General features: G+C 39.7%; 2 protein-coding genes across 2 annotated transcripts; one reads left to right on the plus strand and one right to left on the minus strand.

The window, feature by feature from the left end:
* Nucleotides 1-19,904: 19,904 nt before the first annotated feature.
* On the plus strand, nucleotides 19,905-24,727 carry LOC131256299 (putative serine/threonine-protein kinase). Its single transcript, XM_058257267.1, has 8 exons — nucleotides 19,905-20,046; nucleotides 20,653-20,850; nucleotides 20,949-21,079; nucleotides 21,376-21,589; nucleotides 22,085-22,316; nucleotides 23,112-23,262; nucleotides 23,351-23,580; nucleotides 24,715-24,727. The coding sequence occupies exons 1-8, from the start codon at nucleotides 19,905-19,907 to the stop codon at nucleotides 24,725-24,727; spliced, it is 1,311 nt and encodes a 436-aa protein (XP_058113250.1).
* A 354-nt stretch (nucleotides 24,728-25,081) lies between these two features.
* LOC131256693 (AAA-ATPase At3g28510-like) lies at nucleotides 25,082-27,232 on the minus strand. The gene is made up of 2 exons (XM_058257678.1): nucleotides 26,688-27,232; nucleotides 25,082-26,604 (listed from the first exon to the last, which is right to left on the minus strand). Exons 1-2 carry the CDS (start codon nucleotides 27,126-27,128, stop codon nucleotides 25,573-25,575), a joined length of 1,473 nt encoding a protein of 490 aa, XP_058113661.1. The 5' UTR covers nucleotides 27,129-27,232; the 3' UTR covers nucleotides 25,082-25,572.
* Between the last annotated feature and the right edge of the window lie 44,857 nt (nucleotides 27,233-72,089).

Here is a 72,089-nt window from a genome sequence, read left to right on the forward strand (position 1 = left end):
ATTATGGATCAGCACTTATACATACACTCGCAGTAGTCAGTATATGTGCATACCTGCTCAATTTAAACCATTCATTACATTAACCTACTATGGATGGGAAATCATGAATATATATATATATATATATATAGAGAGAGAGAGAGAGAGAGAGAGAGAGAGAGAGAGAGAGAGAGAGAGAGAGAGAGGTGTGGACTGGGTTTGCTTAGAACAGGTGGGCCCAATGTAATCCATTTGCAAAATAAACTCCAACAATTAGGAGACCATTGCGTGTGTGTGTGTCTATATATATGTGTGTGTGTATATACACATATACATACACACACATATGTATACACACACACATGAGTCCTGCTGACTAGGCCATATTTCACCTGGAATTGATACAAATTCACTTTGATCGTGACTCGGTGGAGACTCGACTCAGCACCGCTCAACCTTATTTATACCTTTCCCGAGTATTACATATAATTGGAAAACCAAAAATAAAGGATGGATTTTGGAGCAACTTGCCCGATTTTTTGAGTGAACTCGGTTCAACTGGGTCCTGAGTTGACACGATTTTTCGTGTTTTTAAGGCTTTGGTTGGTGACTATTGATGGACGGTTGAAAATGGTTGACAGTGCTACTTCACAAGAAAATTACTGTCGCTCTTGATTTTTATAATTGTTCCATGGGCATGATGCTTGGGTAGTGCCCCATCCATAGTGGGCCCCACAATCAGAAAAGGTGCATGCATATGGGTCCTCACACTTCAGAAAATGTACCATATGATCATTCCTCCGTAATAAGAGAATGCCATCGATTGTCAATTTGATTTGGTGAAGTATGACAATGACAACTTCTGTCTGTACTTAATAAGATGCTCGCCTAATAAAAAAATAATTTCAAAATAGTTCATCCATATATGTGTAAGCATTGTTAGGTCGCCACGCAGCCATGGATTAAGACCTGTGACTTAGCCAACTTGTCCAATCTTGAATTGAATCATGACTCGCTAGACTGACTTGGCTGAGTCGGGAGGTGATTCGTAGCGTCGAACCAGACTAGATCTGATTGACTTCCAAGCATATCCATTCCCATTTAATGGTTCATATTAAATGATTCATGGTAAGAATCAGCCTAGAAATCAAAGAATGATTTCAAAATAGTTCATCCATATAGGTGTAGCATTGTTAGGTCGCCATGCAGGCATGGATTAAGACCTGTGACTTAGCCAACTTGTCCAATCTTGAATTGAATCATGACTCGCTAGACTAACTTGGCTGAGTCGGGAGGTGATTCGTAACGTTGAGCCAGACTAGATCTGATTGACTTCCAAGCATATCCATTCCCATTTAATGGTTCATATTAAATGATTCATGGTAAGAATCAGCCTAGAAATCAAAGAATAATTTCAAAACAGTTCATCCATATAGGTGTAGCATTGTTAGGTCACCACGCAGGCGTGGATTAAGACCTGTGACTTAGCCAACTTGTCCAATCTTGAATTGAATCATGACTCACTAGACTGACTTGGCTGAGTCGGGAGGTGATTCGTAGCATCGAACCAGACTAGATCTGATTGACTTCCAAGCATATCCATTCCCATTTAATGGTTCATGGTAAGAATCAGCCTAGAAATCAAAGACCCATTTAAGTAAATGGGTTGTGTTTGGGTTGATCCCTACATGACTGAATCCTCCATATGAGTTATCAACGAGCTGAGGTTTTAGACCCTGGACCTCTTTAGGGTTTGGGCATTTCGGTGTCGCTTTTGCGATGATAAATGTTGCAAATGGTTAAACTCAATTTGGGTTGGTCCGGTCAGGCGAAGCTCAATTCGATGGGCCGAGTCAGGTTGGGCTCAGACATTTCGAGTTTACGTGAGTCGCGTTAACTAACTCTTACGTCTACTTCTATGTTTTATTTTATGTGAACCACTTCTAAATATAGGTTTTGTCATATTTTATCATCTCATAAATATGAGTAGGAAATAAAAAGATATATCCATTTATTAAAATAACTTTAGATTAGAAATCACCTCTAATGTTTGAGTGTGGATAAGGTGGTCCACATGTGTACTTTGAATGTTGGATTTTGTTGTGTTGTTTAGGCCATTTTTCTTTGGCGGCCTACTTTTTTAAGTGGATGGCACCATCAGAATGTTATTAATAAAATAAAAAGATAATAACCTCAGAATGAGGCTGATTGGTTTGATAAAAAGAAGACCAGACATTTATTTAAATTTAATACCAAAGTACCTATGACTAACTTGATAAAAGGAATACTAGATTTTCCCAAGAAAGGAAGATCAAGAGCTTGATTTGAAAAAAGAAGAACGAGGAGAAGAAAAAAAGAACATTAGGAGAAGAACACACCCCAAATTAGTCAATTTAACCACCACCTTAATTTTCAAGGCCGACTGGATGAGTAGAACGGTTTTGAGTTTTCTAGTGTGAATATGGTGAGAGTAAGGGCATTTTATGAATCTTCCAAGATCAACGGTGTTGGCTCCACCTTGGATGTAAATGGCCCAAAAGTCTCCTCTACATGATATTCTTGACCATTCATATTTTATCCTGTTACTAAACAGTTTATAAGAGATACAAACATCAATGTTTAAGTGAGGCATGTTCAAAGTTGGCGGCTAGGATTTTCCAGTAAGGAAAATTTTAATAGAGTAGTCCTCGTATAATATTGTGGGTGTGTGAAGAAAATGAGAGGAAAAGATCAGTCTTCTTCATCAATGATTAGCCTTGACTTTATAGAATAACTTGGCTATATAAGATTAAAAACACGTATATCTAAAAATGAGAATAGATTAAATAATGAATAAAATATTGGGGTTTTTACCTACAAATTCCTAAGAGCATATGGAATTCTAATAACATGCGTTGACTCTCCATATTTACTAAAAGTTCTTTTTACGGCATACAGATGGAGGATGAAAATTCTAAATTATCCTCAATGGGGAGATTTTGACATCTTTCTCCACAGTAAAGTTCAGAAAAATCAGAAGCTATGTTAGCCCTAACTTATTGTAGTTCTGAAAATCTAATCCAATCACTAGTTGCACGACCTAATTTTAGTTGTAGGAATAAAAAATGACCTCAATTAGTGATTTGGTTGGACCACACAATTGGAAATAGTGTACATAGTAAGGTGACCCATGTGAATCATGGATTGTCCTGATTCTTGGGCCTTGGAGGTAAATGTTTATGTGGAATCTAATGGTTGGAGTGGATTTCTTATAATCTTTATTCACTGCAATCCACGTCGGATATTTCTCCTAACTATTTACTGGATGAGGGCAATTTAAATCACAAGTCAACTTGATTTTTTTCATATTGGGTCTTAGGCCCAAATAATTTTATGGAACCTAATGGTTAGAATGGATTTCTTATAATCTTCACGGTAAGCACTATAAAAAATCAATTTCAGACATCTCTTTCAACTGTTCCTTTGGTGAGGCCCATTTAAATCACATGTTTTTTTAAAAAAAAAAAATTTCTCGCCAATGTCCAATGTGAGATTGCACAACAAATGGTCAGAGTGAATTTTATATACACATTGCAGTGAGCTTAGGTGTGCCTCCCATAAGTTTTTATTTTTATTTTTATTATTATTATTTTTTTAATATATGAAAATTAGATCTCTTCAATCGACTGCAAGAAGGGGGCGAGGATTATTTGCTATCCTCACCAGGACCTAGCTATAGAGATGAACAATCCTATCACAGGCTCCATGGGGCCGACCTTAATCAATGTATACTTTATTCATGCTGTCCATCTATTTTGATGAATAATTCTAAGGCACAAGCCCATAAAGGAGGTAGATTGAAGGCTCAAGTGGACTACACCCGCATGTAGCAGGGGATTGAAATCTTATCGTTATAAACTCTTGGGGTGCACCTAAGTTTCGGATTAAGCTGATATTTATGTTTTCCCTTTGTACATATCTAACTGACCATATGAACAGTTCGAATAGAAAATAAACATAACAGTGGGCCTTTGTAAGTTTTCACTAAGTAGGAATTCAATCCCCACTTCTTATGGTGTGGTCTACTTAAGCCTACGACGTGCCTTCTTTTTTTGGCTCATTGATGTAGAGCGGGTCGCAGACAATTACATGGCCAAGATGGATCAGAAAAGGCCCGGTCGACGACAGAAGTGATCCAGACCATCGAACCTTAAATCGGGCGTATCTTGCAATCCGGAATGAGTTATCTGACGTAAAATATATGATTTTGGGGTAGAACGAGCTACTGAAGCCAACCAACCCCGCTACGCCGGGTTGCGCAGCCCGGAATTGCGAAAAACCCCTGGATCAATGGTCGTTTCCCCGTTTTAATTTCGTTTTTACTATAAATAGTAAGTTTTAGTTTGATTATAACTCTTCATCCGTCGGGCTTTAGGAGTTGCGCCCAACGTGAAAAGAGCTTAGAATAATTAGGAGAACGGTTTGGTGAAGCCAAATAGGACACTTACTATTTTTGGCCGAAAACCTTGCGCACTAGTAGACATCATGACCGTCTATAAATAGTAAGTTTACTATTTATAGTAAGTCGCGGATTCTAAGAGTTTGAGTTGTAGTTTGCTTCTAATTTCTTTCCCATTGCTTGGTAGCCCTATTTAAAGGGTTGTGAACTCGTTTTTAATCATCAATTAATCAATTTTGAATTTATTAGAATTTATTTCTATTTTCTGCTTTCTTTTCCTCATGGATTCGAGAAGTCTCTGTGAGGAGTCCAGAGAAGCTCCGTGGATTCGGGGTAGTTATCCTCATCACGTTCATCCCTGCGTCAATTGGTATCAGAGCGAGGATTTCTCTCGGGCCGATGGCAAACAACGAAGGTATGAATCAAAATCCTGTGGACGGTGATCCAGGGATTCGTTATCTTTCGGAAAGAATGGAAGCTTTCCACCGGGAGAGTCAGTTGACCATGCAAGGGCTGCAGGCAACTCTCGACCGTCTTGCGGATGCGCTACTTCCGCCCCGAGCCCTAGGCGGTGCTCCACCACCCATGGTGGCTCCACCACCCATGGTTGCTGTACGACACAATCCCGATTTTCGTAGAGCACTACCAGTGGCAAACCGTAGGGCTACACCAGATGATTCAAGTTCTAGCGACGAGGACCTTAATGAGGGTTTTGCTCGACGACCAATCCATGGAGGTGATCATCTAGATCGTGCTGAAAGAGACTATCGAGGTAAGGCTGAACTTCCTAGTTTTAATGGTTTATTACGTATAGAAGATTTTCTCGATTGGCTAGCCGAAGTAGAGAGATATTTTGATTACATGGATGTGCCAGATCATAAAAGGGTAAAATTGGTAGCGTTTAAATTAAAATCTGGTGCTTCTGCATGGTGGGAACAATTACAACTCTCACGAGCCCGCCAGAACAAGGCGCCCATCTCATCATGGCCACGGATGAGACGTCTTCTTCGATCTCGATTTCTCCCCAGTGATTATGAGCAGATATTATTCCAGCAATATCAAAATTGCAGACAAGGAAATCGAACTATCACAGATTACACTGAAGAATTTCAACGGTTGGCTACACGAAACGATCTGTCAGAATCTGAGTCACAGAAGGTGGCACGATTTATAGGTGGGTTGCGACCGATAATTCAGGATCGAGTTCAGATGTACCCAGTCGGGACCGTGGATGAAGCAGTTCAATTGGCGGGTAGGGCAGAAACACAACTTGCAAGAGCTCCTGCTCGTCCATATCCTTCAAATCGACCCCCCATGACGGGTCCCACGCAGGATCCAGTGCTGCCACGAGGAAAAGATCCAGTACCTCAACTTCCTACAACCGCAAACCGTGATACGGGGAGCGGCTCATCCAGACCTCAACGTGCAGCACCCACAACAGCAGGTCCGAGTAGGATTCCAAATCCTTATACTCGGCCAAGGTCGAATAATTGTTACCGCTGTGGCCAACCAGGCCACTTATCAAACACTTGTCCTCAACGTCCCGCAGCGCACTTGACTATAAACGAAGGGGGCACTGAAGATGAGGCCGCAGAAGAAGACCATCGCTTTGATGAACATGAACAAACTACTGAAGAAACAGCAGGTGGCGATGAAGTGACGGGCGAAGATCGTGGCGAATTTCTAGTTGTGAGGCGATTACTGTATGCCCCACGAAAGGAATTACATCCACAGCGACACAATATATTTCGTACTCGGTGCACCGTCAACGGAAAGGTCTGTGATGTGATCATAGACAGTGGTAGTAGTGAAAATATCGTCTCGAGAGTAATGGTGGACAAGTTGCGGCTACCAACGATGAAGCATCCTTCCCCATACTCTATTGGCTGGATAAAAAAGGTGAATGAGACCAAGGTAACTGAACAATGCACTATCTCGTTTTCAATTGGCAAAAATTATAAGGATCAAATACTTTGTGACATGGTCGATATGAAAGTTTGTCATATGTTACTCAGTCAACCCTGGCAGTCGGACCGTGATGCGACCCATCGGAGACGAGATAATGTTTACGTATTCGTCAAGGATAGTCGAAAAATAATCCTTGCCCCTATGGCACCAGAGAACCACCTTGAAGCCTCTAAAGTGGAGGGGAGTTCCCTCTTGACCATTCGAGATTTTATGGAGGAAACCAAGGAAACCGGCGAGGTATACGCCGTAGTGGTGAAGGGCGAGGAAGAGGAATTCTTAAACATTCCTCCAAGTTTAAGACTATTGCTAAACGAATTCAAAAAAGTCTAGCCCGAGGATCTACCCGATGGATTGCCTCCCATGAGGGACATCCAACATCACATAAACCTCATCCCTGGGGCTAGCCTGCCCAACCGCCCTCATTATCGGATGAGTCCGAAGGAGTGTGAGATACTTCAGGGGCAAGTGGAGGAATTGATCCGTAAGGGTCTCTTGAGAGAGAGCATGAGCCCATGTGCCGTACCAGCATTATTAACGCCAAAAAAATATGGAAGCTGGCGCATGTGTGTCGACAGCCGAGCAATCAACAAAATTACCATCAAATATCGGTTTCCAATACCACGGTTGGACGACATGCTCGATATGTTAGAAGGGGCCAAGGTGTTCTCTAAACTAGATCTAAGGAGCGGGTACCATCAGATTCGTATTCGACCTAGTGATGAGTGGAAAACGGCATTCAAGACCAAGGAAGGGTTGTATGAGTGGCTGGTCATGCCCTTCGGCCTATCGAACGCACCAAGTACTTTTATGCGTTTAATGAATCAAGTTCTAAAACCATTCACTGGCCGATTTGTGGTAGTATATTTTGATGACATATTGATATATAGCCAGGATGAGGCGGAGCACAGGAAACATCTCAGGCAGGTGCTGCAGGTCCTACAAATTAACAAGTTATACCTCAACTTGAAGAAGTGTAGTTTTTTAACTGACAGCCTGTTGTTTCTAGGATTTGTTGTAACGTCCACAGGCATTCGTGTGGACGATGAAAAGGTGCGAGCTATTAGGGAATGGCCGATCCCGACAAACATTCATGAGGTGAGGAGTTTTCATGGGTTGGCGACTTTCTATCGTCGATTTGTGCGAGATTTTAGCACCATAGTCGCGCCTATAACAGATTGCATGAAAAAAGGACCGTTCCAGTGGACCGATAAAGCTGATAAGAGCTTTCATGAGATCAAGCATCGTTTGTCTACAACACCGGTCTTGGTGCTTCCTAATTTCGACAAATTATTTGAGGTTGAGTGTGACGCTTCATACGTCGGAATTGGAGGGGTATTATCACAGGAAGGCAGGCCAGTAGCCTTCTATAGCGAGAAGCTCAAAGCCCGAAAGAAGTGGTCGACTTATGAGCTTGAGTTATACGTAGTTAGGTGATGCGACATTGGCGGCATTATCTCGATTCAAAGAGAGTTTGTTTTGTACACGACCATCAAGAATTAAATTTTATTAATAGTCGAGACTAACATGAATCGTGTGCATGCTTTAGATGGGTTGCGTTTTTACGGGAATTCACGTTCATTCTGAAGCACAAGTCGGGGTAGCAACAAGGTGGTGATGCACTTAGCCGTCGTGCATCACTACTAGTTACAATGAGCAACGAGGTAGTCGTCTTCGACTGTCTCAAGGAGCTGTATGCCGGGGATGAGGACTTCAAAGAATCTTCGATGAAGTGCCAAGAAGGTCACCCTAGTGACCTTCATATAGAAGACATTTTTCTTTTCAAAGGGAATAGATTGTACATCCCCCAAAGTTCTTTGAGGGAACAGATTATTCAGGAGCTACATAGAGGTGGCCTCGGTGGACACCTTGGGTGAGACAAGACATGAGCTCTTGTGAAAGAGCGGTATTACTGGCCATAATTAGTACGTGATGTGCGAAAAGCCATACAACGTTGTCATGTTTGTCAAACCTTCAAGGGACAATCTCAGAATACAGGCCTCTACACCCCGTTACCTGTGCCTGACGGTCCTTAGGAAGATTTATCAATGGACTTCGTGCTTGGTCTCCCACTAACACAATGTGGCATGAATTTGGTGTTCGTGGTAGTAGATCGTTTCTCTAAGATGGCGCACTTTATCCCATGCAAGAAGACCCTCGCTGCAACACATGTAGCGAATCTATTCTTCAGGGAGGTCGTACGGCTACACGGGGTCTCCAAGATCATTACTTCTGATCATGACACGAAGTTCATTAGCCACTTTTGGCGGACTTTGTGGACTCGATTCGATACACGACTTCAATTCGGCAGTGCTTACCACCTACAGACTGATGGGTAAACCGAAGTTGTGAATCACACGTTGGGAAGCCTCCTTCGTTGTATTTTAGGAAAGCAGTGGGACTTGGCCTTGTCTCAGCAGTTTGCATTCAACAACATGGTGAACCGCTCAGCAGGGAGATCACCATTCCAGTTATATACGGACGAGTGCCTCGCCACACACTTGACTTGGTCCCTCCGCCCAAGCACCCAGGCACGAGCATTGCGCTAGCTCCAATCTGCGAGACAAGATCATGGACATCCATGCAGAAGTGCAGACCAAACTACATGCCTCGAACGAGAAGTACAAGGAACAAGCGGACAAGCATCGGCGACACAAAGTGTTCGAGGTGGGCGACCGCGTTATGGTCCATCTGCGCAAAGAGAGATTTCCGACCGGGACGTACAACAAGTTGAAAAATAAGAAGATTGGACCCGTCCCAATCATCCGAAAGATTAATGATAACGCTTATATTGTTGATCTTCCAGATGACATGGCAATCTCACAGACTTTCAATGTCGCGGACCTGACCGAGTATCATGAACCAGAGCATGACAAGAACTCGAGGACGAGTTCTTTTGAAGTGGAGGAGACTGATGTAGAGCGGGTCGCAGACAATTACATGGCCAAGATGGATCAGAAAAGGCCCGGTCGACGACAGAAGTGATCCAGACCATCGAACCTTAAATCGGGCGTATCTTGCAATCCGGAATGAGTTATCTGACGTAAAATATATGATTTTGGGGTAGAACGAGCTACTGAAGCCAACCAACCCAGCTACGCCGGGTTGCGCAGCCCGGAATTGCGAAAAACCCCTGGATCAATGGTCGTTTCCCCGTTTTAATTTCGTTTTTACTATAAATAGTAAGTTTTAGTTTGATTATAACTCTTCATCCGTCGGGCTTTAGGAGTTGCGCCCAACGTGAAAAGAGCTTAGAATAATTAGGAGAACGGTTTGGTGAAGCCAAATAGGACACTTACTATTTTTGGCCGAAAACCTTGCGCACTAGTAGACATCATGACCGTCTATAAATAGTAAGTTTACTATTTATAGTAAGTCGCGGATTCTAAGAGTTTGAGTTGTAGTTTGCTTCTAATTTCTTTCCCATTGCTTGGTAGCCCTATTTAAAGGGTTGTGAACTCGTTTTTAATCATCAATTAATCAATTTCGAATTTATTAGAATTTATTTCTATTTTCTGCTTTCTTTTCCTCGTGGATTCGGGAAGTCTCTGTGAGGAGTCCAGAGAAGCTCCGTGGATTCGGGGTAGTTATCCTCATCACGTTCATCCCTGCGTCACTCATGCCCTAAAATGATCCGTAAATGGATGGATGAAAGGATGCCTGACAAGACCATCATATGTAACTAATACCTAATCTGCTTTCGCCAAAAGGATGCCACCGCGTGTAGTAAAGCTAAACATATGGAAGCATATTGTGCACTGACTTCAATGGTGCATTGACACCACGAAGTTCTATGGGTCTCATTATGATATGTGTGTTATATCCATACCGGCTGTCCATTTTGTTAGATCTTAGGGGGTGGGCTATTAATGAGGTAGTTTCAAAGCTCGAGTGGACTACGCCATAAAAAGCAGTGGTGATTGAGGGCCTACCATTAAAAACTTCTTGGAAGCCACAAGTTTTGGATCAAGCTGATATTTTTGTTTTTGCTTCATCCATGTTTGTGTGGCCTCATTAAACTGGTTGGATGGCAAAGAAACATCACCGTGGGCCTTAGGAGGTTTTGTGGTGGGCGTCATTGTCCCCACTGTATTTCGTGGTGTGGTCCACTTGAGTTTTGCATTTGTCTCTTTTTAAGCCCATGCCATAAAATTATATCACACAATGGATGGACAGGGTGGATATAACACATACATCATGATCAGGTGCATGGAACTTGGCGATGTAAACACCACCGGGTCCATGGTGTGTGGATGGCACACCACATAACCTGCTGGGAAGGATGACACCGTTATGGCAATGTGTATGTGAAATCCTTTAGTTGTGTAATCCGGCATTAAGCCCATGCCAAAAAAAACAAAAACCCTAGGCTAACCATGGACCATTCTAAAGGAAACAATTGCGTAACGTCCCATAAAATTTCGTACTAAACCTAAGTATGTCCACGAGTGGTATTGTTAGGAGACTATACATTCCCATGAGAATGCCCTAATTACCCTAGGACTAGTGGAATTAAGGAGATTAAGACCAAATACCAATTTTTGTTAATTGCGAATAGGTTTTGTCATGAACTTGACTAATAGGAATAGTAATCATTGTTCACAGGTAGTTTCATGGTGTAACTCATTTTGAAAATGCCCCTGATATCGTTCGTGGTCCACTAAACTCAAAATTATAGGAAGACATTTATCTCTTCAAGGTTGATGTCCATCATGGACATTGAGCTGGGATAGCGTCTAGAATCACTCAACTTGAACTCTCAAGCCGAGTGCTTAGAGCACACGAATGCCCATAAGGATTCACATGAATTTAAGTTAAATGTCCTCTTTTATTCTCGGCCCAAGTTGTGGCTTTCAAACTGTCAGATCACGATCAAACTTAAGACACCAACTTACAATAATACCATGTATGTATCTGTATAGCCGCTACCCCAATCGACTATCGGCGACCGTTGAACCAAAATATCACATTAACTGTTGATCAACACATCTGAATGTTAAAGCGACCGCCCCCTTATGTAGATCCCCACTGAAGTCATATATTCAATGGATTAGATTGACCATGCACCTTCCTGTAGGCCCCAATAATGAAAATTAACCTCCAATACCAAACCCTTAGCCACTTAGGCCATTTGCACCATTTTCTGTGCTATAAAAGTAGCTTTTAGGGTAGCCATTTGCTCTAATACGAATTCCATGCCTTAGAAGAGAAAGAAGAAGAAGAAGAAGAGAAGAAGAATAAGAAGAAGAGAGTGAGTGAGTGAGTAAAGGTGGTCGATTAAGAGGGTGGTGCATCCTCTTACATTCTCCCCTTTAATTGAAGCCCTAGTGACTTTCAGATCCTCCGTCGAAGCCTTTCATCGATAATCAAAGGTAAGGATCGAGTCAAATTTACTAGTCTAAATATTCTTAGGATAAATCTTATGAATCTCACAATACCTCTAGCATTTGAATAGGTACCAGTAGTTGTCCATAAACCATAACCCTAAATGTACCATAAATTAGAGAAAATCCTTCTGAGGTGCGGGCTATTCTCCGAGGTTTCTTTTATCAACCATTGAGGGTGATGGACCATGATTTCTCTTTGATTTAGTAGAAATTTATATATTAATAGTACCTTAAATGCTTTACCCTAGTAACTCTACTATTGATAGTAGCGGTAATTTGTAAGAAATCACACACATCAAGAGAAGTAAGGATCTACAAGACCGATATGATAATGATTTAATTACCATAACCGACGAAGTAAGGAGGAAAAATGTCTAAAGAGAGGCGGTGACAGAGATCTATAAATAGTGGAAGAATTCAACAAAGCAATTGGTCTTATATCAAACCAATCAAACAAATCAAATTATCTTTCCTTATGATCATATCTTAGATCTATCATAGGAGTAGTGGTAATCCTTAATCATAATCCAATAGTGGTAATTTTTAATTGTAATTCAACCCTATGCTTTTGCGTTGAATTATTCTCGATATCAATATAATCACTTTATCTTTCAGAAAGGCATCTTACCGTTGCTTCATATGATCGACCATAAGTATTTCTTTTTTTGCATTAACTGTTTTATTTATAAAAGTCCTTTTATAAAGAAGGCAAGGTCCAACTAATCTGCGGAAAAAGAACCACACACTTTGATAATCGCTTCGACAATCGCCTGATTATCCTATAACTATCTTTCGAGTGGCTAAATATGCAATAAATCTTTTAGGTCTCGATCGTATACAATCACGTACAACGTATTTACCTATCTTAGCACTTGGGGTCAAGTTGTTCGGTTTGAATCAAACTGTATAATTGGTTGTGGCACACCCACACACATCCCACATGACCAAACAAGCCAACTGGCAACATAAACTATTGTAAACAATGAATCAAGCCCCATTATATGTGGCCCACGCGCAAGTCAAGAAATTAATGGCTAGAAAAATGAGAACCAATAGTTTACATTTAGGGCCCAGTGGGATCCTAAGTTGCTTAAAATAAGTTACTCATGCCACAAATATTTTATCTTAGTTTCTACTAATTAAGAACATTAGCATGCTTGGTAAACAACTTACTCATCAGCTTCCCTTCTCTTTGGTCTCTCCCGTGCCTCTTTAACAACTTATAAATAGTAGTAAAGCTAAAAAATTAACTTTAGTAATTAAGTACTTTTAAGTAACAAAAAAATTACTTATAACTAATTATAAACTAAACTTACTTATCTTAAATAAGTTACTTTTATCTATCATTGTAAGTAGAAAAAGTAACTTATTTGGTGGTATCCAAACGGGCCCTTATATCTCACCTGATAACTTGGCCAACCTATTTTTCGGACTGCAACTTTCATAGGGAGCACGTTATGAATGTTATGGTCTTTTCACAAGCTTTGCTTTTGCATACGGCCATCAATTCCCACAAGGCCCACCTAATGAGCAGCTTAGATCTGATACATTGCCAAAAGCCTGTAAGGGCATTCAACGTATCTTCACTGCCAGTGCCCTCCAACAGGAATTTCAGAACCCCTGATTACCCAAACCACATGTCATTGGCATGATCTGGAGCGTACAAATCAGCTGACCTCCAAATCACTGCAATTTCAAATGGTCTGGCTTTCCAATATGAGCAACTCCAGTTTGTGACGTGGCCCATCAAATGAGGGGTCCAGATAATTTTTTAAGCCATGTGATTGTGCATGATGATGCTGTTTTTCACAGAAGATCCCTTGAGGACTGTCAAATTGAACTTAGATCCGGCGGCTTGAAAAAGCCCAGACGTGGCCCATTTATATTGTGTCCATCACAAGCCCATGGGCCCACATGCCGTACCCCGGCCCGTGACTAACGTTGATGGGCCCAACTTGGGCTCAGAAGTCTAAACTCAGGGGGTTTTGAGGAGGAGATTAGCTCCACTACTGCTAACATTGTGATGTATTTTATCCAGAACAGTTTCGGTGCAGAACCCATCCATGGTGGGAGCCAACAAACCAACGGTCCATAGGCGTACTGTGCAAAACAGTATGGATTGTCATTCACTTGCAGACACCATCCACTTTTTCTACTCTTATGGTGGGTACTAAAAACGCTTCTGCTGTCATTCTCTCTGAGAGAGAGAGAGAGAGAGAGTGTGTGTGTGTGGAGGCTTCTCTGTTTATGGTGGTGAAAAGAGTAAAAAGACAAGTGACTGGCCTCTTTCCCTTTCAACAGTTCTTTTTCAATTCCAAAACTACAAAAAATTCAAAAAGATTAAAAGGGAATGTAGTACTTCGAATGGTTGTTATCTCCTCAGTCTTTGTCAAGAAATTTAATTTGGTTGTTTATATTTCAATCAATTTGAGACCACCCAAGCTGTCAAGGCCATTTAGTTTGGGCGACCGCTAGCGGTCCATATTTAAAAAAGAAAAGTCCGTGAGATTAGGATTATTCAACAAAAAACAAAAGTAAAGAAGCAAATGATATTAACATAGGGAAGAGCATGAGACAATAAGAAGGAGATCATTGTCTTTCCTAAATAAATAAAACTTTGAATTCACAGGAAAAATTCTTACGTCCATTAGACGATAAGAGAAATTTTTTTAATAATTTTATTAAATAATGTGTATGAATTTTCAATTACACAATTAATAAATAAAGAAAATTCAAACCCTAATTCAAATTTATCCAAAATAGTAAAAAGAACCTCTAAAGCTTAATATGCTAAAAATAAAAATGCCCAAATGAACTTTACTAGAATATTCCCAACATTATTATAAGCAACTTTTAAAAAAGACAAAAATTTAAAAACTGTAAGAGCAAAGAAATACAATAAAAATAAAATTTTCTAAAAAAAGTAATTTTTTTTCTAAAATTACAATTTCAACCTTAAGATCAAAAAGAGCTTTTTATTTTTATTTTTATTCTTTTTTTCGTAAAATGAGCATGCAGGACTTGCTATGCATGGCCGCTGACTCAAGATCTGTCATTACTTAAAGATTAGCAAGTGGATCGTTCATTTTGTGACACTGCCCAAATCAAAAGGTATCATTATTTTATTGTCAATGCCTTAAAAGACAATTTCTCTACATCCGGAATGAATCTTTTTAAGCTGAATACATTTAGGATTCAACTACGTCATGACATAAGACTAATTTCCCTCGTGATAGACTACTTCCACTTTCCTTTAGGTATCATTTGGTATAACCATGCTAAGAATGCATCTGTAGCACAACCTGCATCAGGTATGAATTAAATAGGATAAAATAAGATGGTCGCTGTCATTTTCTCAATGCAATTATTAGATTACTATCCACCTACATTCAGAGCAACAATTTCAATGGTTTAGATTACCATGAAAGTATGCCATGTGTACCGCATATAAGAGGTGGTGAACAATCATGACATTTAACCCTAGATCCCAACGCCATCAACAGCCTCATCCCATGCAACTTGCATCCAAGCTCGCGATCGGTCTTATTGGGTCCTCGTCTCTTTTTGAGGGCCTAGATCCAGTCCTAATTGGGTGCAGGTACCCATTGCCTACATGTAGTGTCTTAGGACCTCGGTTTCAAGTTACAATCAGGTGAATTGAAAGCATTTACATGACTCCAATAGTAAAATACATGAATACACACATTCTTCTCATACACATGCAAGACATGTAAATAGGCTTTCTACACGCAGCTTATCAAACTTCGTTTCATTACTTATGTTAACTATAAAACTAAATTTATATATCATAATTAATTAAGTCCAAGTTGGTGGACTCAATCCCAACCCAACCTGTTTATTCAATGTCTCCAAAAAAATTGACCCGCTCCCATTAAACTGGGTCAGGTCCATTTGAAACTAATGGGTGGTGCACCTGTTAATAGTGCCATGAGCTTGTTTAGAACGTAAGATTAGGTGGTATGGAATTGCATTTGGTCTAAGTATATTCCATCTAGCTTTAGGAAATGACACGAGGAAGGAGATTAGCCCAAGTATAATATCATCCCATCCCAATAGTAGATATTGAGATTTCGGATATGTGGAGTCCATATTAATGTATATGTTTTATTCATGCTGGTTATTTATATGCGCCATTTACACCGGCAATCGAGTTGTAAATGCATATAGGTAATGAGTGTGAAATCTCATCCGTTGATTATAATTCCATGGCCAACAGGTTTCACTTAATACCATATTTTCTGAGAGGAAAAGCATGATTGTAAACTAGGATTGGACTGTTAAAATACAAAGTATTTTTTAATCCGACATTCTAAGCAGCCCTAGTTCAAATCCTTCTATTAACACAACATCACCTCAAAGACAGGAGAGAGAGGTTCAACGATGCAATACATAGTTCATCATGGTACGATTATTCTGACAGTCCTCCCATCATAGCTTGTTGGAATTTCACTGGAACACCTACCATCTAATCAAAGCTTCCATCCTTGCACGTTTTCCATGCACCGTTCCACGTTTTCCATGCATCATGCCCGAGAAAAATCTCTGTCAAAGTTCCCATCCATCCTCAATCTCCATGCACCGTACTCAAGAAATCTCTCTCACACAGGGTTTTGCCTTTCTTTCTTTTGTTCTTTCATCTTTGGTTTTGTTGAACCAGAACCATTGGATACTTTTATTTAACCATCCAGTGAATCTCCCAATCTGAAATTAAAAAACAAATGAGTGACTTTCTTTTTTTTTTTTCGGGCTCAAGACATCCAAATATGGTTCCTATAACTTGAACGGTCAAAGTGTTCTTGATGTCTTAAATATGTAAAGCGCAATGCCAACGACCACACATCGATGCCATCAAAGATTGTTTAATTTTATTGAAAAAATTTAGAAAATTTATGTTTTATCGTTGAAATATTTTAATACTTTCCTCAATGTCATCAAATGTGTTCGATATCATCGGCAAATTGTAGATGCCATCTAAGTCTCATCGAAGTGCCATTGAGTGTGGGATTTGTTTCATATTCCGATTATAATTCCTTATAGGGCTATATATATGAGTGTGGTCAGGAATTGTAAGTAAGATAAAGCTTTCTAATTCGTTCCAACACTTCAATGGCATAACTTAGGTTTGTGAGGAAAATTTTAGGCTTATTCGAATCAGTATTTTCTATCTTTTGTAATTTTCTGCTTCTATAGTGTATTACCGTCACTTTGTGCCCTAGTTTTTTCCCACAAAGGTTTTTCCACGTAAAATTTAGGATTTTTTTTTTTTTTTTTAAAAATTTAAACTTGGTTGTGCTATTGGAGTACTTTACTTGATTTGTCATTGTGTGCTTTTGCAGTTCCTCAATAAATGGTATTAGAGATTAACGTTGGGAAGTAGATCAAGCCTTAAAGTAAGTATCTATTAAATTCGTGTTAACATTAGTTACCCAATACGATATCGAGTTGGAGTAGATGAATGTGAAGACTGTCTTCCTACATGAAAAATTGAAAGAATAGATATACATAAAGCAACTAAAATGTTACAAAATACAATAGACAGAGAATAAGGTTTATAAGTTAAAGAGGTTATTGTACAGTTTGAAACAGTCGCTTAGGCAATGGTACAAAAAGTTAAATTTTTTCATAGTGAATCAGAAGTTTACCAGAAGTGAATATGATCATTGTGTCTATTACGAGATATTGAGCGATGAAAAGTTTATCATCTTAGTTTTGTACATCGATGATATGTTTATCGCTAGTTACAGCATGTCTGAGATCGACTTACCGAAGACTCGGTTATTACGGACATTCAAGATGAAATATCTAGGAGCCGGAAGGAATATTCTCAGCATTGATATACATACAGACAAGAAGAAGAGTAAACTATGGTTATCTCAAACGAAATACTTTAAGAAATTATTGATCAAGTATGTGATGGACAAGGTAAAGCCGGTCAACGTTTCCTGTGTTGCTCACTTCAAGTTTTCTTCTGAATGGTGTCTTAAAATAGATGAAGAAAATGAAGTTATGTCCCATATGTCTTATTTAAGCATAGTTGACGGCTTAAAATATGTCATGGTCTGTATAGGACTGGACATTTCACATGCGGTAAGTGTTGTTAGCTTATACATGTCTAACTCCTGCAAGCAACACAGTGAGGCCGTGAAATGACTACTTCGATATATTCAATGTATGCATTACCACGTTTTATCATTCAAGAAAATAGGGACAAAGTTGGTAGATTATGTAGATTATAATTATATAGGCAGTGTGGACAATAGAAGGTCGACTTCTAATTACTCGTTTATGCTAACAGGTGATAGACTGGATATTTCACATGCTCTTAGGTGAGTGTGGCCCACTTAAGAGCTAACCAACCTGACTTTCAAGTAGTGCTTGTATGTCTAAACAAGTGACCACATTGAATGTGGACCATTGGCAAGCTTTCTAAACCATTAGATCATTACTCTTGCTCTGGTGGTAGACTCTTAGGAGTTTCAACACCCTTCAAGGGTTGAGTATCTATAGGTGGTGAAATCCCACCACAGCTTGAGTGTATGGGGGTGTTTAAAAAAAATAAATAATAATAATAATAATAAATAAAAGTTTTCTAAACTGTCCATTGTACCCTAACAGGGTGGATGTTTCACACGCGTGCTGCGTGTGGAGGTGTGTGAGAGCAAGCCAAGAATGCATAAGTACTTCCCAACGGCTTAAAAATAAAAAAAAAAATTTAAAAAAAAAAAGAAAAAAAAGAAGAAGAAGAACAAGACTTATTAAGATGGAGATGTTCTGCGAGAGCCATTTCTACACGGTGCACGTGACTGTGAGATCTGCCATTTGGACCGTTCATCTAGTTTTCCGTATAGTTGATGGAAAACATTCCATGTTGCATATAGATCGGGTGATCCTAGCCATCAGATTACTGGCCTTCAAAGTGACAATATATGAGAAAATTGTTAACCACCACCATCAAGTAGAGAACGGTGATGGCGAGGATTGTCCAATAGGTGTAAATTTAGAAAAATGGATCACTGACAACAAGTCCGAGAAGATGGACGGTCCCGATTGATACATCACTCAAACAAGTGTCCTACTGAGAGATGGCTATACGATCTTCCAGTACAACTCAAACTATTGTATCATCTCCTTGAGGGAAACATTCACAAACGTTCGGATTGGTGCGAGTTCCCATACTTTCGAATTGCATGGGGCCCACCGTGATGTTTATGTGACATCCAAACCGTCCATCAGATGCGCCCCTACAGTTGGGTCCCTAAAAATGAAGACTAATCCAAAAGTCGGTTGAGTCACACCACAGCGAACAATAAAGAACAAGGCAGAGAGGGATGTCCACAACAGAAACTTCTAGATTATGTGTGGGGCTTAGAGTAGACTTCACATTCCATCCAATCCATTCATCAGACGCTTCATACAAGGTTGAAATGACTCTCCAAAATCCAGCCATAAATAACTCAGGTGGACCACACCTAGTGAATTTTGTGCTGTTAGGCGTGATTTTACAATGTTTTCTATGTTTTAGCCCACCTGAGTTTTGGGTCATCTTGATTTTTTGGATATACGGTGAAAATGATACGGTGGACCTGATGCACGGTTTGGATTCTCCGTAAATATAACGAGGGTCCCTACAGAAGCTTGAACCTATAAGAATTCACATGATCACTCCGCATCGAATTAACAAATTACATTGTTGTAACCTTTGTCTTGGATTTTCCAACAACAATGGAAAAGAACAGAGGAACGGACGGTTGGGACGGATATTCTATTCGATCGATCGTTGCAAGGCCGCATGATGGTCCACATGATCATAAGAAAAGAGATAAAATGAAGATCATATCTTCGATCGTCGATGTTTCTCACTAACCAATTAGAGAATCCATTGGCTCGTGAAAAGGGAGGAGATGCACCGTCGGATTATGCCCCACTGTAAGTGTTCTTCATCATGATGTATTTAGATTAAGTGTTACTCAAGTAGGATGAATGATGATCGTCCCCTACAATCCACTGCATGAGAAATTCGAATGATGGGCTGATCAGTTTCCCAACGGTCAGATTGAAGAACAGTCGGCTGTGATGTCCATGCAGTGGATGGGCCCACATTATTAACGTCTGCGATGTACATGCAGTGGGCTGTAGGTGCTCATTGCTCCTTTGGAATGGAGAAGGCCATGGTGGGAGTCCAGTTGAAGAAGAAACAGAAATGGACCATTCACCAGGTGGCACACACCATGTACATGCTGCGGGTTGAAAAATCAGGTGGGTCTGCTCATCAAGTGGACCACACATGTCGATCATTGGTGATTCTGACCTTTTTTTTTCTGATACACATGTGGCCCACTTAATAAATGGACGAGCTTGATTTTCGGACCAGAGGAATATTCATGATGTGCCCCACCTGATGAATGGCTCGGATGTAATCAGCACATTCCTCCTAGACGGAAAATGAGGAATGTGGCCTCTTCAATCTATCCTTTGACAAAATCACCTACTTCAGGTCACTTCTACTTGGCAGTCAGAACGGTTCAAATGAACGGTCAAAACTGGTTGGAAAGCATCTTTCACTTCACCTACAGTTCAGATCGTAGTAAATAGATCCATTTTCATGTGGGCCTGATTTAGGCGGGCTCCACAGTTAGACGCTCTGGCCCAAAAATCCGGTCAGGGAATCTGCATAGTGGGACCCACCTGATGGGCGGTGTGGATGTTTGGCCAATGTAGAAATTTTACGAGGTGGGGCCCACCCGCATATGCAGTGTGGGCCTGATCATCAGCAAACCTCATCAGTCACTCTAATTCTTCCCAAATGACACACCTTAAAATACAGAACTGTTTTCAGACCATGATCATTCCATGCAAATGCAGCAATCTCACCGTCTCCATCGCCATCCACATTCCATCAGTTGCAGATCTCATCGTTGAATCGAAGCATCTCCATCTCGATTTTCTTCCTTGGAAGTAGCATTCTGCTTGTAGTCTGTGTAGTTCTGATAGTGATTTTCTGGATATGCTACAAATCTTCAGCACTGAATCAGATACTGGTCCGGAATAATAGAGTACAAGGTAATGCTCGCTTACCGGATTACATGAGAAAGAAGATTTTTAGAAATTGGAATTCAAGCTTGAAACAAGGTCTTTAACATTGCTGAATTCTGTGTTAGGAATGCCAGATTTCTTCAGCGGCAATCTTCGGACGATAAGCTACTTCAGCTACCGGACTCTGAAGAAAGCGACAGGGAATTTCAATCCTGATAACCTGCTTGGAAGAGGAGGATTTGGGCCGGTTTATAAGGTTCAAACACAGCAAGTTTTGATTTGTTACTACAAGCTCGGTCAGTCAGGTGGGCTCCACAATGTAGATGCACTGAGCTAGAATGTAGAAAAGCAATAGACATCTTTTGAGTGGACATGTTGGGCAATTATCCATATTGAATATACATGTGTGGCCCACCCAATGAATGGACGGTCGATTACAGAGTGGGAACCACCTGATCAGTGGCTTGGATCACATTACAGACTGGGGACCACAGGAACAACGATAAGCTAAAAATGCTAGCCATAACATATGGTGAGATTGTTTGATTGCAGGGAGTTTTGGAAGATGGAAGGATGATTGCAGTAAAGAAGCTTGCTCTAGAGAAATCCAGGCAAGGTGAGGAAGAATTTCTCACAGAGGTGAGGATGATCACCTGCATCCATCACAAGAACCTTGTGCAGCTTCTTGGGTGTTGCTCAGATGGGCCGCAACGATTGCTCGTGTATGAATACATGGTGAATGGAAGCTTGGATGCGATAGTACATGGTCAGTATTCCCTCTCCATCCATCAATCTGATCAATCTGCCCGGCCACGCAATCCTTCACTTCTTTGTGGTGCGAGATCGAATCGAACATGTTTCTTCTTCAACCCAGAAAAAATATAGGTGGGGCCCACCTCTCAGTGATCTAAGCCTCGGTGGCCATCCAGTATTGGATGCCTGGCATTTTACGGGGTGACATCAAATGGTTAGGATCATCTGTAAGGGAGATTTTTGAAGTGTCTCCGATTAATCATGAGGCCCACCTTTCCAATGTTCTAAGTGATTGGTTTGGTGGGGCCACATTCGATCGTGGCCCACGTTCAGTTGGGGCTATATCAAATGGTTAGGATCATCTGTAATGGAGATTTTTGGGGTGTCTCCCATCGGCCATGGGACCCACCAGATGAACAATTCAGATACCCCAGCATGTATAGTCTGTTGGGCCACATGAATTTGAGATCATTCGGGAATTGATTGTGGATTTCGATCTATGGAACAGGAAGAAGTGATCATTTCCTGGACTGGAAGACGCGATTCCAGATAATTCTTGGCATTGCTCGAGGATTGCAGTATCTGCATGAGGATTCACATATAAGGATTATTCATAGAGATATCAAGGCGAGTAACATCCTTCTCGACGATAAATTTCAGCCGAGGATAGGAGATTTTGGATTGGCGAGGTTCTTCCCCGAAGATCAAGCTTATCTCAGCACCACATTCGCTGGAACTCTGTAAGTGTTCAATGCATAATCGCAATTTCCACCACCGAAGAAAAGCCGCAACATTCTTCGATTGAAATATGTATTGGGTTGGTATGATTTTTCAAGGATATTCCATGTGGCATATGTGTGCGAGATATGAGCTGTTCATCAGGCTGTCCTCAATGTGAACGAGCCCTCGCCTGAAAAATTAGCATGGCCTGATACACTCAGGTGGGGCACACATTCAACATAAATCTGTGGATCACTTGATGATTGTACTGTTCATAGTGGGGCCCACCTGATGAATAGTCCTCAAACGTGTGTGGTGATCCTCTTCACATGAATGTTCTCTTTCAACATAGGTGATAATGGACCAGTTAGGGCTGTGTTTGGATGCACTACTGAATTGAATTGCAATTGTTAGTTCAATATAGAAGATGAGCAAAAGGGGAGTTATTATACTCCAAGTTTGAAACTCGATACACAGGCATACATTTAAACAGACTAAATTCTGAACTCACCGTCACTAATTCACAGTCCCAAAATCAGATTGGTTGAGTAATCCTAACCTGTGATTTGTTTCGTAGACAGTCATTTGTTGAAATAGGACCATTGGATGTTTTTCATTTCAACCATTCAACAAATGTCCGGCAGTCTGTTAGTCGGATAATCAAATAAGCATATTTTTAGTACAAGAATCATCTAAACTGGGACCCATAATTTAGACAGTTTAGTTTGAATTACTTTCAATCTTATTGAAACTCAATTCAATAGTGCATCCAAATATAGAACTGTCGGTACTGATTTCCAGACTGTTTCTTTCAGAGGCTATACGGCTCCTGAATACGCCATCAGAGGAGAGCTATCCGAGAAAGCCGACATTTACAGCTTTGGAGTTTTGGTGCTTGAGATAATCAGTTGTAGAAAAAATGCTGATCCCACATTAGCATCAGATATGCAATATCTTCCTGAATATGTACGCTTTCAATCCTTTCTCATTCTTTCCATTAATCAGTCTCTCATACATCTATTGAAGAGTCGCACTTCTCTCTAAATGTTTGTAGGCATGGAAGCTCTACAATAGATCAGGGGTCATTGATCTGGTGGACCCAAAACTGCAATCTGATGGATTTAATGAGAGAGACGTCTTACAAGCGATTCATGTGGCCTTGTTATGCCTGCAGTCACATCCAAGCCTAAGGCCCCGAATGTCGGAAATCGTTACCATATTGACAAGCAATGCAGAAATGTTAGCAGAACCTATGAAGCCAGCATTTCTAGATCAAAGGCGATGGTATAATGAATTTAATTCTTGGGAGACTAGATGTGAAAGCTTCTCTTCTTATTTACCAAATGATTCACCATTCTACGCTCATCGATCAGGGGCTTTGAATCAAGGACTGTATAGCACAAGTGAGGCTGAATTTGGATATTCGATCTCATTGAATTGTAGCAGCTCATTCCGACTAGGAGTAAATGACCAAAGTGAGGAAAGCCTGCAATGTGCGCGTCCCATCTTTCCAAGTCCAAGTTGAGATGTACCAAATTGCAATTGGGGGTTCCCGCGTGCCACCCAACATTGGTCATTTCCTTTGTAATGAACCGAACGAATTGAAATTCAATCCTTTTAGAGAAGAATTCATTTTTTTCCAACAAAAAAGAAGAGAGAAGAAAGGAATATATAACTAGGCATAGAAAAACCGGCTCTGATACCAAGTTATAGAAATAATAGATTTAAGGCAGATCTTTACTGTGGGAAAATGACCTCCTTAACCTATTTTAACAAGAAGAATGAGCTACACTTGTATGGTGTCCTGAGGGAGCACTGAAAATAAAAGAAAATACATTCCTTCCTCTAACAAGTTCAAAACAGCATCCAAATTCACCCTGTGATATGACTCCATTTAAGATGTTATACTCATTGGGCAGCGCGGCGATATAAACATGTTTCAGGAGCATGGTTATGTGTTTTTTAAATCCAAAAATGAGCAATGCCTGGCAACAAGAAGATGCAACTAATGTAGAAGGAAAGAAGCTCCACTGCATTCTTTCAGAAGTCTGAATTAAGATAGGATGTTAGAAAGTCTAATCAAAGTAGGTTTCTGGGTTTTTGCTCTGTTCTTTTTATTGGGAATAAGGAGCATTGTTTCTGCTCTTTTCTTTTCTTTTCTTTTCTTTCTTTTTTTTCTTTTTTTTTTTTTTTTTGGGTTTTTGAATGAGGAGCATTTTCTCTTCTCAGTTTTTTTATTATTGGGTTTCGAGTAAGGAGCATTGGGTATATAGCTGAAACATTTCTTTATTCTTTTAATTCTCTTTTGATGGAAATATGCATGCAGAAGAATGTTTTCCTTTGAACTATTTTATAGATTAAGCACTAACATCACATTAGTTTTCTTTCCTATTTCTTATAATTTAATGATAATTTCAGGCAGTCGAATTGAGCAAGTTGTGGCTGCATTTGTGTCATCTTGAAATCACAATTGGGCTGAATCCCCTAGCAAGAAAAACACTAGAAAAAACAGATGGTCTCCTCATTTGAACTCGAAGATGAAGCAGATCCATTATTTAGGCCTGTTTGAGAGAAAAACAGATCCTACACGATGTAGAAGATTACCATCTGAAAGAGGCGCCTTTTCAATGGAAGGTGGCCTTGAAGCGTCTCCACCCTCTCGGCGGTAATTCCAAACAGTCCCTAAACTAAAGTAAAACCATGTTAAATCATCAGATAATAATAAGATTATACACAATCACTTGGCTATTTCGCAACCTTCCATCCAGGCCAAAAAACCCAAACATTGAGTGGGAAAAGATCAACATGAATTCAGTTACTAAATCATCATAGTAGATCCATACCATTAATCTAATGGGCCCTATATCAGCAGATTAGGCAAACAAAAACAGACCCTTTGGAAAAGATAGGACCCAGTGATAAAATTATTTAGGCAAACAGCAACAGACCCTTTGGAAAAGATAGGAGGACCCAGTGGTAACATTATCTTACTTATCAAGCACCCAATCTCCTCTATGTGGCTCATGTGTGGGCGATCCAGACCATTCATCAATTGGGCCTCAAGCATTAGGCGGTTCCGGAGAACTACAAATGGGAGGCTATCAAAAATTCCAACCAACAGTAATTATCAAACAGGTGAAATCAAAACATGCAATAGATGGTTAGAATCATCTGATCACTGTGGTTTCCTGCATATGGGCTAACTAAGGCGGGGCACATTAACAGTCTGGATCTCATACACATACACCACATGTATGGAGATTATGGCTTGATGAACTACTCTATGTGATCCTTCCCCACATCATCTGCTTCCATCTCCTCCTCCCTCTCTTCCTTGTCTTCAACAACCTCTTTCTCCATAGCTTCCATTTCCTTCTTGCATTCCTCTGCAGCCAACCTCCTTTTCAACTCCTCCAGCACATTCCTCATCCCCAAATCAATATCGTCATTGCAGCTCATGAAAATCTCGGCCACGTCTGCAGGAGTTATCTTTGCCGGCACCAGGACCTCCTCAATCTCCCCAAAAAGTTCATGATCGTCGATGTACAGGTAATTACTTGCTAGTGTCTTGAACGCATCGAATTCACAATAACTGAGGTTGATGTGCTTGTCCATGCGGCCCGCTCGCAGCAGCGCCTGGTCCAGCTTCTCCTTGTGGTTTGTTGTGAAGATCATCAGCCTCTCCCCACCACAGGACGACCAAAGCCCATCCACAAAATTCAACACCCCTGAAAGGCTCACTGTGCTAAACGTCGAGCTCCCACCATTCTTCTTCTCCTCTCCCTTCTTCTCCTCTGCCTCCGGCCTGCAATCTCCACACTCCCTCTCCTTCTTTCCAAACTGCTTCTTCCTGTCCGAAAGATCGAGCGTGCAATCCACATCTTCCACGACTATCACCGACTTGCTTGATGTCGCAATCAACAGCTTCCGCAGCTGCGAATTGTTCATGACCGCCGTCAGCTCCAGATCATAGATATCAAACTCCAGAAAATTTGCAATTGCAGCGATCAAGCTAGTCTTCCCTGTTCCAGGTGGGCCGTACAAGAGATACCCTCTCTTCCAAGCTCTACCCACTCTGTTATAATACTCCTGCCTATTCACAAACTTCCTCAAATCCGCTTTGATCTGTTCTTTCAGCACTGGGTCTATTGCCACTGTATCAAAAGTAGATGGATGAGAGAAAGGAACTGACGACCACATCCGTCCATGTTCATCCCCCGATCGATTAGTATAGAGCTTTCGCTCTTGGTTTTTGAATTTGATATTTGCTGCTTCTTCCATCACATGAGGAATATAAGTCGATTGCACCTATAAAAGAAAATAATCATGTATTTTAATAAACAGTATAGAAAAATATTATACATATGAAATACACAACTATTTTCTATTACTTGAGATTTGTATTTCTTGTGGAAAGACAATTCAAAGAAGCGACATTCTTGGGATCCATATTTGTTGGATTTCTTCTCGATGGCTTGTAGGGACCACTTTACTGGGATGCCGTCGAAGGTGTCTTCAATCTTCTGGCTGGAATCCATGGTGAAAGTGAGGTTCTTGGAGTTCCTAGGTTTTGAGAGTTTGATGATTTTGGCAGAGGAGAAGCATTTGGAGCTCAAGTAGGATTTTACAGAGTCGAAGATCTCGTTCTCATAGGAGGAATCGAATTCTTCAATGATAATGGAGATGTTGGTCTGGAGAGCGGCGAAGAGGCGGTGGAAGAAGTTTTTGAAGAGTCTGGAGATTTCAGGGGGGATGAAGTCGCGGAGAGTGGTGCGGAGGACCATGAAAGTAGCAAGGAGAGAACCTATGGACTTCCAGTCTAGGAATTCCATGCTTTTGGGGGTGGTTTTTGGAATTTCTGATGGTGGTTTCTCTAAATTTTTGGAGGCGGCTTGTATTTTTGGGGGTGTAGTAGAGAGAGAAAGGTGGAGAGAAATTTCCGTCTGTTTTATAGACGATATAGACGAGAGGGTGGACTGGGAAGAGAGATGGTCAGGAGTGGATTAGGTGCAGCCCCGGTCTAACCCAAGACGGTGAGTCTCTTACCGTGGGGCCCACCTTGATGTATGTATTCTATATCCACGCCGTTCATCCATTTTTCGAGATCATTTTAGTGCATGAACCCAACTATCAGGTGGACCATACGTTCCACCATTAAAAACTTCATAGGGCCAAATGTTTATTTTCCATCCAACCGGGAAAAAACAAACATCATCTTAATCCAAAACTTTTGTATCGCATAAGAATTTTTTAATGATCAATTATCGCTGTTTCCTATGGTATGATCCACTTTGATCTGCTTAGATTTTATTATTATTATTATTATTTGTCTCATAGCATAAAATGAAATCCAAAAACTGATGGACAGCCTGGATATAGAATACATATATTAATACGCGCCCCACTGTAGAGGCTGCACCTAAACCTAGAGTTGTACACTAACCGAGTTAGCTCTCACTCTGTTCGACATGGTTAGAAACTGGGTTCAAGCGGAATTAATTTTATTTTTAGAGTTCGAAAAAATGCCGAACCCAGTCCAAGCTAGACTGAATTCAACTTGACTCAACTCAAAACTTAAATCAGTTCGAATCGATTCATCTTGGATTGGGATCACTTAATATATATATTTTATAAATATTTATATTTAAATAAATATTATATATATATATATATATTAAAAATCTTAAAACCTAAACTTAAACGTAGCTTGAAAGATCGAGCTCAAGCATAGCCCAAGCTACTGATCGAGCTGAGCAAAGCTAGCTAGCCAAGCTTGAGACTTGGCTCAACATGAAACTTGACTCATTCCGAATCAATTCACATCAGATCATGTTCGCTTTATATATATATAAAATCTTAAAATCTAAACTTAAACTCGGCCGAAAGAGGAGCTCAAACTCGGCTTGAGTTGGCCTAAGCTATTGATCGAGTTGAGTTGAGCAGGCTGACCTGAGGACCAAGCCGAGCTAGGTAGCCTGTTGGCCAAACTGGCCAAGCTGGATACGGTTAGGCTCCTTTACAGCTTTACATAAACCGCTCCAAATCCACACAATCTTATGTTAGTTTTGGAACATTTAAAAATGGTAGATAGGGGCTCGGATGGACCACCGTGATGTTTGGGTCTTATTCACACTATCCATCCATTTTTTTCATATAATTTTATATACCAAGCCCAAAATAAGATACATCCAACTCAGGCGGACCACACTAGAGTAAGCAGCGGTGATAATGACACCCACAATTGGAACTATGCCTCTTGATAAGGGTCACATACACCTGGATGGATACCAAAATACAAATGTTAGTTTGATCCAAAACTTCCATGGCTCTCAAAAAGTTTTCAAAGGTAGGTGTTTAATCCCCATTGTGTCAGCGCCCCTATCGCGTCCTAGTTAGGGATCACCAGCGTGGTACCCAATCCTCGTACGATATTAACCGTCTGTTTCAAATTTAGACAACTCACTGTTTTACTTATAATTGGATGGTTGCGATACGTTGTTAGTGTGTGCGCTACATTTTCAATGGGACCCACAAGTTTGGATGGTCTGGATAGCTGTGAATCAGTGCCACCTGGGAAACACCTTAGTGGTGTTATACTGAATATGTTTTATATCCATGTTTTCTCTACTCATTTTAGGAAGTTATTCCAAAATTTTAGTGATCCAAATCCCCACACCACTCAAAAAAGTGGTGAAAGACTATTAAAAACTTTTTGTAGGCCACAACATTGTGGATTAAGCTTATCTTAATATTTTTCCTTAATCAAGGTTTGGTTTGCCTTATCAACAGTTGGATGTCAAATAAACATTATTAATCTGCTTAAGATGGGTCATAGGAAGTTTTTAATGGTGGGTATTCAATCACCACTATTTATGTGATGTAGTCTACTTAAGATTTAGATCTACTTCCTAAAATGATCTGAAAAAATAGGTGGATGATATGGATATACAACACATCATTAAGGTGGGCCCCACGGTAAGGGTAACATCCACTTATGTGTTACTCGGGTAAAGCCTAATCGGCTCCGGAGGAGGATGAGTTACCATCATTTTTAATGGAAGTGGCTTATGTGAAGTTCTTACTTTTTAAACTTCGTAGTAAACTTACACATGCTGTTTACGTGCAGGTTATGTAAAATCGTAGCAACATCGAGGCAAGAACATGTGTTTGATTTTTTGAACTTTTGTTATGTTATGTATTTCCCTTTCAATATTATACTCGAACAGATATTATAATGGAAATATGATGATGTCTTTAATTTTGATACACTTGTGGTTAAGCTTATGTAAAAATTTAAAAAAAAAAAAACTCTTAAAAATTTTCTTTGTAGAATCTCAGGATAGGAGCTGGGAACCGAAAATGGGGTACTACAAATGCTATCACCGTCGGATTCGGAGCTCGGGAATTCTATAAACCTACTCACTAAGTTTGGGGCATGATAAGTTGAATTAGCTCGGTCAACTCGCTCGACTCGACTCAGAAAAGCTTGACTCGCCTCTACTTGAAGCTATATTCAAACAGGGTCGAATTGAATTTTGGAGCTTGGAAAAATTTCAAGCCCAGTTCGAGCTTGACTTAACTCAACTCGGCTCAACTCAAACCTTGATCTGTATCGACTCGAATCAAATCGGCTTTATGGCTCGGCCATTATGATTTGAATGCTACTTGTTGTTTAATAAAATGCCTTAATGAATTGTTGTTCCTTAGATTGCCCTCATTTCAAAGTATTCTCAAAATAAATATTCGAATGAAGATTGAATAAACAAATTCCCACCAAAATAAAAAAAAAAAACTTTATATTATAGAAATGCCCTTATATTTTAATTTTAATGATGCCCGGAGTATTTGTTGAAATGCCTAAAAAGTACTTTTATTAATTTGCATTTGAAATATGGCATATTAAATATGTAATTTATGCATTTGAAAAAATATCAAACTGGCTTGAAATTGGCTCGAGCTAGTTTCTCAGGCCGAGTTCTGAGTTGAGGTTAGTTGTTGGCTGAGTTGTGCGAAGTTCAACCCGGTTCCACTTTTTGCAACCCTCGAAGAAAGCACCTTTAAAGAAATGAAAGAGTGCCCCGCAAGGAAATACACCTTGGTCGGTGGTGAATCGGCTCCATTTTTAGTCCAATCATACACGGAAACACATGCCAATATGGAAAACGCCTGTGAGATGTGAGCTTTAGATCGATGTTTAAATCTTCTGCCTGAGAAATAAGAAAATTTCCTCTCAGTGGCCGACACGGTACAAAGTAAAAATTGACTGATCAAACAATCTTTTTCCACCTCTCCATTTGTTTTCTCGCGATGCATCCCACCCAAGTTCAGATATAGAATGATCAAGACGAGAATATACACGGTGTAACTCATCTGAAAGGAAATTCATATTTCGTACACGTGTTAATATTGGCAAGTGTGCCGCATGTAAAATTAGAAAAACTCAATCTTGTTTTTAACGGCGTTGATTTGGTGGGCCATATTGCATGGTTTGAAGCCGTCTGATTGTCGGATTCGAATGGAACCGCTGGACTATAACAGATGAACGGTTCAGATTCATGAAGCTTACAACGACTGTTTGGTTGGAATTGTCTATAGCTCATCCATCCTGTGGCCCACGGTATCAACCGTCCTGATCGCTGTACGTATCTTCCACATGTGAGGGAGGTGCATAGTACAAATGCATATTATCATTTTTTAGGCGGAAGAAAAACTGTTAAGTAATCCTAGCCGTCCAATGACGAGAAGCGAATTCTTCTATATTCACCCGGCACACATGCCGACCTGGAATACGCGTGCAGGATTACTGAAGAGGGACCCCCTTATAACTGCCACGTGCGAATGTCCCCTACGTAAGAAAGGTGCATCCGCGCTGCGAGGATTAAGTGTTACCTATACCCTTACGTGGCGTAATATCACTGGTCTGCATTAGAGTGGGCCCATCGACAATTTTGACGGGTTGAGGGGAGCGGCTTCAGTGGTGGATCCCTTGACTGTGGGGCCCACCTTCATGTATGTTCCTTGAATCACCCGTCCATGCATTTTTACGGCATATTTTAAGGCAAGATCCAAAAAATGAAACAGATCTGAATCTTAGGTGGACCACACTACAGTAAACCGTAGTGATTCAATGCCCACCATTAAATCATCTCGGGGCCACCGGAATATTTATTTACCATCCAACCTGTTGATGAGGTTATTTAATAGTCGATCACCACTGTTTCCTGCCTGCAGTATGGACCACCTGAGATTTGGATTTATTTTATTTTTAGATTATGTCCTAAAATGGGCGGTAAAAACGTATGAACGGCATGGATTTAAGGTACACACAATATGGAGGGCCCCGCAGTCATCCACCGACTCCGCACCCCAGCCCGAGCATGTACTCGCATCTGCATGCCAATGATATTGCGCCACGTGGGCGTATCTAATCCGCTTCTTCTAGGTGCGGCCCCAGCCTCAACCAACACGGTGCGGCTCTCACGATGGTGCCCACCTTGACGTATTTGTTGTATATCAAAGCCATCCGTCTATATTGATAGCTCATTATAGGGCATTAACCCAAAAATGAAACAGATCCAAATCTCATGTGGACCATGCCATTGGAAACATTGATGATTGAACGTCCACCATTAAAAAATTCAACATTAATACCATCATAATGTTTATTTTCCATCCATACTATTGATAAGTTTACAAAAACATGCATGAATGGAAAAAATAAATATCAGCTTGATCCAAAACTTTTATGGCCACAAGAAATTTTAATAATTAATCACCACTGTTTCATATGATGTGGTCCACCTTAAGTTTGGATCTAATTCATTTTTTAGCTCTTTAATCTGAAAAGATGGATGGACGGTGTAGATATATAAAACATACATCAAGGTGGGCCACACGGTGAGTGCCGCAGCTCATCCGTTCTCCGCCGAGCATGGCTATTTCCTTTTCAGTTTTCAGTGATGAAATAGGAAAGGAGAAACAACCCTGACCGTTCGAATGACTTATCATATTGGGAAAGCAAAGGTCCATATATGGGATGGTTGAGATATTCCAGAAGGTGACAGTTTAGGCGATGCATATCCGTGCGGCCCACTCCTTGACACGTTCTTATGTTCCACGATTCGTGGAGTATGATTCTTGCGTGCCTCGAGGTGTACGTTCGTCTTCGGATACATTTCCGCAGGAGAAAAGCTTTGCTACGCTGGCAGACAGCAATGGAAGATACTCAGGCACTAAAAATATAACTTAGGTACTATATATGTGGATACAATAGACTGTCCAAATTATGGGTTCCATTATAGATGGAATATGAACCAAAAATTAAGATGATTCGATTATATGACCATCGGATCGGTGGACACTTATTGGACGGTTTATATGAAAGCATCTGACGGTTTTACTCCAACAAACAAGTGTCCACGAATCAGAGGTGGAAATTTTCAACCAATATGATTTTGTGAATGTGACCTAACGGAAGTGAGTTCCATATTTGGGAATTTTAATTTGAGTTAATGTTTGCCACGTGTGAAATTTCTCAGTGCCTGCGTATTAAGCTTCGTAGGCTGCTAGAGTATCAAAGTTCCCTGCAGTAGGCTGGAGTTTATTCGTTTATTCGCCTAGCCTAGAACTGCATGAAAATGAAAGGACCGAGATATAGCTGGTTTTGGCAGGCTCTGCCGACTACCGTGGGAGTATATCTTTCCACGGTAGTTCAACAGTAGAATATTGATTTCTAACCAATGGCTGATTTTTAATCATTTCGTGGTGTGGCCCACTACCCAGGAGACTGTGAGTCAGCCATGTGCACATGCTATCGATTGGGCTGACCTGACACTGGGTGGGATGTAGATGGATGGTCTACATTAGGACACGTATATCATCTAAATTACATGTGGGCCTCACTGGTTCCAAACATGCTGATGAATGATGAATAGTTATCTCCAGTAGCAGACTGAGATTTTGTGGATTGCGAATATCACGTGTTTTTTTTTTTTTTTAATAGTGAGGCAGCCTGGCATTCGTGCTTCTGAAAACATCGATACTCTGGTAGAGAGTGATGGATGATACTCAGGCACTTAAAAATTGCATGCTTTAAAGGAAGAAAAGTTCAAATTAAGCCGTCGAATTTATATGTATCTAAATAGATAAATGTATCATGACCCAAAAAATTAAGCTTATTCGATGATCCGACTCTGTGATTGGCAGATAGTTATTGAAATGACACTTATACAGTGGTCCTGTTTCAGGAAACAAGTGTCAGAAAATCAGAGGTTAGGATTGCTCAAGAATCTAATTTTGGGCAGCGAAAGTGACTTCAATCCAAAATTAATCAGTTTAATTTGATTTAATGTATGCCAATCAACTAACTCCCTTTCTTTCTTTGTGGGGTTTTGGTACAGGTGGCCCAAAAGTGATGCAGCCCTTTCAAGAGTTCGTATGAATGAGACTTGAGGTATTATAGCCCTAAAATCATTTTTCCTACCATGAAAATAGGATATACCATAGTTGTCTTCTCGGAAATTGAAAGTATGTTTAAAAATGGACTTGAGATCCACCCATAATTGAAGCTTGGCCCATCTTTTAATCAATCTAATTTGTTCATTTTAATCACACAACCATAAACTCATGAAAAGAGTTTTTTTGCAGTTTTATGTTTGAAGATGTTTGTTTTTATGTGGTCCGTCTATGATGAGTTTTATCCTTAAATTTAAGCCGATGATATGAAATTAAAATATTCTACTTGTAGACGGGTTGAATATGCCTCGAGAAAATTCAGTGAGCCCCACGTTAGATGTAGATGAGTTCAAAACGTAGGGCTCTTGCCACACCAGGTCATTTGACACTTTTTTCTGTGTTTCTTCTTCTCCTTTTTTTCATTTCGTGTGACCACATGAAGTTGAAGCTTTTTCAACCATTGGTAGTTGTATGGCCATAGTCCACACTCTCCAGGTAATGACTAATAGAGCCATCGTATCTTATCTGATATTGTTTTCAATACGTTTTGTTTTTGACTTTGTATTTGTTATTTGAATTCTGTTTCATTGTATTTAGGAGGATCTTTCTGTTTCCTTAAATATAGCAGTTAGTTTAGACAAGCTGTTATATTTGAAATCCTTAAATATTGATCATGGAAAAGCCATCATTGTGTGGCCTTTATTTCCTTCTCAATCATCTACGTTTCTCAATCTCTTTATGGTATCAAAGCAGTTTATTTTTATTTTTTTTTTCTATTCCTCTCTAAGCCACCCCCGTCATGACTACAAATTCATCCCAACCTACAATTCACAACACCAACGAACCAAATCAAACCTTGATCACCATCAATATCTCAGCTCAAGCCCCACTTAAACTCACCAATAACAACTACATTTCCTGGAAGCTTCAATTTCAAACCCTCTTCATCGGATATGATCTCCTAGGATACATAGATGGTTCAAAACCATGTCCAGCAGCCACTGTTACGTCCAACGCCACCACTACACCAAATCCTGCTCACATCTTATGGGTTCGACAAGATCAATTAATCCTAAATGCTCTTGTTGGATCTCTTTCTCCCACTATCATTCCTTTCATTGCTAGCGCCCAAACATCTAAAGCAGCTTGGACGATTTTGGCAGACACATATGCTAAGCCGTCACGAGGACGCATTAAGCAGGTAAAAATTCATCTGAAAAATCTAACCAAAAGCTCTCAAACTGTTACAGATTTTCTGCAAACAGTGAAAGCTCGTGCTGATGAGCTTGCAATTCTTGGAGCGCCAATGGAGGAAGATGATCTCACGGAGAAAATCCTAGATGGGCTTGGGGATGAGTTTAAAGAACTTGTTCGTGTCGTCCAAGCTCGAGACACTCCGATCACCTTTGTCGAGCTTCATGACAAACTTCTGAATTATGAAGCAGCTTTACCCGGAACCAAGTCTGCACCTGCATACTTTCCGGCTTCGGCAAATCTTGCACATCGATCCAACAATGGCTAGCGTCCTTCCAACCTATCCAACAACAGAAACATCAACACGGGCTGGCGCCCGTCGCCAAACTACACCAATAACACCCCTGCATACAACACTGGACCAAACTCCAGTAGAAACACTCGGCCTCCTCGTCCCTATCTTGGTCACTACCAAATCTGTGGAATTCAGGGACATACAGCCAAGAAGTGCCCATCCTATCGCCTTGTTCCTAATTCACCATCCACCATAGCAAGTGCTCCAACGACAAATTCTCCAACACCATGGCAGCCTCGAGCCCATTTTGCTGCAAATACTTCGTCCAACAGTCCAACATGGTTACTGGACACGGGTGCTTCTCATCATGTCACAGCAAACTTGTCCAATCTCTCCCTTCATGCACCTTACACAGGCTCAGATGATATCATGATCGGCGATGGCACTGGCCTCCCCATCACTCACACGGGTTCAATCTCTCTTCACACTCCCAACACCTCTTTTCAATTAAACAATGTTCTCTGTGTTCTTACAATGAAGAAAAATTTAATCTTCATCTCACAATTTTGTCTCTCCAATAATGTGTCCATTAAATTCTCATCTTCTTCTTTTATTGTGAAGGAACTTCGCACGGGGGCAACTCTCTTGAAGGGCAAAACGAAAGATGGGGTGTATGAATGACCATCCTCTACTCCAATTCACTCTCCTCTGTTGGCTTTTTCCAGTGTCAAGACAACCTCTTCTCAGTGGCATCATAGACTAGGTCACCCAGCCTCTCCTATTTTAAAACACATTCTCTCTCATTGTCAAATCAACTCCTCCACATCATTGACTTCTGATTTTCTATGTAACGCATGTCAGTGCAATAAAAGTCACAAACTTTCTTTTTCTAATTCTTCTATTGTGTCTTCTCGGCCTCTTCAAATCATCTTCTCAGATGTATGGACTTCCCCTGTTTTATCAGATCATGGTTTTAAATATTATGTCATCTTTGTAGATCACTTCACTAAATACATCTGGTTTTATCCACTAACGCATAAATCTGAGGTTAAAGATGTTTTTATCCGATTTAAAGCTATAGTGGAAAACCACTTCACACTCAAAATTTGCACACTTTATTCAGACAATGGTGGTGAATATTTAGCTTTAGCTAACTTTCTTGCTATCAATGGCATCTCTCATCTCACTACCCCACCACACGCTCCTGAACATAATGGATATTCTGAGAGAAGACATAGGCATATTGTTGAAACAGGCTTATCTCTTCTTACCCATGCTTCCATACCTTTAACCTTTTGGCCTCAAGCGTTTGCTACTGCAACTTATTTAATTAATAGAATGCCCACCCCAACACTTGATCTTTCATCTCCTTTTGCAAAAATTTTTGGCACTTCTCCAAACTATTCAAAACTTCGAATTTTTGGATGTTTATGCTACCCATGGCTTCGCCCCTATTCCTCACACAAACTTGATGCTCGCTCCAAACCATGTGTCTTTTTAGGTTACTCTCTAACACAAAGTGCTTATCTTTGTTTCCATCCACCCACCTCTAAAACATATGTCTCTAGGCATGTTAAGTTTGTTGAGTCAGTGTTTCCATTTTCAAAAGCATCTACTCCTTCATCTCCTACACAACCAGATCTGGTGTCTACCTGGATTCCTCAACCTCTTCATGTGCCCTTGCCAGCAGCTGCTTCTTCACCAGCAACTTCGCCATCAGATGTCACCCCATTTGCCGTGCAACCTAATAGGCAGCCCTTGTGTGTGGGACCAACACATTCTAGTGGATCCTTACCCTCAGTCACAAACAGCCAATCTTTGCCACCTAATTCCACCATCATTGCATCCTCATCCGACCCACCTCCTCTCCATATCACCACTTCTATTCCCTCTACCCATCAACCAACTCACACCCACACAATGATCACAAGAGCCAAAAATAACATTCGCAAACCTATTCAAAAGCTCAATCTTTCCACTCAACTTTCTCTACCAACGGACACAGAACCCACCACTGTCACCCAAGCCCTCAAGGATCAAAAATGGCGTCGGGCCATGTCTCAAGAATATGACGCTCTTGTTCGAAATGGAACGTGGGAGCTTGTGCCTCCTGCTTCCAGTCACAATATAGTGGTTGTAAGTGGATTTTTCGAATTAAACGACACTCTGATGGTTCCATTGACAGGTATAAGGCCCGCCTAGTAGCTCAAGGGTTTCATCAACGTCCTGGTGTTGAGTATCATGATACTTTTAGCCCTGTGGTCAAGCCAACTACAGTACGCCTTGTGCTCAGTCTTGCTGTTAGTCGTAAATGGTCTCTCCGCCAGCTTGATATCAACAATGCTTTTTTTACAAGGCTATCTTTCTGAAGCTGTCTATATGTCACAACCACAAGGCTTTGTTGATCCTGATAATCCCTCTTATGTCTGCAAACTAAGAAAAGCAATTTATGGTCTGAAGCAAGCCCCACGTGCCTGGTATACTGAGCTTCGCAAATTTCTACTAGCCTCGGGTTTTCAAAACTCCCTTGCTGATACCTCTCTGTTCATTCTCAAACATGGTGGTCACCTTATCTATCTCTTGGTTTATGTCGATGATATTATTATAATGGGTGACAATGATGGTTTTGTTCAACAATTTGTGACTCTATTATCTCAACAGTTTTCATTAAAGGACCTTGGGCAGCTCTCTTATTTTTTAGGTGTGGAAGTTATCTCACATCCTCATGGTCTGTTGCTCTCTCAAAGGCGCTACATACTGGATCTTCTTGCTCGTACCAAAATGATGGAAGCAAAACCTGTTCTCACACCTCTTCCTACTTCACCACCAATCACTTTGCACTCTGGTTCTCCACTGAGTGATCCATCTGAATATCGTGCCATAGTTGGAAGTTTGCAATATCTGCTACTTACTCGGCCAGACATTGACTTGTCCAATCTCTCCCTTCATGCATAAACCAACCTCAGATCATTGGCTTCTTGTTAAGCGACTTCTTCGTTATCTTTGTCGCTCAGTTAATGAAGGTATCCTTCTCTACCGTGACTCTCCACATGCCTTCCCTGCTGCTCAATTACATGCCTTCTCTGACGCCGATTGGGCTGGGAACAAAGATGATTTCACTTCCACCAGTGCCAATATTGTTTATCTTGGTCGAAATCCGATTTCCTGGAGTTCCAAGAAGCAGCGTTCTGTCTCTCGGTCCAGCACTGAAGCAGAGTATCGGTCTGTTGCAAACACTGCTGCCGAACTCAACTGGGTCTGCTCTCTCTTGGATGAACTTGGTGTGTCTCTTTCTCATTCCCCAGTGATTTACTGTGACAACGTTGGGGCCACTTCTCTATGTTCCAACCCAATTTTCCACTCGAAAATGAAGCATGTAGCTATTGACTTCCATTTTATTCGTGATCAAGTTCAATCGGGTCGTCTACGTGTTGCTCATGTTTCCAGTAAAGACCAACTTGCTGATGCTCTGACAAAGCCCCTTTCTAGGACACAATTTCTTACTCTCAAGACCAAGATTGGACTCTCTTCTCGAGTTCCATCTTGAGGGGGCATAATAGAGCCATCGTATCTTATCTGATATTGTTTTCAATACGTTTTGTTTTTGACTTTGTATTTGTTATTTGAATTCTGTTTCATTGTATTTAGGAGGATCTTTCTATTTCCTTAAATATAGCAGTTAGTTTAGACAAGCTGTTATATTTGAAATCCTTAAATATTGATCATGGAAAAGCCATCATTGTGTGGCCTTTATTTCCTTCTCAATCATCTACGTTTCTCAATCTCTTTAATGACAAAAAATTTCAGTCAAGTTTTGAAAAAAAAAAAACTTAAGTAGATGTTATGGTGAGCAGATGTAAGTTTTTTGTCCTTCTTTGTTTTGTATTTGTTGGTGAGCATGAATATTAGTAGTTGGTGAAAGAGATGAGGGCGTGATGGGTGTTTATAAGAGGGAGGAGAGTGTGTGATGATTCTTTTATAGATGTTGTGGATTTTTATTATTGTATAAATAGTGAAAGTTTGTGAAAGGAAAGAGAGTGCGGGGGTCCCTTTTTTGTATGAATGATGGAATCACATGAATAAAAAATATTCACTATGAATCATGGATATTTACAAAGAACCATTGATATTTATTGTGAATTGCGGATATTCACGGAGGACTGTTGATATTCAATGTAAATCATGGATATTGAGAGAGTACCGCTGATATTCATTGTGGTGTGCGCATATTGAATATCAGCGGTCTTCTGTCAATAACCGTGAACCACAATGAATATCAGTGGTACTCTGTCAATTTTCACGATTCACAATTAATATATGTAGTTCTCTATGAATAAGCAACATAAATAGTATTTTTATATGAATTAGTATGATTACATTTAAATATAATACATTGTCTTTCATATACTGCAGAATATTTTATGCGAGGCCAAGGAACCTGGCCTTTGCCTAAACTATCACAATATAAAGGTAACCCTGAAGTGCTTGACAATATTTTTTAGCGTTGTAAAGCATGATTTTAACAACTCCCTTGCCAGTGTGGGGATGTTTAGGAAAACCCAATTTAGATATCTTCATTAGTTTTGATGAATAAGTATTGAAGGCAAATGTATCTTGGATTCATTGCCTAATGCAAAAGGTACATTAGCTTTTGCTTTGACTTCAATAGTGTTATTTTTCGGTTGAATGTATCAAATCGTATATATGAGTGTTGTAATTACTATATTTTAAATTTAATTATTATTATCATTATTTGTAGTATAATGTAACAATTGGTGTAATGGATGGATGTGATGATTTTTGTAATAAAAGAATATTAAAATATAAGAATGAAAAAAATATAAAAATAGAGGAACTTTTTAAATGAATGGTTGTCGATATTCTCTATGGATCGTCAATATTAATAGTGGACCGCTGATATTCTCTGTGAATCGCCAATATTAATATCAGACTATTGACATTCTCTTTGGATCACCGTTAATTAATATCCGCGGTCCAAATTAATATAAACAGTCCACAGTCTATATCCATAGTTCACATTCAATACCCACGTTCCACGGTTAATATCAGGCAACCCACAATTAATATCAATGGTGCACAATGAATATCAACAATCCCTTATAAATTAATCCTTAAACTTCTACAACTTTTATCATGAGTGAAACCTGTCTTATCAGCATTACTTTACAAAAAATGACACTGTGGCCATTACATTATACATGTTAAAAAAGAAGATGGTGGAATCTTTCAAATTATAAAAAGTGGTAATAAAATTTAAAAATTAATTTTCATTGACAGATGAAATGTAAGTACGTGTCATCTAAAGGTGACCCATTTGCTTACACCTAAAGTACCTTACACGTCGCATTTCTTCACATATGCTTTTAATTATTCTCTTCTTTCGTATTTCAGACTATGTCTTCTAAATCGGGTAAGTCTTTTTCTTATTTTTATGAGATCGAGAATTTCATTTCAAATCCCTTTTCTCCTTATGAGGCAAGTAACATGGCAAGTGACGTCATATGAGGAGCAACTGTCATAAATGTGCTAAAAGATGAAAACTATACCATGTGTTTGTTGCGGGGTACACTAGATTTTCTTGAAGCAAATCTAATCCGTTCATAAATAAAGAATTTTAATTTCATATCATCTGTTCAAGTTTAAAGAAAAAACTCATCACAAATGAACCACACTGAAAAAAATAGTTTAAACTTAATATACAAAGTTAGTATAGCTGCGGGAAATAAAATAGAACTGAAAAGACTCTTCTATGAGTTTATGATTATTTGTTTTAACCGAACTGATGAGACCAACCAAAGGTTAGGCCATATTTTAATTTTTAGTGGAGCCCACGTCCCTTTTTTTAAAATATTATCACTTCTCGATACAAAATTTTGCCGTCCAAGGTGCAGTTGTGCAGGGTTATTTTTCCTTATTTGAAAAATAAAAAAGTGAAGTCAGGTTACAATTTATTATTTTCAGTCTCTATCGGCTCCTACAACGACCAAGCCACCTGAACCAAAAATCCTTTCTTGGTCATCAAGGTTTCGTAGTGCCTGTCCTTTTCCCTCTTGGAGATATATGGGCTATTGGTGGCTTGGACAGTACATCTCAGAGATGGGTTACAGCCAAACCTACAAAGTCGTACCAATCAGTTCACTTCGTCTTATTGAACTATATGTATGTCACCATCCGACCACTAGGATTGCTTGATGGTAACTTTTAGTGGGCCCCACGAACGAAGGGTCAGAAGTTACTGATGCTTGTTCATGTATCCAGTCTAGTTACTCCGATCAACATGGGCCATCTCTCTAAAGTACACGTGGCATGGTGACTTATCATCTGGACCGTTCATGTACTTATGAATACGCATGGATCAAATAACGATAGCCATCGAATCAGTGGCCACAAGAGACAACCAATGGAAACGAAATCTTTATACATCCGTAATATAGGACGTTGAGAAAAGTTGATCCATACGATTTTTAATAGGTTTGCTATTTGGATCATAAGCCATCCATTGCAAGGCCCACTAGATTAGCAGCCCTGATTGATTATTTATTTATTTATTTATTTTTAAAGTGAAGAGACGCCGGCTCGTGAGAGGAGTACTACGCAGACCGTAAAACACCCAGGATCTGCTGTTCACCACGTTGTATGCATAAAATCTACTCCGTGCATCAGGTTAGAAATATTATCAGGACGGTAAATACAAAATATAATATTGTTTAAAAACTTGTATAACCTGAATTGTGGATCTACCTCATTTTTGAATTTAGAGGCTAATATCAGGCTGAAAGTCAGGGGGAGCGGACTCGGTTGGGCTGGTCTGGTGGATACATGCTAATATTTTTATTATTATATTTCAATAAGCATCTTATTTTTTTACCTATAAATTTATTAATTATATGTGTAGTTATTTCATTTTTTCCTAAACAAACAAGCTAAAATATGTATTAGGGATGGAAATCCAGCCCATCTTGTTAGCTTGAGTCATCGGAAGGGGAGTGGACTAATGAAACCCAACTGCATTAGAATTTCTTAAGCCTTCAATGCAGATGAACCATACTCAAATATAATTTATAACTTGTGTATCCATTGCAACGGGTCCGGCAACCTGAGACTTCAATACAGGCCTGAGCCAACTTTTATCAGGTTGGTGTTTATATAGCTCAAGCTTGAGACCAAACACAATACATCCTGCTTGAGCCAAACCCAATGTCAAGTCAGTCATGGGTCAATCCCGATCTGACATATGTGGTGTGAAAACGAGCGTGGCTGCCCCTCAAGCTTTGAGTTGTATGAACGGTTCAAAGGAGATCAAAGTTATATGACCCTTAAAATGATGTATTTAGTATATCCACACTGTTATGTTTTTGAGATTAGTTTAGAGCAGGATGCTAAAAATGATTGTCATCCAATGCTTAACTCGATCACACCAGAAATAGCATTGGGGATAATGATTCTCACCGTTAAAACATACCTAGGGTCCACCGTAATGTTTATTTTCTATCTAATATGTTAATAAGGTCACACACGCCTGGACAGAGGAAAAACAAATAAAGTATTGATTTAAAACTTATGTGACCCAAAAGGGTTTCAATGGCAGACGTTCAATCCCTGACAGCTTTTTGCAGTGTGGTGTCCACTTAATCTTTGGATCTGTCTTATTATAAGGTAAGCCTTATGACGAGACGGTTGGGATATAATACATCCCTTATGATGGCACCCACAGAACTTGGTGACGTCGACACACAGGCAGAATCCCTAATATCGAGGACAGACCTTGATGGATGGAGTGGATTTCGAATAGCTAACATGGTGGGCCCACAGACATCGGTATTTTCAGCCCTGCCTAAAGCCGGTCATAGGATTGCAGTCCCTCAACGAATCATCTCCACCCGTACAAGCAATCTCAAGGACACTGGGACGCGGATTTCCTGCGAAATCCTTTGGCAGGAAGCTCCTGCGTCAGGATACTGTGTGGGGCTACGGCCTTGTTTGTGAGCTCATTTTAAGACAATGGGCCACACGAGAGGGAAAGAAATACTTGCGGCTGAAATCTTCCTAGCCTCCACCTTGATGTTTATATGTCATTCAAACCGTTTATAATGCTATTAAGGCCGAGATAAAGTGAAAATACAAAAAATTTAACCTGACTCAAATCTTTTATTGCCACAGGAATATTTCAACGGTTCTCACTCAATTCCCACTGTTTCTTATTGTGTGGCCCAATTAAATTTTGGATCCACCTTATTTTACCTTATTTTTGGTTGAATAGTCTAAAATAAACTCTTAAAGAACATGAACGGAATAGATTTGTCACAAACATAGCTGTAGACCCCACCCAACATCTATGGGCAGAAGCTTCCTACTAAAGCCTTTGGCAGGAAATCCGCGTCCAGGACACTGAGCCGGTCCCAGGGGCCAAACTGAGGGAACAGACTGGCTATTCCCCCTGCCACCAGCCAATGGCTGGTGGTCGGTGCTCTTTGCCCACCATGATGTATGTGTTTCATCCATGCCGTCCATCTAATCTTATAAATCATTTTATGGAATGAGACCAAAACTGACGGATATACCAATATCAAGTGAACCACGTTACAGGAAACACTGTTGAATGAAGTTCGAGCATTAAAAACTTTTTGGGGCTATAAAAGTTTTGGATCAAGCTGATCTTTGTTTTTTCCCCTCATCTGGGTCTGTATGACCTAATCAATATATTGGATGTCAAATAAACAGTACAGTGGGCCTCAGGAGGATTTTAATGGTGGATATCCCATCACTATTCTTTTCCTATGGTGTGGTCCACTTGAGAATTATATTCCTATAATTATTATCCTAAAGCCTAAAAATGATCCGTAAAAATGTATGAACGGAATGGATGAAGCACATACATCATGGTGGGCCCCACAGATCACCGACCGCCGGCAAGGGGCCGGTGGCAGGGGAGTAGCCAATCCGTTTACAAAACTGAAAGCGTCCCGGGGTGACACGTGTCACTACGCGGTTAGCTATTCTCGGTAAACGTGTCAGTGGCACGTGACTGTTGTTTAGGAGGAAGGACCGGAATTTTAGGAATCGGGTTGCCGGTGATCCCGAGCACATAGATATATCTATGTGCCCGGGGCTGTGTGGGGCCAAAGATATGTCCGTGAGAAATCCACACCGTCCATATATTTTGAAAGACAACTATAGAATGTGAATTGAAAAATCAGGCAGATCCAAACTCAGGTGGGTATAATAAGTGAAAAGTTGGAACGGAAGCTTGTACCGTTGAAACCTTCCTGTAATTGACCATGATGTTTATATGTCATCCAAACCGCTCAAATGGTTATTTCCACCAAGATAGACTGTAGGTACAAATATCATCCTGTTACAAAGCTTCTGTCGCCCACAAGTGTTCAATCCCCATTGTAGTCTTGTGAACAGATGAACAGAGAGCATTTGTTACGGACATTTCTGTTGGCTCTTGGGCCAAGGAATATACTATTGTAGTCTTGCGAAGCAGATGGACGGTGTGGATTTGTAAAGGACATTTCTATTGGGCCGGGATCACGAGCAATCCGCTTCCGAAATTCAACGCAAGCTCCGTGGGTTGGGGAGCGCGTCATGTGGTGGCAGAAAACGTGGCCGCGATTTGGGCTGACAGCAAAAGTGCAGGAGATCCTGGCCATTCAGATGAAAAGGTTCAACGATACAAATTCGACGTACACAAGTGGCTCACTGCCTGATCCCTGACACGTGTCCTTCCCCACTACTTGAGAGGGCCGCCGTTGAATCGTGGCCCTTTGTACACCTTCGCTGAGATATGAGATTGGGTGGTATTCGCCAACACGGGGCTTGCATGTGTGGAGACTGGAAAGCGGATTAGTTGCAACCCCAGCCCTGCACCGTGGGACCCACCTTGATGTATATTTTGTATATCCACACCGTCCATCCGTTTCTCCAGATCATTTTAGGGCACGGTAGAAAAAATGAAGCTGATTCAAGTCTAGTGCGACCCCCGCCTGCCATATCCACCGTACATTTATGTTTGGAAACCATATTTCATCTCGGGATATTGAACATCGGGTCTCCCGCCAATACCTCGTGTCAACAGGAAAGGTTTTGCAATCCCGTGGGCGACGCTTCGTATTCACTATAGGCTAGACCGCGATAAAAGAAAGCGAACCAAACACTGACAACCCATCATATGGTACAACCCATTTTATGCCTTCTGAACTATTGTTTCCGCTTTGCCCCTCAAAACTGAAAATTTTTCAAGGGAAAAATGCTGGTAAAAATGGGTAATGAGTTAGGCAATCAGTTATCTAGAATGATCTAAAAAAAATGATGGACGGAGTGGATAAGATAATACATCGATGGTGGATTTATATATACCTTATAATCTCTAAAAGTATCTCTATTCCCTCTCTCTCCCACTTTAGCTTTATCACCACATCAGATTGGCTGGTCAAATTTTTACAATCCTCTCTTTCCCAAACGGGATATGGTTCCAATCCCGCGAGATAGAAGTTAGTTCCATATCTTCCAAACATGCTATTAAAAAGCATGGGATACACTCAATCCAAAGACAATGGGCATTTCGGTGGGCCCTAGTAAGTTTTTAACGGTGGCCATTCAATCATCACTGTTTCTTATGGTATGGTATACCTGTGACTTCGATCTGCTTCTTTTTTCGAATAATACTATGCGATGAGCTGGTAAAAGGATGGACGGCGTGGAAATACAAGGTGGGCCAACGGTTAGGGCCGTACCTAACCGCTGTCAGACAGTGGAATCATCTGCAACACCGATTGTCAGAAAAGCGTGCAACACCCGTTTGCTGTATGCCCGCCATGATGTGTGTGAAATCCCCTCCGTTCATCATTTGCCCACACCTCGTGTTAGTAGCTGGGCCTCAAAAATCAGCCCGATTCAGAAATTCATGTGCGTCCCAGAATAGGAAACAGCAGGAAAGGGAACGCATGCCATAGAAACCTCTCAGGCCGTCGATCAGGTGAGCCTTATACAGAGACGAAGAGACATTCCAATAGTGTGTCCTACATGAGTTTTTTATTAATCCAATTTTTCATGTACGGCAATCATGTGATTTATAAACTAATGATCGGAGAAGATTACAAAAAATATCATGGTCAGGTCCACAGTGATAGGGCGTTGCACGCACTTTCTACAGTCGGTGTTGCAAAGGACTCCGCTCCGGTGTGGATGGGGAGCGCGGCTTCGGTGGATCCCCGGATTCACCAAGGTAGATGGATCCCTGACTATGGGGCCTACCTTAATGTATTTACCTCATATCCACACCGTCCATACGTTTTTAAAGCTTATTTTAGGTCAATATATCAAAATTAAAGAATTATAAATTCTTAGGTGGACCATACCAAAGGACACGGTGGTGATTGAATACCTACCGTTACAAATTTGTTGGGGGCCACTGGAATGTTTATTTACCATCCAACCTGTTGATAATGTTACAAAGATATGGATGAAGGGATCACACTAATCTCGATTCAAACTGGTGTGTCTCACAGTAATTTTTTTAACGGTCTATAACCAAATCTTCCTACGGTGTGGCCCACCTTAGATTTTTATTTGCTTCGTTTCTGTTATCATGCACTAAAAATGATCTTTAAAAACGTATGGACAGCGTGGATTGAAGTAAATTACATCATGGTTGGCTCCAAAGTCAAGGACCCACACACCTCGGTGGATCCGTGAATCCTCCGAAGCCACGGCCGTGGACGGTCCACGATGCCAAGACCTAGAACGATAGTCTCCGGGAAGCGTGACGCGCCCTCTCAGTTATTCGACTCGCTTTATGACGTGGCATGGTGACGTCACATTCTGTGTGGTAGTGCTGGGTCGCTCTCTCCTTTGCTGGCCTCGTCGGTGCTGACTCACTGACTTTGATAACCAAAACGCACGCCATGATTTAATATTTTTACCCTCTAAAACTGATTAGTCTACCTTCATAGCTTTAAAACTTATAAACCCACTGAGTTGACTCTGATCGACTCGAGCAACTTGGTAGTGATTTTCTTTTTCTTTTTCTTTTTCTTTTTTTAGATTTGGTAATGGTATATTCAATATATATTTTAAAATTAAAAATATTGTAAAATTTAAATCTGACTTTTCCATTTTTATTGAGTTCTATCGAGTTTCAATGTGTTGTGTCGTAAGGAACTGAGTCAACGGGCTGTGAACGGGTCATCATTTTTTGTAGTTTTTCAGGGCCTTGATGGGTCAATCTAAGCCAAACTCAATCTTAACTAACCCAACTCCAGAAAAGTTTGAATTAATTAAATGCTTGATCACCATCTTCCTCAAAAATAAGTACTTCAAATTCACGGAGGTTTTCTTGGCTTCTCACGGAAACTTTACGAATCTATAAGAAAAAAAGCAAGAAAATAAAAATAATATTTTAAAAAAATTGTAAATTGATTGATGAATGAGTTTACACTCATTTAAATAGGAATACTAAGCCATGGAAAAAGTTCCGGAGTTGAACTACAATTAAAACTCTTAGAAATCAACTTACTATTTATAGACAGTGGTGATTCTTACATAGTTTTCGGCCAAAAATAATAAGTATCCTATTTGGCTTCACCATGCTTTTCTCCTAATTATTCTAAGCCCCTTTCATGTTGGGTGCAACTCTTAAAATCCAACGGGTGAAGAGTTATAATCAAACTAAAACTAATTATAAATATTAAAAACGAAAATAAAACATGAATTCCACCGTTAATCTAATGGTATTTCACAAATTCAGTTGTGTAATGTGGCATAGTGGGTTGGGTGGCTAAAGTATCTCGTCCTACCCCAAAATCATATATGGTACGTTTGATAGCTCATTCTAGTTCGCGAGATATATTCATTTTAAGTTCTGATGGTCTAGATCACCTCCATCTCTGATTAAGCCTTTTCTAGTTCATCTTAGCCATGAAACCATCAGCAACCCACTCTACATTAGGTTAGTGGTAGACCAATGATGTTTCAACAATGGAGTCATGAGTTCGAGTGCCCATGTTAGGCAAGTGTGCAGGCTTGTTAAAAAACAAAAAAGTTTGGGCCAGCACTTATAATCTTATAATGAGTAAAGTAAAAAGTGAAACCAAAAAATGAATATTTTCAATAATCTCTCATAAACCAATAAAATAAAAAGAAATTAAAAAAAAAAAAAAACTTGGTGCGTTAGCTGACACAAAGTAAAAGCACAAAAACTCATAAAATATTAATCCACTCAATGACTTAACTCTAATACCATATAAAAAATTACACGGGCAAAAGTGGTGGTAGAAAGGTCATGGCATTAGAGGAAAGGAATAAAGGAGAAAAAATGAAAAAGAAAGAGCTTAGAAAAGGAGATAAAGAAAGTCTGAAGGTCGAAATTATTTTATTCAAATGATAATAAAAAGAGGAGAGAGAGAGAGAGGGAGAAAGATTTTACATGTGTTGTGTAAGTATTAATTAATAGTTATAGAGAAAATAATTCTTTATTTTCTAATCCTAATAACACCGCAACTTTAAAAAGAGAGTTTTCAACACTGAGGTCTTGGTAACAGTGAAGTGTGAACTGACAGTGGTGTACTAACAAGCTAGCAAAAAAAAAAAAAAAAATTAAAATAGAGAAATTTTTAACTAAGTATTTTTATAAAATTACTTAACCAAAGCTTACCTAATAGCTAGGTATCCTAATCAAATTAGAACTGGACAATAAATCTTAACATTTTGATTAATTAATGTATCTTAGCCATGGCACACATGTAAATGTGTGCAAAAAGGTTTCTAGTCGAGCCCAGTTGAGCTAACCCAACCTAGACTCGGGTTAGAATTTTAGCCCAACCCAACCCAAAGTTGCCACTGCACCCATCTGGTTTGGCAACCCAAATGGACTTGTTTCCCTGCACTCCATCTGAGGCGGCTTGGCTGAATTGAGAGTCATTGGCTGGGCTTAGTAGTAGTAGGTTCATTAGTCTTTTTTTCTTTTTTTTTTTCCATAACCCTGTTTATTTTTCAGGGATGTGTTGTCTTTCTGATCAGTTTCATTGCTGATGTTCTCTGCTTGATGAATGGCTCATTAATCTATTATTATTTCCAAAAACAGAATCGAAAACAAAGAAAAGGACAAGGGTGGCTGATATTTAGTTAATCAGATTCCAATAATAATGAGACAAACATACATTATTTTCTAACTTCAAACATGGGGGCTGATCAATCAATGCTTCTGCATCATTTCATGTCATATGGAGTGGGGCCCACCACATGGGCTATGCATATGTGGAATCCTGCGCTCTAGAAAATATACTTTTGTTGATGACCTAATTCTATACCATAGCATGATGGACCAGCACTCAACACATACACGCGCAGAGTCCGTGCACATGCATACCTGCTCAATACAAACCATTCATTCCATTAGCCTAGTGTGGATGGAATGCGATTAAAAAAGCTAAATAAAAAATAAATAAAATAAATAAAATAAAGAGTTGAAGTCAATTTAACCAGATTTCACCTAGAATTGAGAAAAAACTGGATTTGACCATAACTTGGTCGATACTCTAATAACTCGACTTCAGTCAGTGCAACTCAACATTTTTTAATTATACTTAAAATAAATCACCTATAATCAGAAACAAATAAAATAAAGGAATTTTGAGAAACTGGCCTGAGTTTTCGAGTTAACTCAACTTAATTGAGTCTCAAGTAGAGTTGGGCACAAGACAACTTGACTTGGTGAACTCGACTTGTCCAACTCGCTCATACTTGACTCGATCTGAATTGAGTAAGTGAGTCAATCCGAACCAAGTAAACTTTGTCCCATCTGAACTCAAACCAAGTCAAGTTTAGGTCACCCAATGATTTGATTCAACTCAACTCGAAATCTAACTCGGTACTGATTCGACTTGATCCGATAAAACATTAGATAAAATGATGCCGTCAGCCCATGGATACCCCACACCTGACCCGACTCAGTACTTATGACTGGGTCAAACTTGGTCCAGAATAGTCCAGGTTAGACTCGAATTCGGATCGGGTCAAGCATGCTGGACTCGGTACCGAGTTGGGTTGAATTCAGGTCAGGTCTATTTCAAAACTGAATCAAGTCGAGTCAGCCATAGTTCAGTCCAACTCGACTCAATGCCCAACTCTAGTCTCAAGTCAAGTTGGATATTATATTTTATTTTATTTACTATGGTTGGTAACTGTCATGGATGGTTGAAAACAAGAAATGGTTAACGGTCCAATTTCTATCAAAATGACCATAGCTCTTGACTTTTAGGATTAATTTTCATGTAGGCATGATGCATGGGTAGCCTAACATCCAAGTGGACCCCACTATCAGATCCGGTGCATATGCATGAACTGACACTTGAAAAAAAAAAAAAAAGTGCCATCTGATTTCCTCAATAATATATAAGAGATGCTTTTGCTTGCCAATTTGATTTGGTGAAGTGTGACATTGACCACTACGGTCCGTACTGAACAAGTAGCCCCACCTGATAAAAATGGCTCCAAAAAGTTCATGTCCATAGGTGTAGAATTGGTAGGTGGCCACGCTAGCATGGATTAGACCTTGTAACTCAGGCCGACATGTCTGGTCTGGAAATGAATAATGACACGCTCTAGTCACGAGGAGTGAATCAGCTCGACTTGGGTGAGTCAGGGGTGACTCATCGAGCTGGATTGGACCGGACCGACTTCGATCCAACTCAATCCATTCCCATGGCTCAACTTGCCCGACCCACTTTTGACCCAGGTTCATATAATGTTGAATGGTTCACGGTTACGAGCCAGGCTAGAAATTAAGATTCATTTAAGTAAATGGATTCTGCCTGGGTTGATCCCTACTTTGTCAAATAATCTTACCTTAATTACAAGTAAAAAGTATGCAAGTGTTCTTACCGGGCGTAAAGGGCATGTAGGCAGTGAATTGGGTTGAAGGTGAAAGTCACCAAAAAGGGGCGGAATGCTCTCGAAACCAATTCACTTGAGTGAGACAAATGAGACTGGAATTTTGTGTGTAGGGGTGAAATCCGGAGATCTATGAAGGAACGCGGAAAGCGAAGGCAGCTCTCCGGGTCTCTACCGATGCTGGGGTGCAAAAGCATGGGAAGCGAACAAGATTAGATACCCTGGTAGTCCATGCTGTAAATGATGAGTGTTCACCCTTGGTCTACGCGGATCAGGGGCCAGCTACCGCGTGAAATATAATAATAATAAATTTATTATTATTATGATTATTATTATTATTATTATAACCGAAAAGTTTTAGTCCTTGATCCTACCACAAATCTGCGGAGTCAGTTTGGGCTCGGAAATTGTGGATGTGATTCATGTTAGCCTTTTAGGCAATAAGTCATAGTTTGATGCTGGATGTGATTCATGTTAGCCTTTTAGGTAATAAGTCATAGTTTGATGATAGACGTATTGCATGGATCCGATTAGATGAAGCTCCGCCTCACCCAAGACGGTGCGACCCTTATCGTGGGGCCCGCCTTGATGTATGTATTCTAAATCCATGTCATCTATCCGTTTCTCCATATCATTTTAGGGTATGAAACTAAAAATGAAGTATATCCAAATTTCAGGTGGACCATATCATATGAAACAGTAGAGATTGACCATTGATGGGCCACAAAAGCTTTGGACCAAGCTAATATTTGTTTTTTCCCTTCATCCCGTTATCAACAGGTTGGAGTGTAAATAAACATTATAGAAACATTATAGTGGGTCCTAATAAGTTTTTAATGATGGGCATTCAATCACCACTATTTCCAATAGTCCATCTGAGATTTGGATTTTATTCATTTTTGAGCTCATGCCATAAAATAATCTAGAAAAATAGATGGATGATGTGGATATAAAATTAATACATCAAGGTGGGCCTCACGATAAGGGCTGCATCGTCTTGGATGAGACCGGGCTGCACCTATTCCATCCCTGATATTGCCACCTCTTACATCCACTTTTAAATAAGTCAATGTCTGATCTTATCTAAATCAAATCTCAACATAAGTTTTGTCATATTTTATCGTCCCGTAAATATACATCATAGATATTCGAATGTAACATTTATTAAAATAGTTCTAGCTTAGAAAGCATATGTGACATTTGAGTATACTTAAGGTGGTCCACACAAGTACTTTGAATGTTGGATTTTGTAGTCTTTTAAGCTATTATTCTGTCACGGCCTACTTTTTGTAAGTAAAAGTGGACACTACCATCACGACCGTATTAATAATTTTAAAAAAAGGGTAATTACATCGAAAGGAGGGTGAGTAGGATGATTAGACAAATATTTTAAACTAATATCAAGATTCCTTAGCTAACCTGATCAAAGGAAGACTCCACTTTCTCAATAAAGATGGATCATCAGCTTGACTAAAAATAATAATAGCACATTCATGGAAGATTCACATCCCCAATTAGATAATTTGTGAGGCCCACTTGATGACTGGAATAGTTTGAGTTTTCTAGTGTGAACATGATGAGAGTAGGTGCATTTTATGGATCTTTCTATATCAATATTGGTGTTGGCTCCATCATAGATGTAAATGAAACAAAAGTCTTAGGATGTTATCAACTGATTATATTTTATCCTGTTAATAAATAGGTGATAAGAGATACAAATAATAGATTATGTTTCAACTGAAAAAAATGCCCAAAATTGGCGGCTAGGATCTTCTAATAAGGTAAATTTTAGTAGAATGGTGCTCGCACATATAATATAGCTAGTGTGTGAAGAAAATAAGAGGAAAAGAGCATTGTCTCCTTCATCCATGATTAACCTTAATTACAAGAAACCTTGAGTGAAAAAAAAAAAGAAGAAGAAGAAGAAAGAAATAAAGAAAGAGAAGAAGGAGAAAAAGAAGAAGAGATAAAAAAACAAAAAACAAACTAAATAGAGAATAGTTTTGGTATTCAATGAATCATTTTCTTATGGTGTCGTTGACAGGACATACATAAAGAAAATCTTTTGAAATAGTACTGAAAATAGTAAAGACATTTATTTTGACTAAAACATTTTAAAATATCTAAATAAATACTTTAAGTTATAATTTGACTATTCAAACCTCAACACAATTACAATTACTTATTTAAAAATTACATATGACTTTGAACTAAAATTTACTCCCTAAACTTACTTTATTTTGGAAAATTATTCCGAGTGAACCTTAGGGGTTGTTTGACACCACAGATTTGGGGGATTTAAAGGTATTCTGAAACTGTCGATCGTTTGGCAAATTGGATTAGAGGTATTCCGAACACAGGAGATTTCAAATCTTCACTTTTGATGAGTTTTGCAATTCCTTTCCTTTGTTTCAATTATCAATCCTCTCTTTTTTCTTTTTCATTTTTTCATTTTTAAAGGTAGAAGAGTCGCATGTGTAACATGCGTCACTATGTAATTTAATGATTGTACACGTGGCTCGATAATGATATCCCTAAGCTATCAAATTATCAATTGCATTATTAAATTACATCATGACACAAGGATGAATGTAATGAGGTCTATCACCATCTTCCTCAAGGATAACTACTCCGAATCCACGGAGCTTCTCTGGACTCCTCACAGAGACTCCACGAGGAAAAAGAGCAAGAAAATATAAATAAATTCTAATAAATTCAAAATTTAATTGATCAATTGAAATAAATGAGTTCATAGCCCTTTAAATAGAGATACTAGCAATGGGAGAGAAATCATAAGCAAACTATAACTAAAACTCCTAAAAATTCGTAACTTACTATAAATAGCAAATTTACTTTTTATAGTAAGTTTCCTATGTAGCTTAACCACATTTTCTCCTAATTATTCTAATCACTTTTCATGATGGATACAACTCCTAAAGCCCAACAGATGAAGAGTTATAATCAAACTAAAAGCAGGGATGAACGTGATGAAGTCGATCACTGTCTTCCACAAGGATAACTACTCCGAATCCATGGAGCTTCTCTGGACTCCTCACAGAGACTTCTTGAATTCACGAGGAAAGAAAGCAAGAAAATAGAAATAAATTCTAATAAATTTGAAATTTAATTAATGAATAATTGTCTAATGTGTCTCCTTACACCATTAATAAAGAAAAAATAAACCAAAATTCGTAATTACCAAAATTAGCAAAATTTTAACTTTAATAAATATCCTAATTCAAATAAAACTCTTTTAAAGCTTAATTTCTAAAAATAAAAATTCTAAACAAACTTTTGCTAGAAGAGTCCTAACATAATTACAAGTTATCCCTAAAAAGGAAGAAAATCTAAAACTCTAAAAATAGAAAAATATTAGAAAAAAATCAGAATTACTAAAAATAGTAAAATTTTCCTAAAGATTCATTTTTGAACTAAAAGTGCACGTTTTCTGACGAAACGGACAGATGCGACCCACTTTGTGGGTTGGTTCACCTCGGATGGCCCGTTTCAGTAAAGATTGATAGGTTACGCACTCCATAATGATACCCAGATCAAAAGTTACGGTTAATTTATAGTTCACCTTCTTTTGGCCCAACCATGTTAGGAATGCATCTGTGCCATGTTCTATATCAAATCCCTCAACTTGAAAAAAAAACTCGTCCTCGAGTTACTCAAGAGACTTAGCTCATGATTCTGAGATAACTTCTGATGCCAACGTTTATTAGCTATTTTGTTGTACTTGACATTAGATCCTTTAGCTAACACAATACATGTCATCATGCTTTCCTTGACTTGACTAGTATCAATCAGTTCATTCACTTCTACCTTTAAGATCTCACATTCTTTCTGATAACATGGGCAATTAGGCAGAATTTTTTCTGAGATGGGATCAATGTGGTCTTGTATATCTCGTATGGGAAATAATTTATTAGGGAGTTCATCGAGCACAATTGCCTTGAACTCCTGCAATACTGGTTTCAAATCCCTTGGGATGTTCACAGGCTCCATATATTCTTTGTTTTCAACTAATGCATATATATATATATATATATATATATATATATATATATATATATATATATATATATATATATATATATATATATATATATATCTTTTGTTTCCTTAGATTGTTTAATAAAGACCTGTTCAGTTATGAGAGACTGTTCTTCAACTTTAGAATGTTGGGTTGGTTCTCCGTTCCCATAGCGAGAAGGCCAATCTTTTTACTATCTGTAACACCCTGAAAATCGGGGGTTGCGCATATGCTCGACTCCCGAGTTCCCGAGAGTTACTTTTAACCGATTTCCATTAATGCGTTTAATCAGGTTTAGTTGCGCAGCCTGGAATTTCCTGGAACATGAAACATAATCATACCAGTCTACTGAGGTGAGCGAAAAACAAACATACATCCATATACATGTCCAAAAGAATAAAAGTGGCGCACATGACGCTACCCAATAAAATTGCAAAAGAATAGCAAGTCGAAAAGAATAGAACTGAGCTCCCTGCTCAGTGATCCAATCCCGCCTCTCAAGCTGGCGGAGAACCCTCCATCAACTGAAAATAGGACAGCTCGTCCTCCTCCTCGAAGCTCACCTCACCAGGCTCCTCTGCCCCTGAGTCACCTGCATCTATGAATGGGTGTAGTTGGTATTTTAAAACAGTCCCAGAGTAGGAGTGAGTGATCAATTCAGTGGGTGCTATTAATCTTAAGTTATCACAGGCATCAATTATAATATGACCTCAATGAAAAGTAGTCAAGCATAAACATCTAACTAATCTTATTAATGCGCATGCATGCAGGATAATATGATGCATGCCCTCACCATAACACTCCCTCGAGCGACTCCATCTAACGATCGCGTATAACAATACTCCCTCAGTGTGACCTCGACTGCAGAGTCGCCACCCTAACTAGTGCGATGCAATGCGGTCGTGTTAGCTGGGTTATTAGTTAAGTCCATTCATCCAACAGGTTGGGGAATATGATACACCCCACGTATTAATGCCCTAAACTAAGTGCAAGGCCAAGACCCCCCAATGCTTGAGGCCGAGATCTCGCGATCAGTGATCCTGTCGGGTTCCTCATCCCTGACTTCAAGCACATGAGGGGTGCTGAGAGAAAGGGATCGCTCGCGGTCACTACGGGGAGGCGCGGTACCCCAGCGTAGGCCGATAGCTCGGACACAGTATCCCATTCCACCATGCCCAGCTCACAAGACTGTGTACCAATTTCAAGTGGGTTATTGATGGGCTACCACGGTTATAGAGTGTTCCAGGTTCGATACAGGTATGAGCAAACAGGGTTAACAACAAGGTTGGTCAGATAGTAGGCAAGACCGCACGAGTCAGGCGAGCGTGAGACGAGTGACATCGGGCACAAAGGACCCATGTAGTCGAACTACAGCCATCCGGCACACCCGCCCAAATCCACGAGTCTAGCCATAACATAGTCCAATCGATGGGACTATCGTCTCTCCTCAAGTTCCTGACCAACCCAAGAGGGTAAGGGAATCCATGGCACACCGACAATCCAAGTTATCATCTAGCATATCACATCATGTTTTCATGCATCTCAGCCATACAATTCACATATTCTTAACGAGCAAATTATCGCGATCATGAACAATGCATGTGAGTTGTGTGGGCCTATGAGGAAGTTAAGCACTTCCCCCATATTCTGAAATCAAGTGCTCAAGCGAAATAACATCATATATACTATGAGGCACAATACATGAAGAAGTCAAACATGGCATAATCATGAATTCATACATACACAAAAAATCATGTGAGAGGCAAGGAGGACATTCAAGAGCCAAACATACAATCCATACAATTTCACAACACATACATTCTAGGGTTTCTCTAGAATTTCAAATATTGTATCCATACGATCAAAATCATTAAGCTTATACTAAAATTGGTGCTAGGCTACCTAAGAATAATAGTCCGCACCTATGGGTTGTTGGAGATTTGAAAAACGCCCTAGAGAAGAGGGCTTTCGGGTCGATCAACCGGAATCCTTAAAACAAGCTCTTACATGTTAGAATTCCAAGCCAATCCCATCTTACTACATGGATTTCAAGAAGAATGGGTGAAAGATCTTACCTAGGCAACCCACAGACGATTGTTGAGGTTAAGGAGGAGAGTTTTTCCTTATAAGAGAGGTAGGGAGTTGGAAGGGTTGACTCTCTTGGGCTCCACTTCGATCTAGGGTCCACCTTGAATTACCTCCTCTCACACTATCCTCTCCTCTTAACTCCTTCACTCTCTTTCTCTCTTGGTGGTTGTAACAATTGAGAGAGAGTTATGAGAGTTAGGGTTTATTCCTTAGACTTGGGCCCTTTGGCCTTAAGTTTTCTCAAATTTTCAAAATAGCCTATTAGGACTCACTTTTGGAGTTGGAGTAGCCCTAACACTCCTTTGGCCACCAAATTTGGTGGGTAGGTGCCCTATGGCCCAATGAGGGGCCATATAAAGTTTGAGAACAAACGGATGAACGGTTATGAAGTTTGAGTCAACGGTTCCGATCTTTAAACGGCCCTATGGGGTCCATTCTGGTGATTAGAGTGGTTTCGGTGGCCCTCTGGCTATGAAATTCATAGGATAGTTACTTCATGGCCCGATGAAGGGCGATGCAAAATTTGAAAACGATCGGATCCGGGGTTGGGTCGCACGGGCCCGATTTGTGATCAACGGTCACCGTTCCACGATCGGGTCCCAGAGTTTGTGGACGGGTGTAGGAAAATTCATTAGACCTCCACTGTAAATGTAGAAGAGATCCGACGGTTGGATAGCCTGGTATCTCATTTGCAAGCGCTAGATTCCGATCCTGGCATTGGTGGGGTGCATTTAGTCAGTGCCAAATCCCACTTCTGGGTATCCACTGGGTCCGTGGTCCACGATGGTCCACAAGCCCAGTGAGCTCTATGGTTTCCTAAATTTTTAAATTTTTTGACCTTTTCGTGTCGCAGTATAGCCCATACGGGCTGTTGCTAAGCGTAAATGGTCATCCGGCTTGGCGGCCCGCACTTGGTCTTGTCATGGCCTGTCTGATTTATTTAAATAGGCTAATCTCAGGTTAATTAGCTTGTGGTACCCCACCGCGTATGGTTTAAACGAATTGTCCTGCGAAAAATCTTATGTGGATGCCCCAGGATACTGTACTGGTTAGACATGATGTTACACTATCTTTAGTAAATTTAAATATGTTATCCTGACCTCTATGTATAACAATAGCATCAATATTATTTTGTCATAGTTGACCAAGTAACATATGACAAACTTTCATATCAACTACGTCACAAAGTACTTGATCTTTATAATTTTTACCAATTGAAAACGAGACAGTGCATTATTCGGTTACCTCTGTTTTGTTGACCTCTTGATCCATCCAATCATGTACGAAGATGTATGATTTTCTGTTTTCAGTCGCGACTTTTCCAACATTATTTTCGACACGATGTTCTCACCACTCCTGACATTGATGATCATATTATAGACTTTTTGGCTGACAATGTACCTCGTTCGAAAGATGTTGTTTCGTTATAATTCTATTTCTACCTTTGACATGTATAACAGCTTCCTCACGATCAAAGTGGTGGCCTGCGATTTACCATAATCTGACTCTATAAAAATCGAAGTTGTGTCGTACAGCGACCACGGACGGTTGAGCATCGCTTTGAGGTCAGGGCGGAATTAGCACATCCGCAATACGGTTAAGGGTTGCCAGCTCTTGCATGGCCAACTGACTCTCCCGGTGGAAAACTTTCATTCTTTCTGAAAGATAAAGAATCCTTGGATCACCGTCCATAGGATTTTGATTCATACATTCGTTGTTTACCATTGGCCCGAGGGGAATCTTCGCTTCGATACCAATTGATGCAGGGATGAACGTGATGAGGTCGATCACTGTCTTCCTTAAGGATAACTACTCTAAATCCACAAAGCTTCTTTGAACTCCTCACAGAGACTTCTCGAATCCACGAGTAAAAAGAGCAAGAAAATATAAATAAATTCTAATAAATTCAAATTTTAATTGATCAATTGAAATAAACGAGTTCACAGCCCTTTAAATAGGGATACTAGCAATGGGAGAGAAATCAGAAGCAAACTATAACTAAATTTTAATTGATCAATTGAAATAAACGAGTTCCTAAGTTGCTATAAATAGTAAATTTACTTTTTATAGTAAGTTTCCTATGTGGCTTAACCACGTTATTTTCCTGATTATTCTAAGCACTTTTCTTGTGGAACACAACTCCTAAAGCCCAACGGATGAAGAGTTATAATCAAACTAAAACTTACTATTTGTAGTAAAAACGAAACTAAACATGGAATTTGACCACCGATATGATGGAATCTCACAAATTCGGCATGGGCAACCCTGCAGGGCCAGGTTGGCTGGCTAAAGCAGCTTGTCCTACCCTAAAATCATATATGGTACATCGAGTAATTCATTTCGGTTTGCGAGATATGCCTGTTTTAGGGTTCTAACGGTCTTGATGACTTCCTCTTGTGATCGGGCCTTCTCTAGTCCATATTGGACATGAAAGTGTTTGCGACCCGCTTTACATCACATCAATAGAATGATCAGAGCTATCTAAGTAAGCCAACGGTTAAAAGACAATAGTTAGTCGCTCGGTTGTGATCCTATGCTTGTGGATCATCTAAGAATTAGAATTTCAACATTTTGGCCAGAGTATATATTTTGTTGAGCTTATTACAATTATTTGCCAAACATCACATATTTACACTAGTTAAGCATATTAAAGTTGATTCAACAATTAAATTCAAACTCCTATAAGTATACTACACAATTTACGTGCATAGCTATTTTTGGATTACTGGGGATTCTAAATTCAAGGTGGTAAACATAATCAGAGAATTCCAAATCTAGGGTATTTCAAATTCAGGGGATTTCTAATATGTGTATTTGGAATCTATGGTGCCAAACAAGGCCTTAGGGATCATTTGGCATAGTGCTTTAGTGGGGATTGGAGCGGATTTTGAATCAAGAGTCATTTGGCAATGTGTATTGGAGGGTATTCCAAATCCAATGGATTGTGATCACTTTTGTTGATTTTTGCAATCCCACTCTTTTGCAACTTGAATTATCAATCCTCTCCCTTTTTTTTCCTCAGTATTAAAGGTTAGAAAGTCACATGTGTAACATGTATCATTAGGGAACTAATTTATTGTAGATGCGGCCTGCTGATTATATCCCAAAACAATCAGATTACTATCAACCACATCACTAAAATTACATCAATAGAATGGTCTAGGTAGTCCAAACATTGGCCCTGTAAATCAATAGCTAAAAAAACATTGGTTTGTCACTCGGTTGTGATCCTATGCATGTGGCCTATCCGAGGCATGGAATTTCATTATTTTTGGCCAAAGTATATATTTCAATAGGCTTAATTATAATCGGGTCCTTACTCTTGCTCAGGTGGTAGACTCTCAGGAGTTTCAACTCCCGGTCAAGGGTTTGAGTACCCATAGGTGAAATTCCACCAGCATGAGTGTGTAGGGTGTGTGTGTGCGCGTGTGTAAAAAAAATAAAAAAAAGCTTATTATAATTTGTACACTAATTAGGAATATTAAAATTGATTTAGTGAAATTCAAACTCCATTTAAATACATAACTATTTATGGATTACTGGAGATTCTAAATCAGGGTGCCAAACACAACCAAATAATTCTGAATCTACGCTATTTAGAATCCAAGAGATTGCTACTTCAAGTATTCCAAATCTACGGTGAGGCTTTAGTATTCATTAGTTGGGTTATAAGGTTTACTGATATCTTTCTAACAATATATTGTGCGCACGAATTTAATTATAAAATTATGATTGTCCAAAAATATGATGTGTATGTTATATTTATAGTTGTCGGCAGATGAGACATGCATCACCCTGAATCAAACTTTCTAGTGTCTATGATATGTGATTATATCAATCTGTCCAATCAGACTAGCCGTATAGATCATTGAAGCATTGGAACTGGGTGTCCTTAGTGTTGTGTCGGCTATTGTCCTTATATGTGGGCCCATCAGCCAATGATACAAGCGTAGGGTGCTATTTTGGTTACAGAAACTTCTTAGCCAGAGAATAAGGAATGATTTGGATGCTTAAGAGTGGTTGAGATGGACCGTCACTGGTTTGCAACATTTGGGCCATTCATCAAATAAGGTACAATCAGCATGTCGTTAATGAAATATCTGATAAGTGGTCCATAAATCAGGTAATAAGTTCATGTTGAAAATGGGCAGAAAAGCATATTTGGTTGCCAACATTGAGTATTTATGTCACAGGTGTGTTTAGTCCCGTTACATCCAGTCCATACGAGGCCAACCTTTGATGTAGACCTTTCATTATGTGGGCCCCACCTTTTTATATAGGTGTCCATCATGTGGGGCCCACCCTAGAGGTGAGCCATTCATCATGGGGGTCAACTTTTAATGTGCACTATTCATTATGTAGGGCTTACCTTCGATGTTAGTCATCCATCATGTAGGGCCCACCATCAATGTTATTATCCGCCATATGGGGTTCGCCTTCAATATCCACCACCCATCATGTGGCGCCCACCTTTGATGTGGACTCTACATCATGTGGACCCACCTTGGATATTGTCCACTCATCATTAAGATCGACCTTTGATGTGAACCACCCATCATGTGGGGGCTCACCTTCATGTGAATCATCCATCATGTGGAGCCCACATTTGATGTGGATTGTCCATCATATGGGTCCCACCTTCAATGTGGGTTGCCCATCATGCAGGGTTTGCCTTGGATGTGTGTCATTCATCATCAAGGGACGACCTTTGATGTGGACCGTCCATTATGTGGGGCCACCTTGATGTGGGCCATCCATCATGTGGGCCCAGCTTCTATGTCCATTGCCCATCATGTGGAGCTCACCTTTGATGTGGACCATCCATCGTATGGGCACCACCTTTGAAGTGGGTCATCCATCATACCTGCCTATTTTGGATGTGGGCTATTTATTATTAGGGGCTGGCCTTTGATGCGTACCGTCTATTATGTGGGCCCACATTAAGATGGGCTATCCATCATATAGGCCCACCTTTGATGTGGACCATCCATTGTGTGGGCCCTGCCTTCTATGTGGACAGTCCATCATGTGGGGCCTCCTTTTCTATGCACTTGTGAGTGAGAGAGAAGTAGAAAAGTGAGAAGTTAAAAAGCTTTAAAAAATTAAAAAAAAAGAAAAGAAAAAAAGGCTTACCGGATACGTGATGAGTAAGCATTAAGCGTACAAGTTACTTTTTCAGTCATGTTTATCAAACTAATGTAAGTGAAAAAAGTAAATGACTTAACATCAGTTAAAACCTAACTTATTTGGTGGTATCCAAACAGGCCCAAAGGGACCAGATTGCATTTCCGTACGGTAAGTGGAATACATAGAATTTATAGAACACAAAATGAATCAGGCCCACATTTAATGCCCATGTGTAGCTCACCTGATGAGTTGGCCAACCTATAATATTTAGCTCAGCTGACCTCCAAATCACTTCAATTTCAAATGTTCTGGGTTCTCCAATATGAGCAACTCCAGTTTGTGATGTGGCCCATCAAATGAGGGGTCCTGAATCATTCTCAAGCCATGCGGTTGTGCATGATGATGTTGTTTTTATTGAAGATCCCACAAGGACTGTCAGATTGATGGGCTTAGATCGGGGTTCAAAAAGCCCAGGAGGGGCCCATCTATTTTGTACCCATCCCAAGCCCATGGGCCCACACACAATCGTGGCCACTGACTAAGGTAGATGGGCTGGACTTGGGTTCGGAAATCCAAACCACTTTGAAGAAGGGATTGGCTCCACTACTGCTAACATTGCATGCTTTTGTGAGATCCAAGCCATTCGTCAGGTGGGCCTCATGGAAACAAGATCTGGTCCAAATATCAAGCCAGCCCACACATAGCCCACATGGAGAAGAATAATGGACGGTCAGGAAAAACCTACCATAAGTCTATGTTCCACATACACAAATGTATAGGCGTGTGCAAATGCGATCTGGTCCAGTATGAGGACTGTCCAATCCAAGCCCGTATCCAAACCCATGCAAGCCCGGCCCAAGAAATCAGGCCCATCACTCATGTAAGCCTTGTACAGTACATCAACTAACCCTGGCCCGGTCCAATTATCTCTAGGCCTCAAAACTAATTCCGTCTTAGCCCGTGGGCCTAAAGCGGCCCCGTTTCTATTCCCTTCCAGTTTTACACCTACATCAGCTGGGCTATTAACAAGTCTCGGGTCGGACCCCATAGTGCCCGTGAGCAGCTTGATCGGGTTCGGGGCTTGCTGGGTCAGGGTCTTTTCAGGTCCGGTCTCATTTTTGAGGAACCTGATCTGCTCGGGTTTGGTAAACGTGACGGACCATTCTGATATTTGGACATTGGTTTCCATGATCTAAGAGTGTTTGCATTATAGGGCCAGCCCGATGAATGAGTTATCTCTCACACGTGTGCCACTGTAAATGCATGCGCGGTATGCGAATGTGCTATCCTACATGCATGGGATAGCTAACTCTCTGGCTTGCTAGAATAATTTATTTATATTTAAGGTATTTTTATTATTATTATTACTACTACTGATGTTGATGTTGTTGTTGTTATTGATTGGACCCAACCGGGTTTTTACTTGATCCAAGTAGATGATGTTAGAACATGAGCTAAAAAAATTAAGTATATAAAAAACTCAAGTGGACCACACTACAGTAAAAAGTGGGGATGAAATAAGGAATGGAGAAATTTTCCTGGGGCCCACTGTAATATTTATATGCTTTTCAACTCGTTTATAAGGTGATTTGCTATAGGATGGGGGAACACATGAATATCAGCCTGGTCCAAAATTCGAGTAGGCCACACCACAGGAAACATTGGGATGAAACGTTATCTGTTGATTTGTTGTAACCTTTCTGGCCCACCATCAGGTTTTTTTTGCCATCCAACCTGCTCATAAGGTGATTCCTCTAGTTGGATATTAACTTGAATCGAAATAGTAGACTCGGAACCAAACGATGTAAGACTTCAATTAAGTAGGCTTCACATGATCAATGTTTTAGATAATCTAACCATTGGATATTTGGATTGAGTATATTGGTGGGCCCAATAGAATTTGTGAGCTGTTGGGTGATATCTTCTCTCTGCTACATATCCGGATTACTTCAAATAGACACAGTTTAGAATATTTCAGTGAAATATGTGTTGGCTCGAATTTAGATATGTGATACATGTGTGTAATGCTGGGTGTTCTTGAGCCTGATGTGGCTTATCCAAACCGAATGCTTTTTGACTCTAAGCCTAGAAATAGATTAGGGAACGAAAACATTGTGGATCGATCATCTATTCAGCGTCCTGCTAGAGAGATCAAACAATTTTTTAAGGAAATGATTCATTCTTCTAATAAGTTCCTTTTGCCTTTCATCCAAAATGACTTTTTCCATCGTGATAACAATAGTTAACTAACAATAACACAATAAAAGTAACTAAAAGAAAAGAGGTTGCATTTATAAATGCTTATAAAAAATAAACACTTACAAAAGTAAATCCTCTATAATTGAGCCGCTTAGGTTTAGATAGCAAAGTCCTGGAACTACAGACTTCATTGGTCCAATAACCATGGCGTAGATGAAGGGAATTACACTAAAGTTAAACTAACAAGTTGATCCAACATGGTCATGTAGATGAATAGGATTATTCTAAGCTAAACTAAGTTCCATCCAGCATGGTAGCATAGACGGACATGATTACACTAATCTAACTTAAGGTCTATCCTAAGTACTAGTCTAGATTGACAAGATAAAACTAGACTAAGATATGCAGCGTTGCATTGTAGTTTGGTTGTATTGAAGAAGAACCTTTAGCTATTTGATCTTCTTATTTATAGAATTTATGAGCATTGCTAGGGAGAAATCTTAGTAGTCATTTCTTACGTTGGCTAACATAGAATAATCGTTATGGTCATAAATGGCTATAGTCCATCATATTTCGCTATGTATATAGAACGTTCTTTGCTAGTTAGCCATATATCATGTGCACTGCCCTTCACTCTCACGGTTTCCTTCTACTGATAATTTTGGTCGTATAGGTTCCTTTGTGCAATGTTATAACGTGTTAGCTGAATGGCTTAAGCCTCTTTTGACCGTTCCCAACTATCATTTGTGTAACTACTAAAGTGAGTAGCTGACCCTGTCATGTGTCTCAGTTATATGACACGTCTTGTAGCAGTAGCTAATTAGACTTGCCATTTTCGCACTACAAATGATGTCTAAGATACTAATCAAATTTGACCATCAAAGCAGTTGAAAAGATCCTCCATTTGTCTTATTTTGAGATATCGTTGCCATGTGACATTATCTGTATCGCTTCAGATCAAGTGTTAACAACATGATTTCTTGCAAAGACATGAACTCTTAACGGTATGGAGACGGTTAGAGGAGTGGTTGTGATGAGTTAAACAAGTTCAAACATCTTTTTTATAAATAAAAGTATTAATCCAAATATTTCTTTTTATAAATACAAGTCTTGCTACCCTCACTATAAGGAGTGAAAGATTAATGTAAAGATTAAAGAAATTAAACATATAAGTTTAATATTATATGATCTTCATAATTGATGCATATTGAAATCTACAATTTAAATTTTAGGAGATGTTAGAACATGAGCATAAAGGGCCAAGGAAACAATGGGATATAGGAAAACAACTAGTATCTATTGGGGGACTATGGAAGTATACAGAGATGAATCAAGTCAAATAATCCAATAACAACAAACAAGCACAATCCAAAGACTCCAAATTAAATGTGGAAAAATCCTTTTGGGAAAAAATCACAGCACAAAGCGATAGTAATGCACTATGAAATTATAAATCACAAGAGATAGAGAGAATACCCAATTCAAACAAGCCTTGAATCTCTCTTACAAACCCTTGACAACCCTAGGAATGAATTAGAAAGCTCTGAAATACACCTTAATCCCAATTACACCCTTATAAATAGCTTTAGGAAGAATCATACTCGAAATCAAAAATAAATCCCGCATATACGTAAATATGTATAACTCTGCGCAATTCGTTCGATGACACTTCAATGGGACTTTGATGGCATCGACTGACCGTCGATGGCATCGAACCTACTTCAATGGCATCGAACTAATACCAAAATATTCCGATGATAAATCATGACTTTTTCAAAATTTTCCGATGGCATTGAACAGGCATTCGATGTCATTAAAACTACTTCGATAGCATCGAGTAGGACACAAAAGTGTCCAGTGACCATCATGAGAAAATTTGGAATTTCCCAATGGCATTGAGCAGCACTTCAATGGCATCAAAGTCTGCTCAATAGCATCAAACTATCATCGACGGGCATGTTGAATTACAAATTTAAGACATCAATCAACAATATTAACTTGATACATAACTCAATATGTTTAACTGTCAACCTTTGAAATCTTCCAAGGGCCCACCATGATGTTTAGATGCCATCCAACCTGTTCATAAGGTGATTCCTCCAAGATGAAAGGAAAAGATAAGTTCCCGCCTGATCCAAAACTTTTGTACCCCTGATAAAATTTAAAAGTTGGACATTTCATCCCTTCATTTTCTTGGAATGTGCTTACTTGATATTAGCTAAAGAAATTGATGAATGGAGTGTATATAATACATACATCCCTATAAGACCCATGGAGTTGGCCTCACAATAAATTTGTCCCCCTTGACAGCCATACTTACATGTTGCCTACCATGTACTACCATGTAGGTGGAACACCTAATCTGGGTAGTACATGCTCCACGGACCACCTGATAAGTGACCCAAATCTCTAGCCTATTGGCCAAGCATATCTAAGAAAGCATCCCCGAGATTTTACAAAATTGCCTTTAGATTAGCCATCTAAGGTAAATGGGTTCCTAGATGATGTAGAGCAGGTGGTGGACACTTTCATGGCTAAGATGGACCAAAGAAGGCCTGATCGGAGGTGGAAGTGATCAGGACAGTCATAACCTTAAAACAGTTGTATCTCACAAGCCGTAATGAGTTTTTTAACGTACCATATATAATTTTGGGATAGGAGAAGCTACTTTAACCAACCAACCCTGCTATGCCGAGTTGCCCATGCTGTATTTGTGAGATTCCATCAAATCAATGGTCAAAAGTTAATTTTATTTCCACTTTTACTATAAATAGTAAATTTTAATTCAATCATAAGTTTTGATCTTTGAGTTTTAGGAGTTGTGCCCAGCATGAAAAGAGCTTAGAAAAATTAGGAGAATAAGTTTTGATCTTTGAGTTTTACGAGTTGTGCCTAACATGAAAAGGGCTTAGAAAAATTAGGAGAATAACGTGATTAGGCCAAATTGGACATTATTTTTTGGCCGAAAATCATAAAGTCTAGTAGGAGTCATGACCATTTATAAATAGTAAGTTTACTATTTGTAGAAAGCAACACTTTTAGGGAGTTTGATTTTTAAACTTCATTTTAAGTTTGAATTCACTATTTAAAGGTTTGTTATTTCATTTTTAATAATCAATCAATTTATTTCTAATTATTAGTAATTATTTCTATTTTCTTTTCTTTAAACTCCTGGAATCTCTTTAAAAGTTTAGATAAGTTCCAGGAATTCTGAGTAGTTATTATGGAGGAAGACAATAATTGGCCTTACCACGTCCTTTGTTGCCTCACTGAATTGAACAGGATGAGGTGCAACACGGTAAACCTTGATGTGGCGGTGTTTGATTGGGAAGCGGATTGGCTGGTGTACCACACACCAGCTATATAGCAGGTGCAGATACGTGTTGTGCGAAGACGAGCACCGACGCGCCGCGAGCTCCGAGTTGTACAAACGGTTCAAATGATATCAAAGTTACATGGCCCCACAATGATGTATTTATTATATCCATACCGTTCATTCATTTTTCGAGATCATTGTAGAGCATTAGAAGAAAAAAAATTTATTCATATCAAAAACTTAAATGAACCACACCAAAAATAGTTGCAAGGATAATGATTTTCACCGTTAAAAAATTCTTACGGCTCACCATAACATTTATTTTCCATCTAATCTGTTAATAAAGTTCAAAATAAATGGATGAAGAGGTAAAACTAATTTCATATTGATCCGAAACTCCTGTGACCCCCAAAAGGGTTTCAATGGTAGACGTTCAATCCCCCACTATTTTTTGTAGTGTGGTCCAATTGATTTTTGTATGTCTTATTTTTTGGCTCAAGCCTTAAGATGAGCTCGCCAAATGGATGAACAATTTTGGATATAACACGTACCTCATGATATGACCCACAGAACTCGCTAACGTCAATACACCGACTTATCTACTTCCGTTTGATTGGGCTAGTCCAGTGTGACATGGGAGTGGATGGGCTGGTGTATCTAACACAATACACCAACTATATAGCTGTTGTATTTGCGTTAGTGAGTTCTATAGATCTAATCATGAGGTATGTGTTATATTCAGACCGTCTATCCATTAGCTTGAGACAAAAAATACGACAAATTTAACTATCAAGTGGACCACATTGAAAAAAACAGTGGGGGGGATTGAACATCTACCATTAAAACCCTTTTTAGGCTCACAGAATTTTGGATCAATATGAAATTTGTTTTTGCTCTTCATTCAGGTCGTTTTGACCTCATGAACAAATTGGATGGGAAACAAACATTATGGTGGGCCCTATGAATTGTTTAACGGTGAAAATCATTATCTCCGCTGCTATTTGTTGTGTTGTCCTGATGATCTTTGGATATGATTCATTTTTTAGATAATGCTCTAAAATGTTCTCTAAAAATTGATGAACAATGTAAATATAATAAATACATTACTATTGGGCCCATGTAACTTTGATCTCCTCCAAACCGTTCAAACAACTCCGAGAGGAGCGTCAATGCTCGTCTTCGCACGACATGTACCTACAACAGCTATATAGTTGGTGTGGGCTACACCAGCAAATCCGATTCCATGTGACATTGCCTAAGTACATAATCAAACCACATTAAAAAAAAATGTTGTCCCACCTCTTACAAAAGTAAAGCCCAATCAAATCTCGACATTAAGAGCCTCGTCGTGACTCACAGAATCTAATCTCCATTGCTAGTTGCCTTTTCTAGGCATGTAGAAAATAGAAAAAATTAGTACAGTAGATCCCTTACCTTTTAAGTATGTTTTTTTATTTTTTTTCTGATGAGCTGAAAATTTATGTTACGAAAGTAGATTTTTCAGGTACAGAAACAAGGTTTTGGACAAAAATATCTCTGATTTTCAGGTAAAAGCAGCTAAAAAAGTATGAGTATTTTTTTCTTTATTAATTTGTCCATACAAGTAGAGGTCTAGATTTGTAAGATAGGTTTTGCTCGGGTCAAAAAAGGAAGGTGGATGGATAGTCACCTCTATAGTAAAAAATTACCTTGGAAAATACCAGCACTCGATGAGAGTGGATAAGGTGAAGCCCCGACCTTGCCCAACGTGGTACAGCCTTATATGTGTGGCCCACCTTGATGTATGTATTAAATATCCATGATGTCCATTCATTTTGTTAACTAATTTTATGTCATAAGCCCAAAAATGAAGCAAATCCAAACCTTAACAGGAGCACATAACATGAAATGGATCAATGTCAACGTCCAATTAATTTAACAAAAAACAACCAATCCCAAGTTAAAGATCCCACAATCAATATGATCTTGTGACATCGCCCATCTAAAGTGAATCTCACCATTTGTACAGTTAATTTGGTGAACGATGTGATACGGTGCTCAACTTGCATCACATATTTAAATAAATATTTTAAGAGAAAAAAAACAAAAACAAAAAAAAAGAAGACAAAAACAAAACAAAAGCAATACGAAAGAGATAAGAAATCACTTCAAGGGTAGTGACTAGTGAGACTCGTCTGTAGATGATGGACCCCGACATTGGTTTTTCAAGTTAGTTTCAAGTCGGTCCAGATACATGGGTGTTCGCATTATAGGGCCAGCCCAAATGAATGAGTTATATTGCATCCATGCGTGCCATGGTAACACATGCATGTATTATTATTATTAATTGGACCCAACTGGATTTTAACTCCATCCTGGATGGTAGACCTGGACCGAGTATATGATGTTAGAACATGAGCCAAAAAATGAAGTATATAAAAAACTCAAGTGGGCCACACCATAAGAAACAGTGGGATGAAATGCCCGCTGTAGAAGTACTGTCACGCCCACCATAATATTTATATGCCATTCAACTCGTTCATAAGGTGATTTGTTATGGAATGATCCAAAACTCAAGTGGCCCACATTGAGAATGAAATTCCAACTGTTGAAATCTTCTTGGGCCCACCGTAATGTTTATATGTCATTTAACCTGCTCATAAGGTCATTCCTCTAGAATGGTGAAAAACATAAATTTTAGCTGATGCAAAAGTTTTGTGGCCCCAAGACCTTTGAGTCATTTCATTCTGTTTCCTGTGGGGTGGCCCACTTGAGATACGAATGTTACTGATTTTTTGGCTCATGTCCTAAAATTAGCTGGTGAAACTGATGGACGGAATGGATATAATGCGTACATTATGATTGAGACCCACTAAGCATAGCTTGACAGGAAAATTGTCCCCACTTGTATGTCACCCGGCTTGTGAGTGAGCCACCTAATCTTTGGGTAGTGCATACTCGAGGGCCAACCTGATGAATGGCTCAGATCTCTAACACGGTGGCCAAGCATGGGTAAGCCTCTAGATTGACCGTCCATTGTGGAATTTATGCAATTGCCCCTAGATTGACCATCTTGGTAAAATGGGTCCCCAGCCCCATCGCTAGTTCCCCTTTCCAGGCCTACAAATAGAGGTGTCAATAGACCAAGTGGAGCTTGGCACAACACAACTTAGCTCGGCCAGTAGCTGACCCCAGCTCGAACTCGGCTTGGCTCTATCCTTGAGCCTGATTAGCCAGCTCGACTTGGTTCGGTCAGCAGCTTTGGCCAATTCGAGCCCGTACAACATTTTCCTAAACATATGGAGTGCACCTTCAATTTCTCACAGTATGCAAAACAGCAGCAGTGATTTATAGGTATTTCATCAAACACTCATATGCAACATCAAAATTAAAAGTAAAGGGTAGTTTTATCATGTAAACTTTTTTTCTTCTTTTTTTTTGTTGTGATTTGTTTTGTATCCATACCTTTCTCGTGACTAGTCAATCACGCAGAGAATGTATGCATCCGAAACAACATTTTGTTGAGTCATTTTATCAAACACTTGATGAGCAATGTCAATATCAAAATAACCGAGCCGCCAAACTGATTTGATCCAAGTTCGAATTGAGTTGAGGTTCGATCCAAGTCGATTTGAGCTCGGATAAGCTCGAACTCAGCTCGAAAATTTTCCGAGTTCTAAAAATCAGCTCGAACTCAATTTTGAATTGAGTCAAGTCAAGTGTTTTCGATTCGAGTTGAGCGAGTTAACCAAGCTAACTCGATTCTCTAAGGCTAGGGCCTAGAATTTTGAATAGGGCCGACACGATGGCCTGGGCCGAACAGTTAAAATCGGACTGATACCGTTGACAGCAGCACTACCTACAAAAGACGGCCCGGTTGGGGCGGATCCACAGTGGTCCGTGGACCCCTGACTTTGGGGCCCACTTGATGTAGGTGTCTTGCATCCACACCGTTCATCCATTTTTACAGATCATGTTAGTGCATGAACCCAAAAATGAAGTAGATCCAAATCTTATGTGAACCATACGGCAGAAAACAGTCTTGATTGAATTCCCACCAATAAAAACTTCATGGTGCCACTGGAATGTTTATTTTCCATCCAACCCGTTGATAAGGTCACAAAGATCTGGATGAAGATACCACACAAATATCAGCTTGACCCACAACTTTTTTGGTCCACGAGAAGTTT

Source organism: Magnolia sinica, chromosome 9 (assembly GCF_029962835.1).
Source record: "Magnolia sinica isolate HGM2019 chromosome 9, MsV1, whole genome shotgun sequence".
In the NCBI taxonomy this organism is placed as follows: Eukaryota; Viridiplantae; Streptophyta; class Magnoliopsida; order Magnoliales; family Magnoliaceae; genus Magnolia; species Magnolia sinica.

Excerpts from the sequence above, each read along its gene's own strand:
- LOC131256299 (XM_058257267.1), top strand. The coding sequence starts at position 19,905 with ATGTACATGCAGTGGGCTGTAGGTGCTCATTGCTCCTTTGGAATGGAG. Across the intron at positions 21,590-22,084 it reads CTTGGATGCGATAGTACATG|GAAGAAGTGATCATTTCCTG; the intron begins GTCAGTATTCCC and ends TCTATGGAACAG. Across the intron at positions 23,263-23,350 it reads TGCAATATCTTCCTGAATAT|GCATGGAAGCTCTACAATAG; the intron begins GTACGCTTTCAA and ends AAATGTTTGTAG.
- LOC131256693 (XM_058257678.1), bottom strand. The coding sequence starts at position 27,128 with ATGGAATTCCTAGACTGGAAGTCCATAGGTTCTCTCCTTGCTACTTTC. Across the intron at positions 26,605-26,687 it reads ACAAGAAATACAAATCTCAA|GTGCAATCGACTTATATTCC; the intron begins GTAATAGAAAAT and ends TTTCTTTTATAG.